Source organism: Myxine glutinosa, chromosome 9 (genome assembly GCF_964187855.1).
Source record: "Myxine glutinosa chromosome 9, kmMyxGlut1.1, whole genome shotgun sequence".
Lineage (NCBI taxonomy): Eukaryota > Metazoa > Chordata > Myxini > Myxiniformes > Myxinidae > Myxine > Myxine glutinosa.
In genome coordinates this window covers 122,990,852-123,062,940 of record NC_136269.1, presented here as the reverse complement: position 1 = coordinate 123,062,940, position 72,089 = coordinate 122,990,852, and positions in this window count along the sequence as shown.

Genomic DNA, 72,089 nt, shown 5'->3' with positions numbered 1-72,089 from the left:
TGCCACTACCGAGGGCCGGCCCGGGCGTTTCCCGACCTGCCGAATGAGCACGGCGGGCGACACTGCCGAGCCTCGTGGCCGAACTTGGTGTGAAACCGGCACCAGGCTTGCGGTTTTTTTCTGCGGCGGCGGAGGTGGGCGTGGCGTGGCGGCCGCCACGAGGCGCCCCTCGGAGTAGGGGTGGTCACCCGCAGGAGGTTCAGCGGCCATGCGGTGCGTCGCGTAGTAGGGGTGGTCACCCGCAGGAGGTTCAGCGGCCACGCGGTGCGTCGCGTAGTAGGGGTGGTCACCCGCAGCAGTTTCGGGCTCGGAGTAGGGGCGCGCAGCCGCAGCCGCCGCAGCCCCGGGAGCCGCGACGGCCGCACCGAAACTCACCCGCATGTCTAAAGCCGCGAAGAACTTGTCGGCCTCGGCAGCGAGAGCTCGGGGTTCCGTTATCATGGAACCGGCCAACGCGAGGCGTACTCGTGCCGGCAGCTGGCGTCGAAATAGCGATCGGAATAGAAAATCCGGGGTTTCGTCGCCCAGCAGCGGCAGCATATGGTCCATTCGGACCGACGGTCGCGTGTCGCCGAGCTCGGGGAGGTCCAGCAGGCGGTCGGCCTGTGCGTCCACCGTGAGGCCGAACGTGGCGAGGAGGAGACGCTTGATCGCCTCGTACCTGTGGTCGTCTGGCGGGTTCCTCAGGACAGACACGACCCGGGCGGCTGTGCCGGGCCCGAGGGCGGTGACGGCGTGGTAGTATCGCGTTGCGTCGCCCGTGATGCGCCGAAGCTGAAACTGGGCTTCGGCCTGCACGAACCAGAGCTCGGCTTGGGCCTCCCAGAACTCAGGGAGCTTGACCGCGTTGATTGCCATTGCTATGGCGTGTTCGGATGGTCTGCGACGGCTGAGCCAATGTCGGGGTCACCAAATGAAGCGCGGTGCTACGCGCGCTACTTGCTTACCAAGGAGGAAGCGGACAACGCGGTAAATCAAAAGAGTCTTTATTGAAAGAGCCCTACTGTAGCACTGGAGTGCTCGGGGCTGCGCACCCCGTATATATCCCGAGGCCACGCCTACCCCTCGGGCGTGGCCGACGCCCACTTGGTGCGTGGAATGATGCCATCACGCCAGTGAGCTTTCGTGTCCGCCACAATATAATATAACAAATATCATGAAACATTTACATTTTGTAGTCCATTGTATAATTTAAATAAACATAAATGCAAATTTCGCATGTGGAAAAAGTAAGTACACCCTTGGCTCTAATAGGTGGTATTGCCCCCTTTGGCAGAAACAACCTCAAGTAGGCGTTTCTTATAACTGTCTACCAGTCTCTGACATCGACTGGGAGAAATTTTTGCCCACTCCTCCATACAGAATTCTTTCAGTTGTGCGATATTTGAGGGGTTTCTTGCATGCACAGGCTCGTTTCAAATCCCCCCACAACATAGTCAGGTTCACTCTGTCAATAAATTATATTTCGTTCAAAATCATGGTAGATTAGCAAACCTATACATTTTTGGAAAGGTTATAGCATAAGGAAACTAAAAATCAATGTTTACATTTGGAGAGATACCTGTATGGCGGCCATTTTGGATTTTCAAAATGGCCACTGTAAAATACATATTTTGTTCTATTTCTGCCTCTAATTACCCTAAAAACTTTTTAAAATATACTAAACCTATATTTTCAGGGACAAGGAATCCAATGAAAGTATCAAATTAGTGCTATGGGGAATGGTAAGACACGAATCAAAGGTTTTGAATTGCAAAATACTGTCTTTATATTCGCGATAAGTTGCATAATCAAATACATGTTATCATTTTGTACAGGCAGTTAATAACATCAAAATGTGTCACAATAATTCATATCACCAAACATACACAGGCAGTCAGCAAAATCATAAATACACATGCAGTCAGTATAACTTCACATCTACACAGTAAGTCAATGACAAAATATACACAGGCAGTCAATGGCATCAAACATACACGATTACAGAATATGCCATTTAGAGTTCGTCATCACTGTCCTGTGTGTCGTATCCGACAATATAGTCCGCATCGTTTTCACAGTCCGTTCCACACAAGCAAAGGTCGGTCAAATTGATTGGCAAATCGAATTGGTCGAATGGTCGATCGAATCGAATTCGATGAATCGAATCGGATCGAATCGATCGAATTGGTCGAATGGTTGATCGAAGCGATTGGTCGAATTGGTCGAATGGAATTGGTCGATTGGTCGAATTGGTCGAATCGAATTGGTCGGAATTGGCAAATGTAAACATTGATTTTCAGATTTTCCATGTAATAACGTTTCCAAAAATGTATAGGTTTGCTAATCTACCATGATTTTGAACGAAAAAACATAGTGAACCTGACTAACATCTCGATGGGATTTAGATCCGGGCTTTGACTTGGCCATTCCAAAACCCTCCATTTCTTTCTTTTCAGCCATTCCTTGGTGGATTTACTGGTATGTTTAGGGTCATTGTCATGTTGCAAGGTCCACCTTCGGTTGAGCTTCAACTTTCCGACAGATGGCCTCACATTATCCTCAAGCACCCTCTGGTACAATCAAGATTTCATAGTGGATTCTATGATGGTGAGCTGCGCTGGCTCTGATGCAGCAAAGCTGCCCCAAACCATAATATTTCCACCACCATGCTTTACAGTTGGTATCAGGTTCTTGTGGTCAAATGCTGTCTTTGGTTTTCGCCAAACATGTCTTCTGGTACTGTGGCCAAATAGCTCTACCTTTGACTCATCTGTCCAGAGCACATTGTTCCAGAAGTGCTGGTCTTTGCCTAGGTGTTCATTGGCAAACTTAAGTCTTGCCCTGATGTTCTTTCTGGACAGCAAAGGTTTCCTCCTGGCACACCTCCCATGTAGATCAAATTTGTGCAGCCTCTTTCTAATGGTAGACTCGTGCACTTTGACATCAACAGTGGCAAGAGCTACCTGTAGGTCCCGTGATGACATTCTGGGGTTCTTCGAGACTTCTTTCAGCATCTTGCGGTCTGCTCTCGGGCTGAACTTGCAGGGGCAGCCTGGCCTGAACAAGTTGGCAGTTGTTTGGATTCTTCTCCACTTGTAGATGATCTTCCGGACAGTCGAATGATTGATTTCAAATTGTTTGGAGATCTTTTAAAATCCCTTCCCAGACTCGTAGGCATCTATAACCTTCTTTCTGAAGGCCTCAGAGAGCTCTTTTGATCTAGGCATGGTGACGCCGCACACTTCAACAACAAAGAGCAAACCAAACTAAATGTCTGAGGTTTAAATAAGACAGGTTCCTCCAAGATCCTCTCTAGCGATGTTCTAATCATTTGCACCTGAGCTGGTGCACCTGATTCTAATTTTAGGTATTTGAAGTAGTGATAAATGTCGGGGTGTACTTACTTTTCCCACATGCGAAATTTGCATTTATGTCTATTTAAATTATACAATGGACTACAAAATGTAAATGTTTCATGATATTTGTTATATTATATCACCTTTATCTATCAATATTGTTGAAATGAAGATCAAATAGCTGTATGTTGAAATATGTTGAAAAAGTCAAAACTTTACATGGCGTGTCCTTACTTTTTCACATGACTGTATACCAACAAATATACAAATTTACTTTTATATATGAGACTTATTTAAAACCGAGCTTAATCATTATGGACAGATACTATAACAGGGTTGTTTAAAATCTTTTTCCAGTGGGCTGTCACCGTGAAAGTGATTGAGGCCCTTGGTTTGAGTCCCGTGTTGAGTCAGAGTTTTTCACACTTAGCCCCACGCAGGAATTTAATTCCTGTTTGTAAAAAAATTGTGGATGAGTTAATCTCCAATGCACTTCTCCATATACTTGCATACACATACATACGCATGCATATACTTACGCTCACATCCGGGGTCTGCCTCGCAGGCACGTAAGACATCGGCCATTATAAAGCTCGCAGTGTTAAGTGTGGAAAATTTCTGAAGAGATTTCGGCTGGCTCTATAGCGCAGTGGGCTGTCACTGCGAAAGTGATGGAGGCCCTTGGTTCGAGTCCCGTGTTGAGTCAGAGTTTTTCACACTTAGCCCCACTCAGGAATTTAATTCCTGTTTATATAAATTATATATATACAGACTTGGCATTTAATATGGAATATATTTTTTTGTGGGGGTGAACTTACTTTTCAAGATGACTTAGAACCAAAAGTTCATTGGAATTTTGTTGAAATTATTCTAGATTTTGTTAATGTGACCTTTAAAAGAAACAAAAACCACATTTGACATTTCAAAGCAAATATATTGATCCTTGAAAGTGATGTAAACTGATATCAAACTCAATTCACGGACAGTACTGTGTTAAACGTCTGTGCGTTTTCCAGAAGTATCTCTTTATTTTGCACATGAGCCAAAATTTTTTTCACAAAAACAAAAGTTAAATTACGACTGGGATTACGGACAGTAAAATTACAGTTCAGTACTTCGTGTAACCCCCACGAGCATTCAGGAGAGCACGTACACGTCGAGGCATGCTGTTCACGAGATTTGCCAAGGATTGGACAGGAATCGCTTGCCATGCAGTTACAATAGCCTGCTGCAATTCACGCACAGAGGCAGGCTGCTGGTCCAAGTTGTCGATTTGACACGTTAATTCTGCCCACAAGTTCTCGAACGGATTCATATCCGGGGACATGGCAGGCCACTCCATATGCTCTACACCACGGTCAGCAAGAAAGTGTTGGATCATGCGAGCACGATGAGGCCATGCATTGTCATCTTGGAAGACAAAGTTTCCTCGAAAGGCTGCACGAGAAAATGGAAGCAATGTTTCTTCCAGAATGGCCCTGTGCTTGAACTGGTTCAGGTTTCCATTTAGAACAACCAGGTCAGTTTTCCCCCTGCATGAAAAGCAGCCCAAACGGTCACCCCACCACCTCCAGCTTGGACTCTTGGCACTATACAATCTTCGTTGTAGGCTTCATGCACTTGTCTGCGCACTCGGACGCGGCCATCTTGATGATAGACCAGAAATCTAGACTCGTCACTGAAGATCACGTGATTCCAGTGTCTTAGCTGCCATTGACGGTGCTCTCTGGCCCACTGCAAACGGCGCTGGCGGTGTTGTCTGGTCAGACGTGGCTTTCTCAGGGGACACCTGGCATGATAGCCTGCTTGAACCAGTCGTTGGTCGACTAGCCTTCTGGATACAGGCACATTTGTCAGTTGCTGCCACTCAGCCCTAAGCCGATAAGCTGACTTGGTACGGCCATTGCGGACTAACCGGTGCAGCTGGCGATCAACCCTCCTTGTGGTTCTGTGGGGACGTCCTGGCCTCGGTATTGGAGTAGGAACACCCCTCTGAGCATTTCGTTTCAGGATCTTTGACACCTGACCTTGAGTGATGCCATACTGCCAAGCAATAGCACGCTGTTTCATGCCGGAATTTCGTAAAGCCACCACTAAATGACAAACAGCATTGTCGAGTTGACGGACCATCTCCAGGCGAAGCGGCAATAACTTTTGTAGACGTGCAGCAGTTGTTTTCCACGAATACATAAAGCAACAACCCTTATATACCCGATTGTGAAGCCAATCGTCAAATGTACCTGTCCGTACATTTTGTCACGCCACCTGTGATATAATCCTGTTATTGACTTCTTGCTGCGACAGACAATCAGTGACATGGTTCTTTTCACAAAGAAATCACCGAAGCGTAAAAGAAACTCACCAGATTGATATACCGAGTTCAGAAATTAAACCTAAGGCAAGAAAAAAAAAATTCCATATTAAATGCCAAGTCTGTATATATATATATATATATATATATATATAATATATATATATATATATATATATAATATATATATAATATATATATATATATATATATATATATATATATTGTTACAGACGTGGCTTAGATGTTAGTTTACCGAGCGGTTTTGGTATGACCACGTCTGCACAAGTTACCGATTATACTCGACGTTGACGAAGCCGCGCCACGCTGGCTCAATAAGAAAAAGAAGACACCCGGCTGGGTTATAAAATGACGACACCAGGGATACGGTTCTCAAGACCTCCGGAGGAGATTATATTCGTTACGGAAAAGGTTAGATTACAGGGGCTAGAGGTACAACATAGAAAGACAAGCACTTAGACACAATCTTATATTATTCCCCAACAGACGACAGGCAAACGGGACAACGGCTGACTCACACGGGGGTTGATGGAAAGGACAGGCGGGTAGCGATGGCTCCAGGTGCACCTGTGCTCAAAGGTTAGAATCGACCCGGTCCGGTCCAGAGATGCGGGGAGGTCTCGTCGCAGCGCTCAGAGGTGACGTTCTTTCTCAGGAGGGTTCTCTTCCTCTCAGCGGTCGTAGGCAAGGCAACGTTCTTTCTCCAGCTGGGGCGCATCTGACGTCACGTCCGCTACGTGGCCGCGTATATCCGGCGGGGAGTGACACGCCCTCGGCTCGCTAGCGCCGCCCCAGATGGAATCGGTCCGCCCTTCTGATTGGGTGCGGGGGGTTACCAGGCTCCGCCCTTGAGGAGGAGCTGACAGCCAGCCCCTCCGTGGTAACCCCGTGGAGCGCGTGGTCAATGGCGCTAATCTAGCCGGTGTGAGGACGCATCCTCCCCCGCTCCGCCGCCATCTCCTCTGTTGTTGTTGTAATTGTTGGGGAAGAAGATGGAAGGAGGTATGGGAAAGGTCCTAAACTCACTACTGATGCCATATAATCACATTCTGGTGCAACGAAGAGTCATAATTAATGGAAACGAGGCCTTAACTGACATAGACTAAGAATAACTAGGAAGATGTCCGAAAGTTGTCTACGTGTGGTGCGGTGGACCTGGGCACGACATTTAATGGGGGAATAAGGGGAAGGTCGGCTCTACTGATTGTTATTTACATGCAATGGGACTAGGGAATGGGGGATTGGGGAAAGTTGGGGAGTATTGGAGAAAATAGGGGAATATTTACAAGCGGATATGGAGGCCAAATTCCATATTCGCAACATTGCACCCTTCTCTACCCTCGGGGCGTCCCGACCCGATAAATTTTTACCTACTTTAGTGTGGCACGCAATGTAGTTCCCTCTACTATTAACTCTACCCTGAGTGCGACAGTTTTACAGATATTCACGAATGAGTAAATATGTCCCCCTGCGACGTTGCACCCTTCTCCTCACAGAAACACACCCACAGGATAACCGAATCCGGAAAGAATTCGCAAACTACACATACAGCCGGTAGGGAGCATTATTTACAAGATTACGCTGATATCTACACTACGATCCAGGACCTGTTTTTGGAGGAACACATGCAGATGTTATGCATAGAGAGAGCGCGCTTGCCAGCATCGATACACCAACCCACGAGTGCTCTGTGGCCGACGGCCTTTAATAACGTGCAGAGCACCCTTCCCGAGCATCAAAAGCACCACCCCACCACCAATCGGTGCAGTCACCATTGTTCATTGGAATAAAAATTAATTCGACAACCCCTAACCCTGCAGGTGTCTCTTGCTCTTCGTGTGGCCTTCAGTGGTGTTAATTAACAGTGGTTCACCTTTATGGCATAGGTGCGACGTTGACCCATAGGTCCATCCCCGGGTGGTGCTTGGCCGCAAACGAACTGCGGTCCATTGTGGGTGGCCACAAACATTGCGGTCCATATGGTGTATCGATCCCGGCAGCAAACAGCGAAAGTGCAGGCCCACAACTGCGCAGCCAGCACCTCTCTCTCCTCTCTCTCTTCCCAAAGCCAGATCCTCGGAGGTGGGAGACAAAAGAAGCAGACAAGTGAGTAAGGTGGTAAGGGCGCAAAAGTGCACGCAATGTAAGGTGATGCACACTGGGGGCACATGGGAACCAGGTGAGACAGGTACGTTCCTATCGTACGCCCCCCCCCCCCACCAGGTAACCTACATGGCCCCTCCCTTACCCCTTACTGTATCCACAAAACACAACACTACCCATAAACATCTACTTTACAAATCAACAAACATCCCTACTGTCTTCCCCGTTCCTCCCATAAACCAAATTCGTCTTCTCTCCCTCCTAACCAATCAAATTTGCCATTTTCAACTCTCATCATAATTTGCCATCTCCAACTCAACATCAAAATTTGCCATTACCAATTCATCATCAGTCCCTCCTAGGGAGGGAGAGATGGAATCACCCCAATGTCTCATCCACGTCGTGATGCGTCTCACAAATCCACACAGCGATTCATCTCCTGCAACAAAACAAAGAAAACACAGGTGTGGAGTCATCATCATCACCACAGGTAAGTGGCTGCGTATGGTGCGACAGGTTCATCAATCCTAACTATTTCCTAAATGACTTTAACAACTTTACACTACCCGGGGTCTTTCTCCGGCCAAACCATTGGCCCTCTTACACTATGGGTTCTAAAAACCAATTCCCATTGGCCAAACTGTGGTGCTTTTCAATTTGGGGTCTCACTCCCCCGATTCATCTCCCGGTGCCCTCGCACAATTTCTGGGCTGTGGCGTGTACCTCTCCCAGTGGGTCTACCCACCTGCACACCTCCACCACTGCGGTTGCCTCCGAGCTTACCTGCTCCTTACCCTAACCTAACTACCTGGGGAAGGCCCTCTGGCACTCTCCCCACTCGGTGCCCTCTCTGGCACTGGGCTACCCGGGTCCGTCCTCCGGATCCTCGGGCCCCATCCACAACTCTACCGGCTCCCAGAGCCCACCTGCGGCCTCACCTGGCCGACATCCTCACAGTGGTGGAGTGCCCAACCAACTACACGCACTAACAGGCTACACGCACAGCCATTTCCACAACACTAATGCACCCATTCACAACACCATTCTGCAACCGCACCACAAATGCCAATATCCAACCACAATTTACCTATACCCTCTACCTAACACTTACACTACCCGCCCCGGGTACTCGTGAAAGGGGTCCACTCTTCCCCCATCCACTCCTTCGCACCATGCACACCACTCCGTACCACTTACTCCAACTCTCTCCACACACCTGTACTTGCACACCTGTGCTCTCACACCTGGTGCCACCTGCACCCTTCTCTCCCCAAGCGCATTCGCGCTGATCCACACACTCACTACTCATACACTGCTCCACACACCTGTCCAGTTGCACACCTGTGCAATCACACCTGTTCAATTCTCACAAACACGGCATCATCTCAGCTAACTACTCCCTTCTGAAACTTGCGCTTCCCAGTCGTCCCTTTAAACTATTGCGCTCCCTCGTCATTATCATCCACACTAATCTACCTGCGTCCCTACTACAGGTATCAGTCACTAACTAAACTTAACGTTACCTACTGTCATCTTCTAGGGCCCTATTGATATAACCTAACCCACCCGGGCTAGTTTTCACTGCCATACACCCCATAATCTAGTGCTCTTTTGCCCCACCACATGGGAAGGGTGGCAGGGATGCCATCCCACCACATCGGGGGTCTCTCACTACCAATTTTGCACATCAAATTTCAACAAATTAAAAATTTGCCAATCACTGCCCATCATCTGCCAATCACTACTGCCAATCCCTTGCCAATCATCAAATTTTGTTTTTCTCTAATTTTGGGTCCAAAACACTAACCTCATCACCCAGTCGACTCACTAATACCTCTCGGTGCGCCAATCCCTGTCCAAAGCCCGGCTTCGTAAAGCCAAGCAATGGATGCTGGTTGTTTTGTGCCAGCGGCTGAATGCGTCCGGCACTCGGTGCAGGGACGGGGGCTTACCCGGGCCGAGATCCCACGCATCACCTCGGCGCGGAGCCATCCAATGTCCCGATCTCGACCTGCCGGCACGTCTCAACAAAACGTGGTCGCCATAACGACCCTTCCTATCGGGCTGCCCGCTCCCCCTAGTGGAGCACGGACGCGGCCGTTCAAAGCGAGGCCCAGCACGCACCGAGGGCCCGATTCGGCTATAAGTCGTTCTCAACTCTACCCCATCTAACGTCAATGCTTCACCTGGACGCTTACACCCCGCAGCCCGTTCCTTGCTCACACATCCAGCCGTTTCCATGCCCCTCGTACCTTTCCTTACACACCTCGGTACACCCATTCCACTCACAGCCTTGGTCACACACCTGACCACCGAACACTTTGGCACACATTCGTTGGTCGCACACCTCACCAATACACCGCTTCGCGCCCCCTCCTCGGTCACCTCCCCTGTGACAATCACAGGTGTGCCCTCATTCGCACACCCAACCACGTGCCTCACCACCAACTCCAGCGTGCATTCCCACTCACGCTCTACCATTTCAGGTGTGCATCCTTCCATCCCAGGTGTCCATCCTCGTTCACCTGTCACAACTAACTCACGCTCCATGTCACTCTCACTACTCTCACCTCCACTCGTGACAACGCACTCACCCTTACTCTTGACAGCACACTCTTTCTCCATGCACCTGTCCGTCACACACCTTTCTCGCGCACACTCTCCCGTTACACCCTCTGTAACACTCACCACAGGTGGACACTCTTCCTTACTTCTGACAGCGCACTCTTTCCTCATGCACCTGTCGGTTACACACCTTTCTCGCGCACACTCTTGCGTTACACCCTCTGTAACACTCACCACAGGTGGACACTCTTCCTTACTTCTGACAGCGCACTCTTTCCTCATGCACCTGTCGGTTACACACCTTTCTCGCGCACACCTTTCTCGCGCACACTCTCCCGTCACACCCTCTGTAACACTTACCACACCGCGCTTCCATGTGCTCCCTCGCACACTCGCTACGACCGACTCACTCTCGCCAGCACACTCACTCCTTGGCACGCACTTTTTCCTCACACACCCCAGAGTCGGACTTTCTTGCACACCTCCATTTTCGCACACCAGACCTGTCGCACACTTCACCAACGGCCTCTCACGAACACCCGGGTCTATCTCGACCCCCAAGCCTCTTAAATCACCTGGCGCATCATACGCACGACCATATTGGTCACCACTTACACCGAGTCCTCTTCCTCTTCGCTTCTCCTCCATCACCTGTGAATCCCTCATCCGGTTAATGAGCACATCATCACGATCCGAACACAGACTTTGGACCAATTCTTTTACTTCCTCCTTTATCTCTTTCTTATCCTCTCTCCGTCGCTTCTTAATTTCGCTCACCCCTTCTTCCACTTCTTCTAATTTTTGCTTCATCTCCTTCATCTCTTCGTGCGCCCCTTTAAGTTCTTCCTCTAACTCCACTTTATTTTTTTCTATGTGCTCCCGCACCTCCCGCTCTTTAACCTCCATTACCTCTACCACCTTGTCCATTTTCCTCGTCAGGTCCTCATGTACCGTCTGGCACTCTTTTTTAATTACCCCTACGTCCTTTTTCATCTCCTTCTGTGTCGATTTTAAACCCTCTATTACCGCTGTGTTCTTCTTTACCTGGTCCCCCAACTCCTTTTGTCCCACTGTCAGTTGTTCTACTCCCAGCGTCAACTCCTCTATACCACCTTGCAATTTTACAGTCCCCTTTCTCACCTCTTTCTCCATGCGCTCCTTACAGTGCCTCACCTCCTCGCGCACTCCTCCGACCTCCTCACTCACTCCTCTTCTGATCTCCTCTCCCATCACTTGCATCTCCTGCCCAGATGCCACCCTCATCTGCTCCATTTCCTCCCTGTGAGCATCCAGTTTGGTTTCTACCCCCATTCTGACCCCCTCTATCTGCTGCTCCATTTGTTTAACTTCCCTTTCCGCTTGGTCCCTCATGTCCCTCAATTTGCCTTCCATACTGTTTTCTAACCCCTCTAACCCATTTTTCACTCCCTCTATCTGATTCTCCTGGGCAGCCATTCTATTTTCTACCCCCTCTAACCCCTTTTGCATCCCTTCCATTTGATTCTCTTGAGCGGCCATTCTGTTTTCTACCCCCGTTAACCCATGTTTCACCTCTTTTATCCCGTTGTCTAACCCCTCAAAATTATTGTCTAACTTCCCACTGGTACCCCTCGCTTCGTCCCTCATTACCCCCATTTGCTCACTCAATCGCTCAATTTGGCTCCCCATACTCATCTGTACAGCTGCCTGTAGCTGCGCAATGAGGGCCTGTATGTCAATCGGCTGCATGTTAAAGCCCGTTGATACAGCGGGCTCGGCTACCGCGCGCTCTTGCGAGGCGCCATTTTGCGTGCCTGCTACCCTCGCTGTTTCGCTCTCCTCATGTCCCTCAATTTGGTCCTGGACCGACCCTGCTTCACTCTCCCCTACCGGACCCCAGCCGTCTTGATCCGCCATAGCGCGACTTTCAAAATTCGAGTTTCGTAACACCAATCCAAATTTTGCTGTTATAATTTCGTCGAGCGCAGTAACCGCGGGACCGCGCTCCGGATCGATTTGGTCGAGCGCCGTACGCGCTCCGGCTCGATTTTCCCTCCCAAAATTTGGGCCTAACTAATTTAGTCCCGGGTCCGAATCTCACTCCTCGACACCAATTGTTACAGACGTGGCTTAGATGTTAGTTTACCGAGCGGTTTTGGTATGACCACGTCTGCACAAGTTACCGATTATACTCGACGTTGACGAAGCCGCGCCACGCTGGCTCAATAAGAAAAAGAAGCCACCCGGCTGGGTTATAAAATGACGACACCAGGGATACGGTTCTCAAGACCTCCGGAGGAGATTATATTCGTTACGGAAAAGGTTAGATTACAGGGGCTAGAGGTACAACATAGAAAGACAAGCACTTAGACACAATCTTATATTATTCCCCAACAGACGACAGGCAAATGGGACAACGGCTGACTCACACGGGGGTTGATGGAAAGGACAGGCGGGTAGCGATGGCTCCAGGTGCACCTGTGCTCAAAGGTTAGAATCGACCCGGTCCGGTCCAGAGATGCGGGGAGGTCTCGTCGCAGCGCTCAGAGGTGACGTTCTTTCTCAGGCGGGTTCTCTTCCTCTCAGCGGTCGTAGGCAAGGCAACGTTCTTTCTCCAGCTGGGGGCGCATCTGACGTCACGTCCGCTACGTGGCCGCGTATATCCGGCGGGGAGTGACACGCCCTCGGCTCGCTAGCGCCGCCCCAGATGGAATCGGTCCGCCCTTCTGATTGGGTGCGGGGGGTTACCAGGCTCCGCCCTTGAGGAGGAGCTGACAGCCAGCCCCTCCGTGGTAACCCCGTGGAGCGCGTGGTCAATGGCGCTAATCGAGCCGGTGTGAGGACGCATCCTCCCCCGCTCCGCCGCCATCTCCTCTGTTGTTGTTGTAATTGTTGGGGAAGAAGATGGAAGGAGGTATGGGAAAGGTCCTAAACTCACTACTGATGCCATATAATCACATTCTGGTGCAACGAAGAGTCATAATTAATGGAAACGAGGCCTTAACTGACATAGACTAAGAATAACTAGGAAGATGTCCGAAAGTTGTCTACGTGTGGTGCGGTGGACCTGGGCACGACATTTAATGGGGGAATAAGGGGAAGGTCGGCTCTACTGATTGTTATTTACATGCAATGGGACTAGGGAATGGGGGATTGGGGAAAGTTGGGGAGTATTGGAGAAAATAGGGGAATATTTACAAGCGGATATGGAGGCCAAATTCCATATTCGCAACAATATATATATATATATATATATATATATATATATATATATATATATACCAACAAATATACAAATTTACTTTTTATATATGAGACATTTAAAACCGAGCTTAATCATTATGGACTGATACTATAACATGGTTGTTTAAAATCTTTTTCCATCCTTGGCGTCTTTAAATATGCCAACAGCTTTCTTTGGAATCATCTGCATCTGATGACAATTCTGAAAATTGTCAGTGAACAATGGGACAAACAAAATCCGTGGCCAATGCGGAGCTGCAACAGGGCTTGTGATCATCATGGAATCATTGTCAGACTGACCTAAGCAGGAGGAGACCCAAATGTGTAGAATTGATGTGTCCTGACCCATTTCTCAAAGCTGTACATAAGGATCCGTAGGTGGTAAAAAAATAAAAGTGACTGAAGACCTGGGATTGTGTTTATAGCCAAGTCAAGATTGAGCCCCAGGGAGCCACCAGGCCTGCTGAAGAGCCAGCGTAAACGTGAGAGTGTTACATTCCAGTGTCCCCAGTCCTGGAGCACCGAGGAGCTCACCGAGGAGCTGTTACCGCACTCTGGGGGGTGGCCAGCTGCCATGCCGACCCCACTCAGTCAAACCAACCGAGGTCATAAACATCATTGACTGGCCACCACGGCTTTGGCAAACATAACTAGTCCCAGATTCATCAATATCTGGTCATGCTGCCAAAGCGGCACAAACATGCCATACAGAAAAAATAAAACACATTAATGATAAATACATTTCCTAATTATTGCAACTACCTGCACCAATCGCACCTTGTCCCAATTTATATTCAATTCAGAGATTAGGAGGTGATGGTGGTGGTGGTGGTGGAGGCCAATAGTCTCTTGACTGAAAATTGGGATGCTTCCGATAAGATGCGACCATTTCCGTTGCGAAGAGCCAATCCTGGACATGTTGCGGGAATTTCTACCATGCAACTGTTGGAATCGAACCCACACCAGTGGCGGCAATACACAAGACATGATCAACTCAACCACCAAGTCTTGCCATATCAGGTCCATCTCCATATTACGAACTCGTATGTCGGTAATTTAACCCCTTCCGGCCTCCTATGCAACATTCTTTCCCCTTAATGTTATCCTCTCCCAACCTCTGCCTCCGTTTTTCCCTTCTCCTCATACTTAATTCAATTTCTTCCCTATCCGATCCCCTTCCCTTCTCTTTCTTTGAGGCAAATTTATTTTTCGTAATTCAGTCCCACTCGCCTTTTGCATACGTAATATGTAGATTGCCACTTATAACCCACTATTGGTGGGCAGGCAGAACCCAAACTCACTCGCGAAGGCTTTGTATGAATAGCATTGTCCTACCGTTCTTACAGAGACTCATCACCAAAAAGGTGAAAGGTTACAGGACCACCTGCAGACTCTTGACCTCCTCAGCGGACAATGGCTGTCAGTGTGAATACAAGAGGGTAAGTAAGAAAAGAACTGTCATAATAATGCAGCTTGCACTTAATGGGATGAAAGCTGTGAATGGAATTGCAGAAATTCACGGACATCGGTAATTTGAGATATACATAATGAGAACATTATATGGATAATATGTGTCTGTAAACAACATATATATATATTATAAAAGAATATATATATATATATATAAATATATATATATTATCTGTAAACAATATATATGGTCTGGCAAGTGTTACAGGAGGCAAAGAGGCAAAGGACGGATGTGACGGTGGTATGGCTGGATTTGAAGAATGCATATGGGTCAGTGCCGCATACCTTGATCAGGTATGCCATGGATTTCTTTTGGGTGCCACGGAGATTTAGGGATTTTTTGATGGCATATTATGATCAGTTTTGGATGCGGTTTGCGACACAGTCCTATGTAACAGAGTGGCAGAAGTTGGAAGTGGGATCCCGATGAGATGTACCATCTCCCCTATTTTGTTTGTGCTGGTTATGGAGTTGTTGATACGTGCGGTGAGTGGACATGGGAAAGAAGTGGAGCTAGCCCCTGGTCAGAGGTTGCCAGCAATGTTTGCTTTCATGGATGACCTGACAGTTGTCCAACAGTCCGCTGATGCAGCAGTAGAGGTACTGGGACAACTGGAAAGGTTGATGCAGTGGGCAAGAATGGGATTCAAAGCAAGAAAGTCGAGGAGTGTGGTAGTGAGACGAGGAGTGGTGGATAACATGCACAGGTTTGAGCTGGGAGGGGAGGTGGTTCCATCATTGGTGGAGGCCCCTGTGAGAGTTTGGGAAGATGGTATACAGTGGAGTTGAATGATGTGGGAAGAGTGGAGGAGGTGAGGAACAAGCTTTTGAGAGGTTTGAAGATGATTGATGGATGTGGTTTGCCAGGTAAGTTGAAGGTATGGTGTTTGAAGTTTTGATTGATGCCACGAGTATTGTGGCCATTGATGGTTTATGATATTGCGATTGGGAATGTAGAGAGGATGGAGGTTGTGGTTAGCGGGTTTGTGAGGAGGTGGTTGGGAGTTCCACGCTGTTTGACGAACATTGCCTTTTATGGTCAGGGTGGAAAACTCCAGTTTCCCTTGACATCATTAACCGAGGAGTTTAAGGTGGTGAGGGTGTGGGAGTTCATGATGTTGCGGGATTCAAGTGGTGCAGTGGTAAAGAATGCTCTCCCAGAGAAGAAGGGAAGTCGGAAGTGGAATGCAAGAGCAGAGGTGGACGAGATGGGGGAGCGCTTGCAACAGGAGGAGGTCATGGGGATGGTACAGCACGGGAAGCATGGCTTGGGGTGGATGAAGCATGAGCGATGGGGAAAGGCATGTGTGAAAGAGAGGAGGAAGATGGTTGAGAGGGAGGTCAGAAGAAACGAAGAGGAGGGGAGATATGTGAAAGCAGTCGGTCAGGCACAGCAAGGTGCTTGGACTAAGTAGGAAGGTGTGCGGGTGAGGATATTGAAGTGGCAAGAGATTTGGAGGATGGAGCCAATATTGTTGAATTTCCTGTTGCGGGCAACGTATGATGTGCTTCCGTCACCAATAAACTTGAGATTGTGGGGGTTGTTGCAGGAGGAGAGATGTTATGTGTGTGGAGGTGTGGGAATGGTGTAGCATGCACGGAGTGCATGTTCAGTAGCATTGGCAGCAGGACAATACAGGTGGCGACATGATCAGGTGCTGGTGGTGGTGGTGCAGATGGTGCAACAAGAGGTGCTGAGGTCGAGAGAAAGAAGAGTGGAGAAGGAGACTGATGGGGGAGAGGTGTGGTTTGTCAAAGAGGGCCAAGTGGTAAGAGGTGGAAAGAGGAGGAGGTGGAAAGCAAGAGGGCTGTCAGATGCTTGTGATTGGCAGGTGGTGGCAGACCTAAAGCCACAATTGGTATTCCCAGAGGAGATCTGTGTGACAAGGTTGCGGCCTGACATTGTCATTTGGTCAGGTGCAACAAGACAGGTCATCTTAGGGGAATTGTCGGTACCCTGGGAAGAGAACATGGAGGAGGTGCACGAGAGGAAGAGAGGAAAGTACAGTGAGCTGGAGGCAGAGTGCCGGGAGAAGGGTTGGCGAGTTTCGTGTCAGCCATTTGAGGTGGGGTGTAGAGGGTATATTGGCAATTCCTTTCCTGCATTTCTTGCTCGGCTGGGAGTGTGTGGGACAGAAAGAAGGAGGATGTGTGACAAGGTGGCCCAGGTTGCCTTGAAAGGCTCATTTTGGATATGGAGGAAGTTTATGGAGGCACGAACGGTGTAGGTTGGTTGTGTGTGTTTTTTTTTGTTGTTGTTGTTTTGTTACTATTATTATTTCTTATTTTGTGTATATGAGTGAGTGGGTGAGGGTGTGTGTTTTTGCATGAATTAATTTTTGCATGAGTGTGTCTTTTTGTATGTTGAGTTGTGTATGTTGTAAGGGTAGGTGGTTGGTTGGTGGTGTGTGTGTGTGTGTGTGTGTGTGTATGGGTGTGTATGTGGTTGTATGTGTGTGTATGTGTGTGTATGTGTGTGTATGGGTGTGTATGTGTGTGTATGGGTGTGTATGTGTGTGTATATGAATGATCTGGTGTGTTTTGTTGGTGAGTGGTGAAGGGTATAAAGGTGGGTGCTTGAGTTGTCCACCATGTTTGTTTGGTGCTGTGGATTCTGTATGCGGAGGTGTTGTTATTGTAGTCTGCATTCGCACTGGCTGGGGGTGGGGGTATGTATGCATCCAGGTGTAGTTGCTGCATGTGGATGTGTATGTGCCCCTGCTGGCCCACCTTAGCTGACCGTATCGAGGTTGAAGGGCCGAAACGGGATGATGCTGAGGACCTCGACTGAGGACCCAGTCAGTGCGGCACACTTGTGACCAGGTGTGTTTTGAACTTATATATATATATATATGTATATATATATATATATATATATATATATATATATATATATATATATATATATATATATATATATATATACAGTGGAACCTTGACTTACGAGTTTAATTCGTTCTGTGACCGAGCTCGTAACTCAATTTGCTCGTTTCTCAAATCAAATTTCCCCATTAAAATGCATTGAAATGCTATTAATCCGTTCCAGCCCGCCAAAAACCACACCAATTTTTTTTTAAATATGCAGTATATATAAAAATATCTCGCACTTTATATTTCACCTGTATGCAGCATACAAGTTGGCAGGATGGCCTGGACTGGAGGTACGCACACTTGACTCTAAACTGTCCAGCCTGGGTTTGAATCCCGACCCAGCTATAACCTGTCATGTCGGTGTTTCACAGGCAGGGTGATTCATCAATGTGTGTACCGCTAAACTGGGCGCCCCGTTTGCGTCCCATTAGTTGTTGGATGTTAAGGATCTCACCGTGTCTTCCACAAAGAGAAGGCGAGCTATCGCCGGCACTCTGAACAAGTTGTGGCCTGGCATGCTCTTCTCCTCTGCCGTTATATACGTCCTCCTCGGCATCTTTTTCCAGAAGAGCCCTGTCTCGTCACAGTTGAAGATTTGCTGGGGGATGTATCGTTCGGCTTCTATCAGTTCGGCAAAAGTTATAATAAAATCTTCAGCTGCCTTCACATCTGCCTCACCAAGTCGACAACACGCACACCTCGCTCATGTTTTTCGACGATTGCGTGTTTTATATCCAAGCACATCATCCTCTTCTTCTTCTCAGTACTGCCCTTGGCACTCAATTACTTAGGACCCATGGTTAAAACTAAGAAATTTTCCAAAATAACCAACATGCGAAAACAAAACAGCAGCGATATACGGCAGATATGCTTGCACGGCAAGATAACCACGTGACCGGAACCACCTGGTGGCGGCTGGCGTAAGCTCCAAAATAACCAACATGCGAAAACAAAACAGCAGCGATATACGGCAGATATGCTTGCACGGCAAGATAACCACGTGACCGGAACCCACCTGGTGGCGGCTGGCGTAAGCTCCAAAATAACCAACATGCGAAAACAAAACAGCAGCGATATACGGCAGATATGCTTGCACGGCAAGATAACCACGTGACCGGAACCCACCTGGTGGCGGCTGGCGTAAGCTCCAAAATAACCAACATGCGAAAACAAAACAGCAGCGATATACGGCAGATATGCTTGCACGGCAAGATAACCACGTGACCGGAACCCACCTGGTGGCGGGTGGCGTAAGCTCGTAACTCAGATCTCGGCTCGCATCTCAAAGCAATAAACCGCCCGAGCGACGGCTCGTATCTCGGAAAACTCGTAAGTTGGTGCACTCGTAAGTCAAGGTTCCACTGTATATATATATATGTATATATATATATATATATATATATATATATATATATATATATATATAATATATATTGTGGCGGACACGATGGCTCGCTGGCGCGGTGACATCATTCCGCGCACCAATGGGGTGTCGGCCACGCCCGAGGGGTAGGCGTGGCCTCGGGATATACACGGGACTTGCAGCCCCGAGCAAGTCAGTGCTACAGTTTGAGCTTTACAATAAAGACTCTTTTGATCCTACGCGTTGTGGCTTACCTTCTTTGGCAAACAAGTTGCGTGCGTAGCACCACGCTACACTGGTGACCCCTTTTGGTTCAGCCGTCGCTGACCACAGAACGCGCCATGGCCAGCAACGCGGTAAAGCTCCCTGAGTTTTGGGAAGCACAGGCCGAGGTATGGTCCGTGCAGGCCGAAGCACAGTTCCAGCTTCGAGGAATAACGGCGGACGAGACGCATTACTATCACGTGATCGCCGCCCTCGGGCCCGGCACGGCCGCCCGAGTCGTGTCCATCCTGCGGCACCCACCGGCAGAGCACAAGTACAGGGCTGGTGGCGGGTGGCGTAAGCTCGTAACTCAGATCTCGGCTCGCATCTCAAAGCAATAAACCGCCCGAGCGACGGCTCGTATCTGTACACTGTACAAGACCTCGAGACGACACGAATTAACGCGATTTTCAATACAGGTATGAAAGATTTGCACCGAAAATCTTTGACGGGACAATATACGTACATACACCATAAAAGAAATACAGTTATAACGAAAGCTCAAACTCCGCCGCTCCCGTTTGAGGGCGCTCAAACGTCTCCTCATCGCCACGTTCGGCCTCACGGAGTTCGAACGGGCGGAACGCCTCCTGGACCTTCCCGAACTCGGTGACAAACGACCATCGGTACGGATGGACTACATGCTGTCGTTGCTGGGTGACAAAGCCCCGGATTTTTTATTCCGGGCGCTTTTTCTACGCCAGCTACCTGAACAGGAAGGGGAGATGAGAGAAATCCATTCAGGGCCACACGAGATTGTAAAGCTCAAACTCCGCCGCTCCCGTTTGAGGGCGCTCAAACGTCTCCTCATCGCCACGTTCGGCCTCACGGAGTTCGAACGGGCGGACCGCCTCCTGGACCTTCCCGAACTCGGCGACAAACGACCATCGGTATGGATGGACTACATGCTGTCGTTGCTGGGTGACAAAGCCCCGGATTTTTTATTCCGGGCGCTTTTTCTACGCCAGCTACCGGCACAGGTACGCCTCGCGTTGGCCGGTTCCAAAATAGAGGAACCCCGCGCTCTGGCCGTCGAGGCCGACAAGTTTTTCGTGGCTTGTGACACGCGGGCGAGCTTCGGTGCGGCCGTCGTGGCTCCCGAGGCTGATGCGGCTGCACACCTCGTGGATCCCGAGGCTGATGCGGCTGCACACCTCGTGGATCCCGAGGCTGATGCGCATGCACACCTCGTGGCCGCCGCCACGCCCCGCCCACCACCACTGCAGCGGCGAAAGCCGTGGCCTCCGCCGCTCCCGCCGCAAGCCTGGTGCCGTTTCCACGCCAGGTTCGGCCACAAGGCTAAGAAGTGTTGCCCGCCGTGCTCGTTTGGCAAGTCGGGAAACGACCGAGCCGACGCTCGGTGGCGGCCCTGAGCGTCGGCAATTCCGGCAGCCTTTTATTCATCACGGACACCTTGTCCGGGTGCCGCAGCCTCTGCGACACAGGAGCGCAGGTAAGCGTCATCCCAGGCCACGCGTCCGACAAGCGAACCGCGGGCCGGGGCCCTGCGTTGCTTGCAGCCAACGGTACACCCATACGCACATTCGGGAAGCGCTGCCTCTCCCTGCGGTTCGGAAGGCTCGTAAGTTCAATGGTCGTTCGTAACCGCCAGCGTGCCCATGGCATTGCTCGGTGCGGACTTCCTATGTGCAAATGGGTTGTTGGTGGACGTGAAGCACAGACGGCTCATCCAGGCCGAAACCTTTAGCTCACTCGCTTGTTCGCTGAGCTGTTCGCTGAGCAGCTCATTGAGCGGCTCACTGAGCGGCTCACCAAGCGGCTTGCTCAACGGTTCCATCCCGGCGAGTTTGGTTTGTACGCTTCCGGCAGCGGATGACTTTACCCGCCTCCTCGCCAGTTTCCCGGCCCTCACGAGGCCCACCTTCTCGGCGGTGGCCGTCAAGCACGGGGTGGAGCATCACATCCCCACCATCGGGCCACCGGTCTACGCCCGGGCACGCCGCCTTGAGCCGACGAAGCTCGCGGTGGCGAAAGCGGAGTTCGCTACGCTGGAGCGGCTGGGCATCGTACGGCGCTCCAACAGCGCATGGGCATCGCCGCTGCACATCGTGCCGAAGCCCGTCGGGGGATGGCGGCCGTGCGGAGACTACCGCCACCTCAACGATGCTACCACCCCCCGACCGCTACCCGGTCCCTCACATCCAAGACTTTTCTGCCCGGTTGGCGAAAATGTCCCTCTTCTCCAAGGTGGACCTCATCCGCGGATACCACCAGGTCCCCGTCAGGCCGGAGGAGATACCGAAGACGGCCGTCATCAGACCATTCGGCCTCTTCGAGTTCCTGCTGATGCCCTTCGGGTTGAAGAATGCGGATCAGGCGTTCCAACGGCTGATGGACAGCGTCTTGCGTGACTTGGACTTCGTTTACGTCTACCTGGACGACATCCTCGTCGCAAGCGCGTCCCGTGAGGAGCACCTCCGCCATCTCCGCACGCTCTTCGAACACCTGGGCCGGCATGGCCTGATCGTCAACCCCGCCAAGTGCCGGTTCGGCGTCGCCGAAATCGAATTTTTGGGGCACCGCGTCACCAGGCACGGGGCCATCCCCTTACCGGCCAAGGTGGAGGCGGTCAGGGGGCTTCCGCGCCCCCGCACGATCAAGGGGCTCCAGGAGTTCCTGGGCATGGTGAACTTTTACCACCGTTTCCTGCCCCGCGTCGCCCAGCTCCTGCGCCCCCTGCACGAGGCCCTCCGGGGGAAGCCGGGCAAAGGTGACGTTGCTTGGACCGAGCCGATGGACGCGGCGTTCACAGGCGCGAAGCTCGCCTTGGCTAACGCCACCATGCTCGCGCACCCGGCGCCCGATGCACCGATCGCCCTCACCACCGACGCGTCGGACTACGCGGTGGGCGTGGTGCACGAGCAATGGGTGAAGGGGCTTGGCAGCCGCTGGCGTTTTTTAGCCGGCAGCTCCGCCCGCACGAACGGCGGTACAGTACCTTCGACCGCGAGCTCCTCGGGCTTCACCTGGCGGTCCGGCATTTCCGCCATCTGCTCGAGGGCCGCTTGTTCACGGCCTTCGTCGACCACAAGCCCCTGGTTTTCGCGATGGCCAAGGTCGCCGAGCCATGGTCGGCCCGGCAGCAGCGTCACCTCTCGGCCGTGTCCGAGTACACGACGGACATCCGGCACGTCGCGGGGAAGGCCAACCCGGTGGCGGATTGCCTTTCCCGGTCCGTCGTCCACGCGGTCCACCTCGGGATCGACTATGCCCGGATGGCGGCGGACCAGACCGCCGACCCCGACGTCCAGGCCTTGCGGACCGCCGTCACGGGCCTCCGCGTCACCGAGGTGCTGTTCGACGGCGCGGGCATGGCCCTCTTGTGCAACGTCTCCCTCGGCCGGCCTCGCCCTATCGTGCCCGCGGGCTGGCAGCGCCGGGTTTTTGACGCCATCCACGGCCTGTCTCACCCGGGCACGAAGGCCTCCCAGAGGCTGGTCGCCGACAAGTTCGTCTGGCATGGCCTCCAGAAGGCCATCCGCGAATGGGCCAGGACGTGCCTCGCGTGCCAGCGCGCGAAGGTGCACCGCCACACCCAGGCCCCGTTGGCCCCGTTTACTGTGCCCGAACGTCGGTTCGACCACGTTCACGTGGACTTCGTGGGACCTCTGCCCCCCTCGCGGGGTTTCAGCCACGTCCTCACCATGGTGGACCGCACCACCCGGTGGCCGGAGGCCGTGCCTTTGGCAGCGACGACGGCGGCGGACGTCGCGCAGGCGTTCATCGCCACCTGGGTTGCCCGGTTCGGCGCCCCCTCAGACATCTCGTCCGACAGCGGCCCCCAGTTCACCTCAGAGCTCTGGGGGGCGGTAGCGTGGGGGCTCGGCATCCAGCTGCACCGCACCACGGCCTACCACCCCCAGGCCAACGGCCTGTGCGAGCGCTTCCATCGCTCATTGAAGGCCGCGCTCCGGGCCACCCTCCACGACGGCGGCTGGGTCGACAGGCTCCCCTGGGTCCTGCTGGGCCTCAGGACAGCCCCCAAGGATGACCTGCGCGCATCCGCGGCGGAGTTGTTCTTCGGACAAACGCTGCGGGTGCCGGGCGAGTTCTTCCCCGACTCCACGGCACCATGGTCCGCTTCGCACTGCAGGAGACCGCCCGGAGGTTCGCCCCGGTGCCGACGGCGCACCACGGGTGCCCGCCGACGCACGTCGCCCCGGAGCTTCGTACGGCGGAGTACGTTTTTGTCCGCCACGACGCCCACCGGACACCGCTGCGACCCCCGTGCGACGGGCCCTTCCGCGTGCTGGAGACCGGGGCGAAGCATTTCACCCTGGACATCGGCGGTACTCCTGACCGCGTTTCCGTGGACCGCCTCAAGCCGGCCCACCTCGACGTGGACCACCCCCCGGCAGGCAGACCCCCGGCACCGCCCAGCCCCGCCGGCACGCCACCCCCCTGTCCTGCACCCATTGCAGATGCCGCCAGAGGCATCCCAGATGGCATCCCGGCATCCTAAACGCCGGCATCCCATGCCCCGCAAACTGACCCTTCAGGTGCACGGGAATTCTGGGGGTGGGGGGGGGGGGGGGGGGGCGTGTGGCGGACACAATCGCTCGCTGGCGCGGTTGCATCATTCCGCAACCCGGATGCACATATTTTTATATATACGTATATATATATATATATATATATATATATATATATATATACATACATATTTATATACATGGTGGTGGTGGTGGAGGTATATATATATATAGACAGTCACGTGAAAAAGTAAGTACACCCCATGCAAAGTTTTGACTTTTTCAACATATTTCAACATACAGCTATTTGATCTTCATTTCAACAATATTGATAGATAAAGGTGATATAATATAACAAATATCATGAAACATTTACATTTTGTAGTCCATTGTATAATTTAAATAAACATAAATGCAAATTTCGCATGTGGAAAAATATATACATTTTATATATTTATATATGCATATACGTACATATTCATCTACTTTTTTTTGTATTATAGACCCTTTTTTATTTTATGTTATTTTATTACAGATTTTTATTATTTTATGACAGACATATTCACAAGATCTTCCAGCAACCCTCTTATGGTTAAACTGCCAAAATCAAGACTCTATTCACCTTCACTCTTTCATTCCCCTTTTCTCCTGCCTCTGGAACAAACTCCCTCACTCTCTTCAATCCCACTCCCCCCTCCAGGTCTTTAAAACAGCTGTTCACCACCATCTCTTATCTTACCCCATCCAAAACCTTGATCTTTTCTACCCCCGTTAATTCACCCCAGATCCACTTTTTTGAAATACCGACTTCTTTCCTGTAAGTCCGAGCAGTGTCCATGTGTTTTTACCTCTCCCACCCCCACCCACCCCCCCCCCTTCCCATGCCTCCTCCTCCCAAGCCCTCCCCCTCCCACAGATCTCCCAATCTCCCTGCTGTCAAATGTTGTACTTGTGTGCTTCCCTCTCTCTCCCCATCTTGTCTCCCACTCCCTTTATCATATGTTTTATGCGTCAGTTTGTCTTTTTGTAATTAATGTTAGCTTTTACACGAGCCTCGATCTTGTATACAAAAAAATAAAAATAAAATAAGCCATAGGCATCAAAAATTACATATACCGTATATCGAACGAACAGTTTCAAATGGAGCACTTCGCCGCCATTAGAGAATTTAAACTGCATCAGGTGTGGCAATAAATGTGAATTGTTGCTCCCAACTTGCCAGCTCGTTGACAGAAGTCGCCATATGCATTTTTACCCTCTCAATCCTTACCCCGTTTCGTGCTGTTTTATCTTCATTTCAACTGGCCGCCATAAAATAAAAATGGCCGCCATAAAATACATATTTTGCACTATCTTGGCTTCTAGTCAACCTAGAAACTTAATTAAATATGCTAATCCTATGTTTTCTGAGTTAAGGAATCCAATAAAGGCCTCAAAATAGTGCTCAGGATTATAGAAAAGCAACAAACAAAGGTAATTGAAAACCATTGTCTTTATATTTGTGATATAACTGTATTACATAATACATGATATTGCAAGTCCTTTGAAGTTATAGGTATGGGTTTATAAAGCAAGAAAGCAGCCTTGTTAGTATCAGATTGAACTATAAGTCCTATACACAGGATCTACGAGGTCTATACCGTTCAGGAATATGCTTTTACAGATCTTCATCACTGTCCTGAGGGTCATTTTCGCAAAGGTGTCTATGCAAATGCAAACATTAATTTTTGGATTCCTCATGCTCTGAGTATTCCAGAAATGTATAGTTTTGCTAATCTACCAAAATTTTGAACGAAAAAACATAGTGAACCTGACTATGAGCAGAATCATAGATCACAGCCCATAAGGACGGTGTGTCATGGTTATTACCCCACGCGCGTAGAGCAAAAAGCGGGGTTAAGCAATTGCTTCACTTTCTCAGTATGTCTACAACGTCGGCTTCTGATCGAGGAACAACTTACTTTGAATTGAATTTCATATTTTGAACACAGAAGATGAATCGGAAAACAAACTTGCAGTTTAACAGTACTTTGTCTCTGAATTTGTCCCGATCGTGCATGAGCAGAGAAGACTAAGAAGAAGAAGAACCACCTTTAGAGGCCATTTTGCCCCGCAGAGCATGGGTTGGCCTTCTTTGGGCACCGTGGTCCCCTTTTTGAAGCAATGTTTTATGGCCGGATGCCCTTCCTGCCGCTAACCCTGTTAGTTGCCTCTTGCGACACACAGGGAATTACCAGCAAGCTGGTACTGAATTTGCCGACCTCGGATGACAGGCTGAGTCAACCCCCCTGGTGTTAATTCAGCGATTGACCGGGATTCGAACCCACGATCCCAAGCTGGCACCCTAACCGCTAAGCCAACACCAGGCTATGTGCATGAGCAGGGAGAATTCAAATAATTGTTTTACTCTGCTTGCCTGGCAGTCAAACAAAATTGAAAATCATTCCCAACAGGAAATTTACTGTTTTTAAGAATGTCACAAAGGACACAAACAACAGGAACGAAGAACTAATGCAACGTGTTAGATATGGTGGTGTCAGAGACGCTGCATCAATGGCGCTAAACTTCCAAATTTTTCTTTCTACAACATGTAAAATAATTAGTTTATACTTGAACACTGTAGAACACAAATCGCCTTTTTGCCACTTTTAAAATCCGTCTATTTATCTGTACTCAGACAAAATATTACGTCATTTCATGTCATCACAACCAATCAAATTTGTCACTCGCAGACCCCGCCCATATCCTTTTTTTCCAAGACTGCGCGGGGTAATGTGTGACGTGTTCTCTGAACTCTCTAGTTTAGGTTAGTAAAGAGGTGACCTCATTACTGCAGCGATATCTTATGCATGGCATAACTATCTTAGTTATACTGGTATTTCGTGTTGACATTCAGACTGGCAAAAAGGAGATGAAGATTTTCATTTACCAAGGTTCTCATGGTACTTGAGAGCGGGAAAGGCTGGGGAGACTATAAAGATGTTTGCGCATTCAGTAAGGAAAAGAGTATTGGGAGGTGGGGTGATTGAAAGGGAGGTCAGCATCTCTGCCATCGCACCAGTCACCAAGGGACTGAGAGACCCCGAGATTCCCCCATGAGGATCGGATGGAATTAGTTACCACATGTGTTTGGAATCAGCTTCCTCCATCCCTCCTCCCCCAGGTGCCTCCGCCTGTTGCCATCTTCTCTGCCTTCACACCTCCAACGCCTCACTACCGCCTCCCATGGGGTGGGGATGGCTTTCCTTTCACCCCCAAGTCCTGGGAAAACAAACAAGGAGGATAGGTTCATTACTCCCTCCCTCATAACCTGCTTCCCTCCACAAAAATGCTCATGGAACTTCTATTTTCTTAACTTCCTTCTCGACAACATCTTTACATCAATTAATCTTACCCTCGCATCATGCGACAACTTGATACCTTGAAGGCCGACACATTGTGAAGACCGCACCAAATCTAAGCTTGTCCAGAAAAGAGAGATCGAGCTTCGTCAGCAAGTCTACAATGCCGAGATAAGAGTGTACAAATGTCAGTATTATTTAACAGTTGGAGGTCAGTAGATGCATTGTGAAAACATCCAGTGAAAGTTGGAAAGGAAAAAGTGACAGGAACCGCACATTGGGGTGTGGGATGTTCCATGTGGAAGGAGTCAGACCTTGCCAGGCCAAGTCTGCTGGGACTGGGAACTCATGTTTGAAACATTGTCTTCGTAAAACTCAGCGAGTGCGCTACATACGAGTGCATCCACCAAAGGCAACACACAAACGTCGATGAAAAACTCCAAAACAACTTTGAGAGGGACGTGTAATGAGGGAACGATCGCGTTAGTGACCCCATTGTAATATTTGACATTGCACATGATGCAATCGATAGGCCAACATTTAAGTATCATGGCCACACCCGTTGAGTCAAAATATTCCCTCTTTTTCCCAATTTAACACTCCTGCTTATTTAGTAGATCAAACTTGGTCATTATGAGAGTTTGCGACCAAGTTTTGAGACTGAACTAGAAAATGACCGGATGGAATGCAAGAATCAATATTATTTTCCAAAATATCACCTTGGGCTGGCAAGATGGCTTCAAGGTACGTACAGGCCTCTGAGTAGTCTCGTCCGGCTCTGAATATTGAGCCAACTTTAAACTGTCGTCCTGGTGTTTCGCAGGCCTAGGCATCAATGTTTGCCCCCGTCCAGGATTTTACCCGAGACACGGAACTGCTTCGGAAGAACCTGCGCTCCATATGGAGTATCGGCCATGGAGCATGATGATGATGAATATCATCTTCCTTAAAATCAACAAACTTGCACAGTTGCAATGTGAGTGTTTTTGACTAGAAAGTTGTCCTGAAAATAAAAATTCCTCAACTGAGCTTTCCAGGTTGTTTTCCTTGAAAGTTCTTTGTAATTTCTTCTGATTATTTAAGGAAAGAATGTCACAATTAATTCCACAATTAATTAAAAGGAATTCCACCCCCCCCCCCCCCACCACTTCCCATGCCTCCTCCCCCCCAAGCCCTCAGCCCTCCCACAGATCTCCCGATGTCCCTGCTCTCCATCTTGTTCTCCCGCTCCCTTTATCATATGTTTTATGTGTCAGTTTGTCTTTTTTGTGATCAATTTTAGCTCTTACACGAGCCTCGACCTTGTATTAAAAAAAATTCCTCTTCGTCGTTTTATTTATTCTCTTGTAGAATTCCTCCATTTCATTAACATAACTAGAACGGCACTCAGTAGAGAACAAACCTCCGCCTGGTTGGCGATATCACTCAATGGTGAAGATTCACTTAAACATTTTTATTAGCCGGATCCGGATCTGAATCTTCACTAAAATTGAATCGATTCTTCCTTGTCAGACACCAAACCGGTCCAACAAGTTTCGTCCAAATCCGTCTTTAACTTTTTGAGATATCCTGCCATGTATCGTATTTGGCCCTATCTCCAAATGGTGAAGAATCACTTAAGAAAATTCTATTAGCCAGATCCGGATCTGAATCTTCACCAAAATTGAATCGATTCTTCCTTGTCAGACACCAAATCGGTCCAACAAGTTTCGTCCAAATCCGTCTTTAACTTTTTGAGATATCCTACTATGTATAGTTTTTGGCCCTATCTCCAAATGGTGAAGAATCACTTTAAAAATTCTAATAGTCGGATCCGAATCCGGATCTTCACCAAAATCTAATCATTTCGTTCTTGTCACATTCGCTACATCTCTGCTAAATTTTGGCCGAATCCGTCCACAACCTTTTGAGATATTTTGTTCACTAACGGACAGATAAACAGACAGATAGACAGGGGTGAAAACATAACCTCCATCCACCTTTGGTGGCGCAGGTAAAAAAAAACACGATATATAGTACTAGAACTCAAAAAATTATGGACGGATTTGGACGGAACTTGGGGTTTAAGGTTGGGTGGGTGACGAGGAAGAATTGATTCGAATTTGATGAAGATCTGAATCAATATCCGGCCCATCAAATATAGGATACAAAACGTAAGCTGATCAGTCTGTTTGTCACGAGCAAAACTGTTTGTTTGTTTATTTGTTACTATCAAAATCGAAAAAATTTCAAGTGTATTTGTGGGTCGACTTTGTGATTCTGTCTGTCTGTCTGTCTGTCTGTCTATCTATCGCCTACAGGTCACAATTCTAAACCGATTGTCACGAAACGTTACCATGCTGTACAGGTCCTCACAACTGTGAAGCCTATTCATTTTGAGGTCAAAGGTCAATTTAAGGTCAAATTTCTAAAATCGCCATTTTTCATCCAATTGACTTGAAAGTTCAACAGAATTTGCATATTGAGTCACTGAATTTGGAAACCAACTATTTTTGAGATCAAAAGCTCAAAGGTCAACTCAAGGTTAAAGTTCTAAAATCATCAATTTATATCTGAAAAATCATCAATTTTCATCCAATTAACTTGACAATTAAACAGCAATTGCCTAGGGCATCATTGAATTGGGAAAGCAACCATGTTTGAGGTCACATAGGTAAAAGGTAAGGTCAAACGTCGAAAATCATCAAATTTCATCTGAAAATCGTCCATTTTCATCTGATAAACCTGAGCTTTGGTTAAGATCGTCAATTTTAATCTTAATGAAATGGACAATTTAATGTATCCATGGCAACTTTTTTTGGGGAGTGTGGGGATGGATTTTGCAAGTATCGTGCTCTGCACAACATCTTTGTTTGTTTGTCGGTCTGTTTGTTTGTGAACCGGATACCTCAAAAAGTTGTGGACGGATTCAGCCGAAATTTGGTGAAGAATGTGGGTATTTTTTACAAAATGATTCGGTTTTGATCTGGATCTGAGAATTTTAAAGTGATTCTTCACCATTGAGAGATAGGGTAAAAACTATATATAGCATGTTATCTCAAAACTTTCTGGATGGATTCGGATGAAACTTGGTGGACAGGTTGGGTTTGTGACAATAAAGAATTGATTCGATTTTGGTGAAGATCGCATCCGGATACGACAAAATTTACATATTTTAAGCGATTCTTCACCACTGAGTGATAGGGCTAAAAACTACATATAGCATAATATTTCAAAACTTTGTGGACGATTTATAACAAAACTTGGGAGATGAGTTGGTTAGGCGACAAGAACACGCCGATTCGATTTTCGTTCAGGTGCAGATCCAGATCCGAACTATCAGTGGGATACAAAATGTAAACTGTTCAACCTGGTGGAGGTATGTTCTCTACTGAGTAACGTTCTCGTTCATCTTGTGTCTAGAGCTAATTTACATCTCACTTTTTGCACTAAGGTAATAAGGAAAACTTAACAGAATTCCTGTAGTTAGGTCCTGACATCGCAGTCTCAAAGAGGTACTCGTACAATTCCAACCTGGCCGTCCCAGGTGAACACCTACAAATTTAGATGGACTGAGGTTACAGTATACAGTCCAACAAAGCTTTGCCAGGTCTGTGGGAGGCATTTTGAGCAAACTTTATTTTTAACCACTTTTGCTTTACAATAGAGCATATTATATTGTAAAGGATCAGAAGGGAGATAATATAAAACTAGAACAGCATCCTCTACGTCGACCGATATACGTCTACCCCACATTATTACATCATTATACATACTTGTACCACGTTTGATTTAAATCCTTTCAGCTGTTCCCAAGTATCACATTTTACCTGGCATGATCTCTGACCTTTGACCTATTGAATGCCGAAATCTAATCGGTCCATCTTTGCATCATAATATATACTTATACCAAGTTAGGCCAAAATCCCATCACTGTTTCACAAGTTAGCGCAGTAACAGAATTTTTACCCAACGGGACCTCTGCAATTTGACCTCTTGAGCTTTGACCCCATAATCTATTCAGTTTATCTTTACATCATAAGCCTGGTGGTGGCTTAGCGGTTAAGGTGGCTCGCTTAATATCCTAGGGTCTCGAGTTTGAGCCCCTGTCATGCCGTTGAATTAACACCAGGTGGGACGACTCAGCCAGTCATCCTTCCGACGTCGGCAAAACGAGTACCAGCCAGATGGTGAGGGGGCACTGCATCAGTGGCACATCCGCGCCACCAGTAAACGATGTAGCCAAGCAGCCAGTCTGCATACAAATACATAATAAAACCTTCACACATCTTTATACATACATGTACCAAAGTTTGATGAAGATCCCTTCAGCCGGTCTTAGGTTATCGCGGTAACAAAAACCTATTACGGACTCTGACCTTTGACCTCTTGATGCCGAAATGTAATCAGTTAATCTTTTCATCATAATATATACTTATTCCGAGTTTGGTCAAAATTTGGTTGAACAGTTTGGTCAAAATTCCATCACTGGTCCACAAGTTAGTACGGTAAAGTATTTTTTGCCCAACGGCGACCTCTGACCTTTGACCCCATAATCTAATCAGTTAATATTTGCATCATTAGAATACGTGTACCAAGTTTGACTTCGATCCCTTCAGCCGTTCTTAAGTTATTGTGGAAATGGAAACCTAACACTGACGGACGCACGCATGGACGGACTCCCGGACGGACAAACCAAACACATAATCGTCAGCGGAGGCGGAGAATAGACATAATTCGGATTATCATTATGTTTTCCCCAAGGAAAATGCAGGAAAAATGGCCTTAAAATGCCGGTTGTTGTTGTTGTTGTTGTTGTTTCCTCCATATTTTCTTTTTACAATTCACTTCGACTCGTGTAGGAACTTATACCTATATTTCAACGATCACATGCAGGACAAGGACATTAGGATATCTTTCTCAGCCCTTCAGGTCAGTATAACGACCATTTTCATTTGAAATTGCCCACTTTGCCATCGGCCAGGAAGCCCTCTGTTGCACATCTTCTGGATACTGAACAGTGAACAAATAACGAGGACCAACTGATTAAAATCACATTAGTAGACACTGGACAAATCAACACAGTAAATGGGATTTCAATGTGAGATCATGTGCTCAATTCTCAGATGGGAATGCAGAACGGGCCGGCCAGATTCTTCCTCAAAACAAAACCGAGGCCATGACAATCACCAAAGTCAGAGATTAATAAGAAGAGTTTGCTTGCGAAAAGCCAGAGAGGCTGGGGTGGGTTTCTAAATGTTTTTGTTTCTTCATCGGTGAAAATAAAGCCTGCTGATGCTCCAGCAATGGCCTATTCCTCAACTCTTGGCTCTAGCAAAAAGCCCTCTGTGACTGCAATGCTATTTCTCAGCAAGGAGAAGGTTTGTTTGCTTAAACATTTGCAGGAAATTTTTTATCATAAATCTGTAATGCGTGTGTCATTCTTCTTGGCATCCAGCTGAGTCTGTCACGATGCACACCCGGCTTGAACCTCCTGAGAGGTCATACGTGCTCCCACGGACATCGGAGCCAAACTTTGAAACGCATGATAAAATTTCGATAAGAAGAGAACTGGAAAAGACGAAGGAGAATTCGTGCAGAGAAGTATTTTAAAAAAATGAGGATTGGTGGGGGAGAGGGTATAGTTACCGTGTGTGGAAGGAGATGCAAGTCAACTCGATGGCTGTTCGGGCCTAACTTGGGGCCGTCACAGTGGAATCTGAGATGTGGTTCGTATAGACTTCTGGATCAGAGATCAGCCTGAGCAAACACCATGTGTGTGGTGCGGTCAGCTGGTCAGTGTGGCCTGTAATTAAACCTACCCAGATGTCACCTTGATTTCTCCTTTTGGAAAGATGCTGGGAGCGTGTTGAATAAAACCAGCAGTAGAGACGACTTTCTTCCTACAAATTGTCATATTCACTGTCCTATTATTTTACCTCTGGTGACTCCAAAATAAAACCAAAGTTATGCCTGCAAAGAGACTTCAAATCAATCATTGTCTATGGTCAAAGCTCTGAGGTCATAAAAATGATGTTCTAATTCGCGAGCATCCCAACTCTCATCCACAATACGCTAATAATTTTGTTGTTGCAGGAGGGCGTGTTGAAAAGTAATGCCTCCTGTTCTTTTTCTCCAAAACAGGTAAAGATATTCAAATGAAACAAAGACAAATACTAACATCAATCATTATTAGTCCCCTACCGGTGTACAGCGGAGGGGACTATAGGTTTGCACGCCGTCCCTCCGTCCGTCAGTCCGTCAGTCCGTCACGCAAAGAACAGTTTTCCGGACTTTTTTTCTAAACGCTTAACGCTAATGATTTCAAACTTGGCACATGGTTTCTTCATGACAAGTTACAGGTCAAGTTCGAACTTCACGACGTTTCGAACATTTTAAACAAAGTTATGGCACTTTGAACTTTGGGAATTCTGATAATTATGATGATCCTTAACTCAGTGCCATTTTAAGTTTTAATTTCCTTTAAAAAAAGATTTTCTCTGCAATAATAGGACCGATTCAGATCAAATTTTCACCATAGGATGGACTCGGTCTGTAGAATATTTTAATGGTAATTATGACGTCACAGGTCACGTGGTTCGGCCGCCATATTGTTTTTCGTGAAAACACGAAAACCCCTTTTTCTCTGCAACGGCTGAACAGATCGAGGCAAAACTTTGCAGGCAGAATCACATACCCATGACGAACAAAAAGGTCAGCGAGCATGACGTCATGCGTCACATGGTTTCAGAGTTATGACGTTTTAAAGCATGAACCTTTAAAACCGAGCTCCTCCCTCATTTTTGATCCAATCGAGGGGAAACTTCACAGATCTGTTCTGCATGTCATTCTACTAAAATGTCCTTTTGGAATTTGCGATAGGGCACGTGGTTTGGCAGATATCGTTAATTAAACGAAAATATTAAAAAAACAAAATGGTTATCTCTTGTTTATTCCAGGGTTCTCCTCAAGCCGCACCTCGCGCCCTCAGCCTCGTCTCGCGAACATCAACAGCGCGACACAGCGCGTGCTTTCCGAAGGGGCGGAGCCAAGCCGAGCAACATATATATATACATCAATCATTGATCGTGAACCGGAAAATATAATAAATTACTGATATTTAGCGACTCGAAAGGTTCTTTATCAACAACTTATTTTCTTGTGCTTCTGCTGACCTGTCTGCAAGGTGTATAAATCGAAGTCCCGAGTGCGAATCACAGGTGAGCCCGTCCTGAGGTAATTAGCGATTGGGAACGATTCAGAACCTGTGGGTGAATAACCCTTGGTAATTTCCCCAACAGTTTTCAGGACGACAGACTGCCGGTAGGGGACTTGTATTGCAGCGCAATACTCAGAATGCTTGTTCCACTATGTTTTGTTTTTATTTCTCAGCATAATCACCACTATGGTCCACACATTTCTGCCAATGTTCAAGTAGTTTCATGATACCGTCACGCTAGTGTCCTGCTGACTTAACAAGCAATTCGCGACGGCTGTCACATCATCGTCAGAAAAGAAATGTTCTCCACGAAGGTTTTCATTAAAGTTTGGGAAGAGATGAAAATCTGACGGAGAAAGTCAGGGCTGGCGATCTTTTGTGATGCACCTCCATTGATCGTCTCTTCCTCTCAGGATTGTAATCGTACACCCAACTCTCATCCCATCTCCATTCAGATATCCCATATCTCATCTCCATTCAGACATCCCAAATCTCATCTGCATTCAGACATCCCAACTCTCATCCCATCTCCATTCAGACATCCCATATCTCATCTCCATTCAGACATCCCAAATCTCATCTCCATTCAGACATCCCAACTCTCATCTCCATTCAGACATCTCAAATCTCATCTCCATTCAGACATCCCAACTCTCATCCCATCTCCATTCAGACATCCCAAATCTCATCTCCATTCAGACATCCCAACTCTCATCCCATCTCCATTCAGACATCCCAACTCTCATCTCCATTCAGACATCCCAACTCTCATCCCATCTCCATTCAGACATCCCAACTCTCATCCCATCTCCAATCAGACATCCCAACTCTCATCTCATCTCCATTCAGACATCCCAACTCTCATCTCCAGTCATCCCATCTCCACTCAGACATCCCAAATCTCATCTCCATTCAGACATCCCAACTCTCATCTACAGTCATCTCATCTCCATTCAGACATCCCAACTCTCATCTACAGTCATCTCATCTCCATTCAGACATCCCAACTCTCATCTACAGTCATCTCATCTCCATTCAGACATCCCAAATCTCATCTCCAGTCATCTCATCTCCATTCAGACATCCCAACTCTCATCTACAGTCATCTCATCTCCATTCAGACATCCCCACTCTCATCTACAGTCATCTCATTTCCATTCAGACATCCCAAATCTCATCTCCAGTCATCTCATCTCCATTCAGACATCCCAAATCTCATCTCCAGTCATCTCATCTCCATTCAGACATCCCAACTCTCATCTACAGTCATCTCATCTCCATTCAGACATCCCAACTCTCATCTACAGTCATCTCATCTCCATTCAGACATCCCAACTCTCATCTACAGTCATCTCATCTCCATTCAGCCATCCCAACTCTCATCTACAGTCATCTCATCTCCATTCAGACATCCCAACTCTCATCTTCAGTTATCTCATCTCCATTCAGACATCCCAACTCTCACATACAGTCATCTCATCTCCATTCAGACATCCCAACTCTCATCTTCAGTTATCTCATCTCCATTCAGACATCCCACCTCTCATCTACAGTCATCTCATCTCCATTCAGACATCCCAACTCTCATCTACAGTCATCTCATCTCCATTCAGACATCCCCACTCTCATCTACAGTCATCTCATTTCCATTCAGACATCCCAAATCTCATCTCCAGTCATCTCATCTCCATTCAGACATCCCAAATCTCATCTCCAGTCATCTCATCTCCATTCAGACATCCCAACTCTCATCTACAGTCATCTCATCTACAGTCAGACATCCCAACTCTCATCTACAGTCATCTCATCTCCATTCAGACATCCCAACTCTCATCTACAGTCATCTCATCTCCATTCAGCCATCCCAACTCTCATCTACAGTCATCTCATCTCCATTCAGACATCCCAACTCTCATCTTCAGTTATCTCATCTCCATTCAGACATCCCAACTCTCACATACAGTCATCTCATCTCCATTCAGACATCCCAACTCTCATCTTCAGTTATCTCATCTCCATTCAGACATCCCACCTCTCATCTACAGTCATCTCATCTCCATTCAGACATCCCAACTCTCATCTACAGTCATCTCATCTCCATTCAGACATCCCAACTCTCATCTACAGTCATCTCATCTCCATTCAGACATCCCAACTCTCATCTACAGTCATCCCATCTCCATTCAGACATCCCAACTCTCATCTTCAATTATCTCATCTCCATTCAGACATCCCAACTCTCATCTACAGTCATCTCATCTCCATTCAGACATCCCAACTCTCATCTTCAGTCATCTCATCTCCATTCAGACATCCCAACTCTCATCTACAGTCATCTCATCTCCATTCAGACATCCCAACTCTCATCTACAGTCATCTCATCTCCATTCAGACATCCCAACTCTCATCTTCAGTCATCTCATCTCCATTCAGACATCCCAACTCTCATCTTCAGTTATCTCATCTCCATTCAGCCATCCCAACTCTCATCTTCAGTCATCTCATATCCATTCAGACATCCCAACTCTCATCTACAGTCATCTCATCTCCATTCAGACATCCCAACTCTCATCCACAGTCATCTCATCTCCATTCAGACATCCCAACTCTCATCTACAGTCATCTCATATCCATTCAGACATCCCAACTCTCATCTTCAGTCATCTCATCTCCATTCAGACATCCCAACTCTCATCTACAGTCATCTCATCTCCATTCAGACATCCCAACTCTCATCTACAGTCATCTCATCTCCATTCAGACATCCCAACTCTCATCTTCAGTCATCTCATCTCCATTCAGACATCCCAACTCTCATCTTCAGTTATCTCATCTCCATTCAGCCATCCCAACTCTCATCTTCAGTCATCTCATATCCATTCAGACATCCCAACTCTCATCTACAGTCATCTCATCTCCATTCAGACATCCCAACTCTCATCCACAGTCATCTCATCTCCATTCAGACATCCCAGAGCATCTACAGTCATCTCATCTCCATTCAGACATCCCAACTCTCATCTTCAGTCATCTCATATCCATTCAGACATCCCAACTCTCATCTACAGTCATCTCATCTCCATTCAGACATCCCAACTCTCATCCACAGTCATCTCATCTCCATTCAGACATCCCAACTCTCATCTACAGTCATCTCATCTCCATTCAGACATCCCAACTCTCATCCACAGTCATCTCATCTCCATTCAGACATCCCAACTCTCATCTACAGTCATCTCATCTCCATTCAGCCATTCCAACTCTCATCTACAATCATCTCATCTCCATTCAGCAATCCCAACTCTCATCTACAGTCATCTCATCTCCATTCAGCCATTCCAACTCTCATCTACAGTCATCTCATCTCCATTCAGACATCCCAAATCTCATCTCCAGTCATCTCATCTCCATTCAGCCATCCCAACTCTCATCGACAATCATCTCATCTCCATTCAGACATCCCAACTCTCATCTACAGTCAGCTCATCTAGAGTCAGCAATTCCAACTCTCATCTGCAGTCATCTCATCTCCATTCAGCCATTCCAACTCTCATCGACAATCATCTCATCTCCATTCAGCAATCCCAACTCTCATCGACAATCATCTCATCTCCATTCAGACATCCCAACTCTCATCGACAATCATCTCATCTCCATTCAGACATCCCAACTCTCATCTACAGTCAGCTCATCTAGAGTCAGCAATTCCAACTCTCATCTGCAGTCACCTCATCTCCATTCAGCCATTCCAACTCATCTGCAGTCATCTCATCTCCCTTCAGCAATCCCAACTCTCATCTGCAGTCACCTCATCTCCATTCAGCCATTCCAACTCTCATCGACAATCATCTCATCTCCATTCAGCCATCCCAACTCTCATCTACAGTCATCTCATCTCCATTCAGCAATCCCAACTCTCATCGACAATCATCTCATCTCCATTCAGCCATCCCAACTCTCATCTACAGTCATCTCATATCCATTCGGACATCCCAACTCTCATCTACAGTCATCTCATCTCTATTCAGACATCCCAACTCTCATCTCCAGTCATCTCATCTCGATTCAGACATCCCAACTCTCATCTCCATTCAGACATCCCAACTCTCATCTCCAGTCATCTCATCTCCATTCAGCCATCCCAACTCTCATCTCCAGTCACCTCATCTACAGTCAGCCATCCCAACTCTCATCTACAATCATCTCATCTCCATTCAGCCATCCCAACTCTCATCTGCAGTCATCTCATCTCCATTCAGACATCCCAACTCTCATCTACAGTCATCTCATCTCCATTCAGCCATTCCAACTCTCATCCACAGTCACCTCATCTACAGTCAGCCATCCCAACTCTCAATGACAATCATCTCATCTCCATTCAGACATCCCAACTCTCATCTCCAGTCACCTCCTCTACAGTCAGCCATTCCAACTCTCATCGACAATCATCTCATCTCCATTCAGCAATCCCAACTCTCATCTACAGTCACCTCCTCTACAGTCAGCCATTCCAACTCTCATTGACAATCATCTCATCTCCATTCAGCCATTCCAAATCTCATCTGCAGTCACCTCATCTCCATTCAGCCATTCCAACTCTCATCTACAGTCATCTCATCTCCATTGAGCCATCCCAACTCTCATCTGCAGTCACCTCATCTCCATTCAGCCATCCCAAATCTCATCTACAGTCATCTTATCTCCATTCAGACATCCCAACTCTCATCTGCAGTCATCTCATCTCCATTCAGCAATCCCAACTCTCATCGACAATCATCTCATCTCCATACAGCAATCCCAACTCTCATCGACAATCATCTCATCTCCATACAGCAATCCCAACTCTCATCTGCAGTCATCTCATCTCCATTCAGCAATCCCAACTCTCATCTTCAGTCACCTCATCTCCATTCAGCCATTCCAACTCTCATCGACAATCATCTCATCTCCATTCAGCAATCCCAACTCTCATCTACAGTCATCTCATCTCCATACAGCAATCCCAACTCTCATCTACAGTCATCTCATCTCCATACAGCAATCGCAACTCTCATCTACAGTCATCTCATCTCCATTCAGCAATCCCAACTCTCATCGACAATCATCTCATCTCCATAGAGCAATCCCAACTCTCATCTACAGTCACCTCATCTCCATTCAGCCATTCCAACTCTCATCTACAGTCATCTCATCTCCATTCAGCAATCCCAACTCTCATCGACAATCATCTCATCTCCATTCAGCAATCCCAACTCTCATCTGCAGTCACCTCATCTCCATTCAGCCATTCCAACTCTCATCGACAATCATCTCATCTCCATTCAGCCATTCCAACTCTCATCGACAATCATCTCATCTCCATTCAGCAATCCCAACTCTCATCTACAGTCACCTCATCTACAGTCATCTCATCTTCATTCAGCAATCCCAACTCTCATCTGCAGTCACCTCATCTACAGTCAGCCATCCCAACTCTCATCTGCAGTCACCTCATCTACAGTCAGCCATCCCAACTCTCATCTACAGTCATCTCATCTTCATTCAGCCATCCCAACTCCCATCTGCAGTCACCTCATCTACAGTCAGCCATCCCAACTCTCATCTGCAGTCACCTCATCTACAGTCAGCCATCCCAACTCTCATCTACAGTCATCTCATCTCCATTCAGACATCCCAACTCTCATCTACAGTCATCTCATCTCCATTCAGCCATCTCACCTCTCATCGACAGTCATCTCATCGACAGTCATCACATCTCCATTCAGACATCCCAACTCTCATCTACAGTCATCTCATCTCCATTCAGCCATCCCAACTCTCATCTACAGTCATCTCATCGACAGTCATCTCATCTCCATTCCGCCATCTCAACTCTCATCGACAGTCATCTCATCGACAGTCATCACATCTCCATTCCGCCATCCCAACTCTCATCTGCAGTCACCTCATCTACAGTCAGCCATCCCAACTCTCATCTACAGTCATCTCATCTCCATTCCACCATCCGAACTCTCATCTACAGTCATCTCATCTCCATTCAGACATCCCAACTCTCATCTGCAGTCACCTCATCTACAGTCAGCCATCCCAACTCTCATCTACAGTCATCTCATCTCCATTCAGACATCCCAACTCTCATCTACAGTCATCTCATCTCCATTCAGCCATCCCAACACTCATCTACAGTCATCTCATCTCCATTCAGCCATCCCAACTCTCATCTACAGTCATCTCCTCTCCATTCAGACATCCCAACTCTCATCTACAGTCATCTCATCTCCATTCACACATCCCAACTCTCATCTACAGTCATCTCGTCTCCATTCAGCCATCCCAACTCTCATCTACAGTCATCTCATCTCCATTCAGCCATCCCAACTCTCATCTACAGTCATCTCATCTCCATTCCGCCATCCCAACTCTCATCTACAGTCATCTCATCTCCATTCAGACAGCCCAACTCTCATCTACAGTCAGCCATTCCAACTCTCATCTACAGTCATCTCACCTCCATTCAGACATCCCAACTCTCATCTCCAGTCAGCCATTCCAACTCACATCTACAGTCATCTCACCTCCATTCAGCCATTCCAACTCTCATCAACAGTCATCTCATCTCCATTCAGCAATCCCAACTCTCATCTACAGTCATCTCATCTCCATTCAGCAATCCCAACTCTCATCTACAGTCATCTCATCTCCATTCAGCCATTCCAACTCTCATCAACAGTCATCTCATCTCCATTCAGCAATCCCAACTCTCATCTACAGTCATCTCATCTCCATTCAGCAATCCCAACTCTCATCAACAGTCATCTCATCTTCATTCAGCCATTCCAACTCTCATCAACAGTCATCTCATCTCCATTCAGCAATCCCAACTCTCATCTACAGTCATCTCATCTCCATTCAGCAATCCCAACTCTCATCTACAGTCATTTCATCTCCATTCAGCCATTCCAACTCTCATCTACAGTCATCTCACCTCCATTCAGACATCCCAACTCTCATCTCCAGTCAGCCATTCCAACTCACATCTACAGTCATCTCACCTCCATTCAGCCATTCCAACTCTCATCAACAGTCATCTCATCTCCATTCAGCAATCCCAACTCTCATCTACAGTCATCTCATCTCCATTCAGCAATCCCAACTCTCATCTACAGTCATCTCATCTCCATTCAGCCATTCCAACTCTCATCAACAGTCATCTCATCTCCATTCAGCAATCCCAACTCTCATCTACAGTCATCTCATCTCCATTCAGCAATCCCAACTCTCATCTACAGTCATCTCATCTTCATTCAGCCATTCCAACTCTCATCAACAGTCATCTCATCTCCATTCAGCAATCCCAACTCTCATCTACAGTCATCTCATCTCCATTCAGCAATCCCAACTCTCATCTACAGTCATTTCATCTCCATTCAGCCATTCCAACTCTCAACCAACAGTTATTTCATCTCCATTCAGCAATCCCAACTCTCATCTACAGTCACCTCATCTCCATTCAGCCATTCCAACTCTCATCTACAGTCATCTCATCTCCATTCAGACATTCCAACTCTCATCTACAGTCATTTCATCTCTATTCAGCAATCCCAACTCTCATCTACAGTCATCTCATCTCCATTCAGCCATCCCAACTCTCATCTACAGTCATTTCATCTCCATTCAGACAGCCCAACTCTTATCTACAGTCATCTCATCTCCATTCAGCCATCCCAACTCTCATCTACAGTCATTTCATCTCCATTCAGACATCCCAACCCTCATCTACAGTCATCTCATCTCCATTCAGACATCCCAACTCTCATCTACAGTCATTTCATCTCCATTCAGACAGCCCAACTCTCATCTCTAGTCATCTCATCACCATTCAGCCATCCCAACTCTCATCTTCAGTTATCTCATCTCCATTCAGACATCCCAACTCTCATCTACAGTCATTTCATCTCCATTCAGACAGCCCAACTCTCATCTCTAGTCATCTCATCACCATTCAGCCATCCCAACTCTCATCTTCAGTTATCTCATCTCCATTCAGACATCCCAACTCTCACATACAGTCATCTCATCTCCATTCAGACATCCCAACTCTCATCTTCAGTTATCTCATCTCCATTCAGACATCCCACCTCTCATCTACAGTCATCTCATCTCCATTCAGACATCCCAACTCTCATCTACAGTCATCTCATCTCCATTCAGACATCCCAACTCTCATCTACAGTCATCTCATCTCCATTCAGACATCCCAACTCTCATCTACAGTCATCCCATCTCCATTCAGACATCCCAACTCTCATCTTCAATTATCTCATCTCCATTCAGACATCCCAACTCTCATCTACAGTCATCTCATCTCCATTCAGACATCCCAACTCTCATCTTCAGTCATCTCATCTCCATTCAGACATCCCAACTCTCATCTACAGTCATCTCATCTCCATTCAGACATCCCAACTCTCATCTACAGTCATCTCATCTCCATTCAGACATCCCAACTCTCATCTTCAGTCATCTCATCTCCATTCAGACATCCCAACTCTCATCTTCAGTTATCTCATCTCCATTCAGCCATCCCAACTCTCATCTTCAGTCATCTCATATCCATTCAGACATCCCAACTCTCATCTACAGTCATCTCATCTCCATTCAGACATCCCAACTCTCATCCACAGTCATCTCATCTCCATTCAGACATCCCAACTCTCATCTACAGTCATCTCATATCCATTCAGACATCCCAACTCTCATCTTCAGTCATCTCATCTCCATTCAGACATCCCAACTCTCATCTACAGTCATCTCATCTCCATTCAGACATCCCAACTCTCATCTACAGTCATCTCATCTCCATTCAGACATCCCAACTCTCATCTTCAGTCATCTCATCTCCATTCAGACATCCCAACTCTCATCTTCAGTTATCTCATCTCCATTCAGCCATCCCAACTCTCATCTTCAGTCATCTCATATCCATTCAGACATCCCAACTCTCATCTACAGTCATCTCATCTCCATTCAGACATCCCAACTCTCATCCACAGTCATCTCATCTCCATTCAGACATCCCAGAGCATCTACAGTCATCTCATCTCCATTCAGACATCCCAACTCTCATCTTCAGTCATCTCATATCCATTCAGACATCCCAACTCTCATCTACAGTCATCTCATCTCCATTCAGACATCCCAACTCTCATCCACAGTCATCTCATCTCCATTCAGACATCCCAACTCTCATCTACAGTCATCTCATCTCCATTCAGCCATCCCAACTCTCATCTACAGTCATCTCATCGACAGTCATCTCATCTCCATTCCGCCATCTCAACTCTCATCGACAGTCATCTCATCGACAGTCATCACATCTCCATTCCGCCATCCCAACTCTCATCTGCAGTCACCTCATCTACAGTCAGCCATCCCAACTCTCATCTACAGTCATCTCATCTCCATTCCACCATCCGAACTCTCATCTACAGTCATCTCATCTCCATTCAGACATCCCAACTCTCATCTGCAGTCACCTCATCTACAGTCAGCCATCCCAACTCTCATCTACAGTCATCTCATCTCCATTCAGACATCCCAACTCTCATCTACAGTCATCTCATCTCCATTCAGCCATCCCAACACTCATCTACAGTCATCTCATCTCCATTCAGCCATCCCAACTCTCATCTACAGTCATCTCCTCTCCATTCAGACATCCCAACTCTCATCTACAGTCATCTCATCTCCATTCACACATCCCAACTCTCATCTACAGTCATCTCGTCTCCATTCAGCCATCCCAACTCTCATCTACAGTCATCTCATCTCCATTCAGCCATCCCAACTCTCATCTACAGTCATCTCATCTCCATTCCGCCATCCCAACTCTCATCTACAGTCATCTCATCTCCATTCAGACAGCCCAACTCTCATCTACAGTCAGCCATTCCAACTCTCATCTACAGTCATCTCACCTCCATTCAGACATCCCAACTCTCATCTCCAGTCAGCCATTCCAACTCACATCTACAGTCATCTCACCTCCATTCAGCCATTCCAACTCTCATCAACAGTCATCTCATCTCCATTCAGCAATCCCAACTCTCATCTACAGTCATCTCATCTCCATTCAGCAATCCCAACTCTCATCTACAGTCATCTCATCTCCATTCAGCCATTCCAACTCTCATCAACAGTCATCTCATCTCCATTCAGCAATCCCAACTCTCATCTACAGTCATCTCATCTCCATTCAGCAATCCCAACTCTCATCAACAGTCATCTCATCTTCATTCAGCCATTCCAACTCTCATCAACAGTCATCTCATCTCCATTCAGCAATCCCAACTCTCATCTACAGTCATCTCATCTCCATTCAGCAATCCCAACTCTCATCTACAGTCATTTCATCTCCATTCAGCCATTCCAACTCTCATCTACAGTCATCTCACCTCCATTCAGACATCCCAACTCTCATCTCCAGTCAGCCATTCCAACTCACATCTACAGTCATCTCACCTCCATTCAGCCATTCCAACTCTCATCAACAGTCATCTCATCTCCATTCAGCAATCCCAACTCTCATCTACAGTCATCTCATCTCCATTCAGCAATCCCAACTCTCATCTACAGTCATCTCATCTCCATTCAGCCATTCCAACTCTCATCAACAGTCATCTCATCTCCATTCAGCAATCCCAACTCTCATCTACAGTCATCTCATCTCCATTCAGCAATCCCAACTCTCATCTACAGTCATCTCATCTTCATTCAGCCATTCCAACTCTCATCAACAGTCATCTCATCTCCATTCAGCAATCCCAACTCTCATCTACAGTCATCTCATCTCCATTCAGCAATCCCAACTCTCATCTACAGTCATTTCATCTCCATTCAGCCATTCCAACTCTCAACCAACAGTTATTTCATCTCCATTCAGCAATCCCAACTCTCATCTACAGTCACCTCATCTCCATTCAGCCATTCCAACTCTCATCTACAGTCATCTCATCTCCATTCAGACATTCCAACTCTCATCTACAGTCATTTCATCTCTATTCAGCAATCCCAACTCTCATCTACAGTCATCTCATCTCCATTCAGCCATCCCAACTCTCATCTACAGTCATTTCATCTCCATTCAGACAGCCCAACTCTTATCTACAGTCATCTCATCTCCATTCAGCCATCCCAACTCTCATCTACAGTCATTTCATCTCCATTCAGACATCCCAACCCTCATCTACAGTCATCTCATCTCCATTCAGACATCCCAACTCTCATCTACAGTCATTTCATCTCCATTCAGACAGCCCAACTCTCATCTCTAGTCATCTCATCACCATTCAGCCATCCCAACTCTCATCTTCAGTTATCTCATCTCCATTCAGACATCCCAACTCTCATCTACAGTCATTTCATCTCCATTCAGACAGCCCAACTCTCATCTCTAGTCATCTCATCACCATTCAGCCATCCCAACTCTCATCTTCAGTTATCTCATCTCCATTCAGACATCCCAACTCTCACATACAGTCATCTCATCTCCATTCAGACATCCCAACTCTCATCTTCAGTTATCTCATCTCCATTCAGACATCCCACCTCTCATCTACAGTCATCTCATCTCCATTCAGACATCCCAACTCTCATCTACAGTCATCTCATCTCCATTCAGACATCCCAACTCTCATCTACAGTCATCTCATCTCCATTCAGACATCCCAACTCTCATCTACAGTCATCCCATCTCCATTCAGACATCCCAACTCTCATCTTCAATTATCTCATCTCCATTCAGACATCCCAACTCTCATCTACAGTCATCTCATCTCCATTCAGACATCCCAACTCTCATCTTCAGTCATCTCATCTCCATTCAGACATCCCAACTCTCATCTACAGTCATCTCATCTCCATTCAGACATCCCAACTCTCATCTACAGTCATCTCATCTCCATTCAGACATCCCAACTCTCATCTTCAGTCATCTCATCTCCATTCAGACATCCCAACTCTCATCTTCAGTTATCTCATCTCCATTCAGCCATCCCAACTCTCATCTTCAGTCATCTCATATCCATTCAGACATCCCAACTCTCATCTACAGTCATCTCATCTCCATTCAGACATCCCAACTCTCATCCACAGTCATCTCATCTCCATTCAGACATCCCAACTCTCATCTACAGTCATCTCATATCCATTCAGACATCCCAACTCTCATCTTCAGTCATCTCATCTCCATTCAGACATCCCAACTCTCATCTACAGTCATCTCATCTCCATTCAGACATCCCAACTCTCATCTACAGTCATCTCATCTCCATTCAGACATCCCAACTCTCATCTTCAGTCATCTCATCTCCATTCAGACATCCCAACTCTCATCTTCAGTTATCTCATCTCCATTCAGCCATCCCAACTCTCATCTTCAGTCATCTCATATCCATTCAGACATCCCAACTCTCATCTACAGTCATCTCATCTCCATTCAGACATCCCAACTCTCATCCACAGTCATCTCATCTCCATTCAGACATCCCAGAGCATCTACAGTCATCTCATCTCCATTCAGACATCCCAACTCTCATCTTCAGTCATCTCATATCCATTCAGACATCCCAACTCTCATCTACAGTCATCTCATCTCCATTCAGACATCCCAACTCTCATCCACAGTCATCTCATCTCCATTCAGACATCCCAACTCTCATCTACAGTCATCTCATCTCCATTCAGACATCCCAACTCTCATCCACAGTCATCTCATCTCCATTCAGACATCCCAACTCTCATCTACAGTCATCTCATCTCCATTCAGCCATTCCAACTCTCATCTACAATCATCTCATCTCCATTCAGCAATCCCAACTCTCATCTACAGTCATCTCATCTCCATTCAGCCATTCCAACTCTCATCTACAGTCATCTCATCTCCATTCAGACATCCCAAATCTCATCTCCAGTCATCTCATCTCCATTCAGCCATCCCAACTCTCATCGACAATCATCTCATCTCCATTCAGACATCCCAACTCTCATCTACAGTCAGCTCATCTAGAGTCAGCAATTCCAACTCTCATCTGCAGTCATCTCATCTCCATTCAGCCATTCCAACTCTCATCGACAATCATCTCATCTCCATTCAGCAATCCCAACTCTCATCGACAATCATCTCATCTCCATTCAGACATCCCAACTCTCATCGACAATCATCTCATCTCCATTCAGACATCCCAACTCTCATCTACAGTCAGCTCATCTAGAGTCAGCAATTCCAACTCTCATCTGCAGTCACCTCATCTCCATTCAGCCATTCCAACTCATCTGCAGTCATCTCATCTCCCTTCAGCAATCCCAACTCTCATCTGCAGTCACCTCATCTCCATTCAGCCATTCCAACTCTCATCGACAATCATCTCATCTCCATTCAGCCATCCCAACTCTCATCTACAGTCATCTCATCTCCATTCAGCAATCCCAACTCTCATCGACAATCATCTCATCTCCATTCAGCCATCCCAACTCTCATCTACAGTCATCTCATATCCATTCGGACATCCCAACTCTCATCTACAGTCATCTCATCTCTATTCAGACATCCCAACTCTCATCTCCAGTCATCTCATCTCGATTCAGACATCCCAACTCTCATCTCCATTCAGACATCCCAATTCTCATCTCCAGTCATCTCATCTCCATTCAGCCATCCCAACTCTCATCTCCAGTCACCTCATCTACAGTCAGCCATCCCAACTCTCATCTACAATCATCTCATCTCCATTCAGCCATCCCAACTCTCATCTGCAGTCATCTCATCTCCATTCAGACATCCCAACTCTCATCTACAGTCATCTCATCTCCATTCAGCCATTCCAACTCTCATCCACAGTCACCTCATCTACAGTCAGCCATCCCAACTCTCAATGACAATCATCTCATCTCCATTCAGACATCCCAACTCTCATCTCCAGTCACCTCCTCTACAGTCAGCCATTCCAACTCTCATCGACAATCATCTCATCTCCATTCAGCAATCCCAACTCTCATCTACAGTCACCTCCTCTACAGTCAGCCATTCCAACTCTCATTGACAATCATCTCATCTCCATTCAGCCATTCCAACTCTCATCTGCAGTCACCTCATCTCCATTCAGCCATTCCAACTCTCATCTACAGTCATCTCATCTCCATTGAGCCATCCCAACTCTCATCTGCAGTCACCTCATCTCCATTCAGCCATCCCAAATCTCATCTACAGTCATCTTATCTCCATTCAGACATCCCAACTCTCATCTGCAGTCATCTCATCTCCATTCAGCAATCCCAACTCTCATCGACAATCATCTCATCTCCATACAGCAATCCCAACTCTCATCGACAATCATCTCATCTCCATACAGCAATCCCAACTCTCATCTGCAGTCATCTCATCTCCATTCAGCAATCCCAACTCTCATCTTCAGTCACCTCATCTCCATTCAGCCATTCCAACTCTCATCGACAATCATCTCATCTCCATTCAGCAATCCCAACTCTCATCTACAGTCATCTCATCTCCATACAGCAATCCCAACTCTCATCTACAGTCATCTCATCTCCATACAGCAATCGCAACTCTCATCTACAGTCATCTCATCTCCATTCAGCAATCCCAACTCTCATCGACAATCATCTCATCTCCATAGAGCAATCCCAACTCTCATCTACAGTCACCTCATCTCCATTCAGCCATTCCAACTCTCATCTACAGTCATCTCATCTCCATTCAGCAATCCCAACTCTCATCGACAATCATCTCATCTCCATTCAGCAATCCCAACTCTCATCTGCAGTCACCTCATCTCCATTCAGCCATTCCAACTCTCATCGACAATCATCTCATCTCCATTCAGCCATTCCAACTCTCATCGACAATCATCTCATCTCCATTCAGCAATCCCAACTCTCATCTACAGTCACCTCATCTACAGTCATCTCATCTTCATTCAGCAATCCCAACTCTCATCTGCAGTCACCTCATCTACAGTCAGCCATCCCAACTCTCATCTGCAGTCACCTCATCTACAGTCAGCCATCCCAACTCTCATCTACAGTCATCTCATCTTCATTCAGCCATCCCAACTCCCATCTGCAGTCACCTCATCTACAGTCAGCCATCCCAACTCTCATCTGCAGTCACCTCATCTACAGTCAGCCATCCCAACTCTCATCTACAGTCATCTCATCTCCATTCAGACATCCCAACTCTCATCTACAGTCATCTCATCTCCATTCAGCCATCTCACCTCTCATCGACAGTCATCTCATCGACAGTCATCACATCTCCATTCAGACATCCCAACTCTCATCTACAGTCATCTCATCTCCATTCAGCCATCCAAACTCTCATCTACAGTCATCTCATCGACAGTCATCTCATCTCCATTCCGCCATCTCAACTCTCATCGACAGTCATCTCATCGACAGTCATCACATCTCCATTCCGCCATCCCAACTCTCATCTGCAGTCACCTCATCTACAGTCAGCCATCCCAACTCTCATCTACAGTCATCTCATCTCCATTCCACCATCCGAACTCTCATCTACAGTCATCTCATCTCCATTCAGACATCCCAACTCTCATCTGCAGTCACCTCATCTACAGTCAGCCATCCCAACTCTCATCTACAGTCATCTCATCTCCATTCAGACATCCCAACTCTCATCTACAGTCATCTCATCTCCATTCAGCCATCCCAACACTCATCTACAGTCATCTCATCTCCATTCAGCCATCCCAACTCTCATCTACAGTCATCTCCTCTCCATTCAGACATCCCAACTCTCATCTACAGTCATCTCATCTCCATTCACACATCCCAACTCTCATCTACAGTCATCTCGTCTCCATTCAGCCATCCCAACTCTCATCTATAGTCATCTCATCTCCATTCAGCCATCCCAACTCTCATCTACAGTCATCTCATCTCCATTCCGCCATCCCAACTCTCATCTACAGTCATCTCATCTCCATTCAGACAGCCCAACTCTCATCTACAGTCAGCCATTCCAACTCTCATCTACAGTCATCTCACCTCCATTCAGACATCCCAACTCTCATCTCCAGTCAGCCATTCCAACTCACATCTACAGTCATCTCACCTCCATTCAGCCATTCCAACTCTCATCAACAGTCATCTCATCTCCATTCAGCAATCCCAACTCTCATCTACAGTCATCTCATCTCCATTCAGCAATCCCAACTCTCATCTACAGTCATCTCATCTCCATTCAGCCATTCCAACTCTCATCAACAGTCATCTCATCTCCATTCAGCAATCCCAACTCTCATCTACAGTCATCTCATCTCCATTCAGCAATCCCAACTCTCATCAACAGTCATCTCATCTTCATTCAGCCATTCCAACTCTCATCAACAGTCATCTCATCTCCATTCAGCAATCCCAACTCTCATCTACAGTCATCTCATCTCCATTCAGACATCCCAACTCTCACATACAGTCATCTCATCTCCATTCAGACATCCCAACTCTCATCTTCAGTTATCTCATCTCCATTCAGACATCCCACCTCTCATCTACAGTCATCTCATCTCCATTCAGACATCCCAACTCTCATCTACAGTCATCTCATCTCCATTCAGACATCCCAACTCTCATCTACAGTCATCTCATCTCCATTCAGACATCCCAACTCTCATCTACAGTCATCCCATCTCCATTCAGACATCCCAACTCTCATCTTCAATTATCTCATCTCCATTCAGACATCCCAACTCTCATCTACAGTCATCTCATCTCCATTCAGACATCCCAACTCTCATCTTCAGTCATCTCATCTCCATTCAGACATCCCAACTCTCATCTACAGTCATCTCATCTCCATTCAGACATCCCAACTCTCATCTACAGTCATCTCATCTCCATTCAGACATCCCAACTCTCATCTTCAGTCATCTCATCTCCATTCAGACATCCCAACTCTCATCTTCAGTTATCTCATCTCCATTCAGCCATCCCAACTCTCATCTTCAGTCATCTCATATCCATTCAGACATCCCAACTCTCATCTACAGTCATCTCATCTCCATTCAGACATCCCAACTCTCATCCACAGTCATCTCATCTCCATTCAGACATCCCAACTCTCATCAACAGTCATCTCATCTTCATTCAGCCATTCCAACTCTCATCAACAGTCATCTCATCTCCATTCAGCAATCCCAACTCTCATCTACAGTCATCTCATCTCCATTCAGCAATCCCAACTCTCATCTACAGTCATTTCATCTCCATTCAGCCATTCCAACTCTCATCTACAGTCATCTCACCTCCATTCAGACATCCCAACTCTCATCTCCAGTCAGCCATTCCAACTCACATCTACAGTCATCTCACCTCCATTCAGCCATTCCAACTCTCATCAACAGTCATCTCATCTCCATTCAGCAATCCCAACTCTCATCTACAGTCATCTCATCTCCATTCAGCAATCCCAACTCTCATCTACAGTCATCTCATCTCCATTCAGCCATTCCAACTCTCATCAACAGTCATCTCATCTCCATTCAGCAATCCCAACTCTCATCTACAGTCATCTCATCTCCATTCAGCAATCCCAACTCTCATCTACAGTCATCTCATCTTCATTCAGCCATTCCAACTCTCATCAACAGTCATCTCATCTCCATTCAGCAATCCCAACTCTCATCTACAGTCATCTCATCTCCATTCAGCAATCCCAACTCTCATCTACAGTCATTTCATCTCCATTCAGCCATTCCAACTCTCAACCAACAGTTATTTCATCTCCATTCAGCAATCCCAACTCTCATCTACAGTCACCTCATCTCCATTCAGCCATTCCAACTCTCATCTACAGTCATCTCATCTCCATTCAGACATTCCAACTCTCATCTACAGTCATTTCATCTCTATTCAGCAATCCCAACTCTCATCTACAGTCATCTCATCTCCATTCAGCCATCCCAACTCTCATCTACAGTCATTTCATCTCCATTCAGACAGCCCAACTCTTATCTACAGTCATCTCATCTCCATTCAGCCATCCCAACTCTCATCTACAGTCATTTCATCTCCATTCAGACATCCCAACCCTCATCTACAGTCATCTCATCTCCATTCAGACATCCCAACTCTCATCTACAGTCATTTCATCTCCATTCAGACAGCCCAACTCTCATCTCTAGTCATCTCATCACCATTCAGCCATCCCAACTCTCATCTTCAGTTATCTCATCTCCATTCAGACATCCCAACTCTCATCTACAGTCATTTCATCTCCATTCAGACAGCCCAACTCTCATCTCTAGTCATCTCATCACCATTCAGCCATCCCAACTCTCATCTTCAGTTATCTCATCTCCATTCAGACATCCCAACTCTCACATACAGTCATCTCATCTCCATTCAGACATCCCAACTCTCATCTTCAGTTATCTCATCTCCATTCAGACATCCCACCTCTCATCTACAGTCATCTCATCTCCATTCAGACATCCCAACTCTCATCTACAGTCATCTCATCTCCATTCAGACATCCCAACTCTCATCTACAGTCATCTCATCTCCATTCAGACATCCCAACTCTCATCTACAGTCATCCCATCTCCATTCAGACATCCCAACTCTCATCTTCAATTATCTCATCTCCATTCAGACATCCCAACTCTCATCTACAGTCATCTCATCTCCATTCAGACATCCCAACTCTCATCTTCAGTCATCTCATCTCCATTCAGACATCCCAACTCTCATCTACAGTCATCTCATCTCCATTCAGACATCCCAACTCTCATCTACAGTCATCTCATCTCCATTCAGACATCCCAACTCTCATCTTCAGTCATCTCATCTCCATTCAGACATCCCAACTCTCATCTTCAGTTATCTCATCTCCATTCAGCCATCCCAACTCTCATCTTCAGTCATCTCATATCCATTCAGACATCCCAACTCTCATCTACAGTCATCTCATCTCCATTCAGACATCCCAACTCTCATCCACAGTCATCTCATCTCCATTCAGACATCCCAACTCTCATCTACAGTCATCTCATATCCATTCAGACATCCCAACTCTCATCTTCAGTCATCTCATCTCCATTCAGACATCCCAACTCTCATCTACAGTCATCTCATCTCCATTCAGACATCCCAACTCTCATCTACAGTCATCTCATCTCCATTCAGACATCCCAACTCTCATCTTCAGTCATCTCATCTCCATTCAGACATCCCAACTCTCATCTTCAGTTATCTCATCTCCATTCAGCCATCCCAACTCTCATCTTCAGTCATCTCATATCCATTCAGACATCCCAACTCTCATCTACAGTCATCTCATCTCCATTCAGACATCCCAACTCTCATCCACAGTCATCTCATCTCCATTCAGACATCCCAGAGCATCTACAGTCATCTCATCTCCATTCAGACATCCCAACTCTCATCTTCAGTCATCTCATATCCATTCAGACATCCCAACTCTCATCTACAGTCATCTCATCTCCATTCAGACATCCCAACTCTCATCCACAGTCATCTCATCTCCATTCAGACATCCCAACTCTCATCTACAGTCATCTCATCTCCATTCAGACATCCCAACTCTCATCCACAGTCATCTCATCTCCATTCAGACATCCCAACTCTCATCTACAGTCATCTCATCTCCATTCAGCCATTCCAACTCTCATCTACAATCATCTCATCTCCATTCAGCAATCCCAACTCTCATCTACAGTCATCTCATCTCCATTCAGCCATTCCAACTCTCATCTACAGTCATCTCATCTCCATTCAGACATCCCAAATCTCATCTCCAGTCATCTCATCTCCATTCAGCCATCCCAACTCTCATCGACAATCATCTCATCTCCATTCAGACATCCCAACTCTCATCTACAGTCAGCTCATCTAGAGTCAGCAATTCCAACTCTCATCTGCAGTCATCTCATCTCCATTCAGCCATTCCAACTCTCATCGACAATCATCTCATCTCCATTCAGCAATCCCAACTCTCATCGACAATCATCTCATCTCCATTCAGACATCCCAACTCTCATCGACAATCATCTCATCTCCATTCAGACATCCCAACTCTCATCTACAGTCAGCTCATCTAGAGTCAGCAATTCCAACTCTCATCTGCAGTCACCTCATCTCCATTCAGCCATTCCAACTCATCTGCAGTCATCTCATCTCCCTTCAGCAATCCCAACTCTCATCTGCAGTCACCTCATCTCCATTCAGCCATTCCAACTCTCATCGACAATCATCTCATCTCCATTCAGCCATCCCAACTCTCATCTACAGTCATCTCATCTCCATTCAGCAATCCCAACTCTCATCGACAATCATCTCATCTCCATTCAGCCATCCCAACTCTCATCTACAGTCATCTCATATCCATTCGGACATCCCAACTCTCATCTACAGTCATCTCATCTCTATTCAGACATCCCAACTCTCATCTCCAGTCATCTCATCTCGATTCAGACATCCCAACTCTCATCTCCATTCAGACATCCCAATTCTCATCTCCAGTCATCTCATCTCCATTCAGCCATCCCAACTCTCATCTCCAGTCACCTCATCTACAGTCAGCCATCCCAACTCTCATCTACAATCATCTCATCTCCATTCAGCCATCCCAACTCTCATCTGCAGTCATCTCATCTCCATTCAGACATCCCAACTCTCATCTACAGTCATCTCATCTCCATTCAGCCATTCCAACTCTCATCCACAGTCACCTCATCTACAGTCAGCCATCCCAACTCTCAATGACAATCATCTCATCTCCATTCAGACATCCCAACTCTCATCTCCAGTCACCTCCTCTACAGTCAGCCATTCCAACTCTCATCGACAATCATCTCATCTCCATTCAGCAATCCCAACTCTCATCTACAGTCACCTCCTCTACAGTCAGCCATTCCAACTCTCATTGACAATCATCTCATCTCCATTCAGCCATTCCAACTCTCATCTGCAGTCACCTCATCTCCATTCAGCCATTCCAACTCTCATCTACAGTCATCTCATCTCCATTGAGCCATCCCAACTCTCATCTGCAGTCACCTCATCTCCATTCAGCCATCCCAAATCTCATCTACAGTCATCTTATCTCCATTCAGACATCCCAACTCTCATCTGCAGTCATCTCATCTCCATTCAGCAATCCCAACTCTCATCGACAATCATCTCATCTCCATACAGCAATCCCAACTCTCATCGACAATCATCTCATCTCCATACAGCAATCCCAACTCTCATCTGCAGTCATCTCATCTCCATTCAGCAATCCCAACTCTCATCTTCAGTCACCTCATCTCCATTCAGCCATTCCAACTCTCATCGACAATCATCTCATCTCCATTCAGCAATCCCAACTCTCATCTACAGTCATCTCATCTCCATACAGCAATCCCAACTCTCATCTACAGTCATCTCATCTCCATACAGCAATCGCAACTCTCATCTACAGTCATCTCATCTCCATTCAGCAATCCCAACTCTCATCGACAATCATCTCATCTCCATAGAGCAATCCCAACTCTCATCTACAGTCACCTCATCTCCATTCAGCCATTCCAACTCTCATCTACAGTCATCTCATCTCCATTCAGCAATCCCAACTCTCATCGACAATCATCTCATCTCCATTCAGCAATCCCAACTCTCATCTGCAGTCACCTCATCTCCATTCAGCCATTCCAACTCTCATCGACAATCATCTCATCTCCATTCAGCCATTCCAACTCTCATCGACAATCATCTCATCTCCATTCAGCAATCCCAACTCTCATCTACAGTCACCTCATCTACAGTCATCTCATCTTCATTCAGCAATCCCAACTCTCATCTGCAGTCACCTCATCTACAGTCAGCCATCCCAACTCTCATCTGCAGTCACCTCATCTACAGTCAGCCATCCCAACTCTCATCTACAGTCATCTCATCTTCATTCAGCCATCCCAACTCCCATCTGCAGTCACCTCATCTACAGTCAGCCATCCCAACTCTCATCTGCAGTCACCTCATCTACAGTCAGCCATCCCAACTCTCATCTACAGTCATCTCATCTCCATTCAGACATCCCAACTCTCATCTACAGTCATCTCATCTCCATTCAGCCATCTCACCTCTCATCGACAGTCATCTCATCGACAGTCATCACATCTCCATTCAGACATCCCAACTCTCATCTACAGTCATCTCATCTCCATTCAGCCATCCAAACTCTCATCTACAGTCATCTCATCGACAGTCATCTCATCTCCATTCCGCCATCTCAACTCTCATCGACAGTCATCTCATCGACAGTCATCACATCTCCATTCCGCCATCCCAACTCTCATCTGCAGTCACCTCATCTACAGTCAGCCATCCCAACTCTCATCTACAGTCATCTCATCTCCATTCCACCATCCGAACTCTCATCTACAGTCATCTCATCTCCATTCAGACATCCCAACTCTCATCTGCAGTCACCTCATCTACAGTCAGCCATCCCAACTCTCATCTACAGTCATCTCATCTCCATTCAGACATCCCAACTCTCATCTACAGTCATCTCATCTCCATTCAGCCATCCCAACACTCATCTACAGTCATCTCATCTCCATTCAGCCATCCCAACTCTCATCTACAGTCATCTCCTCTCCATTCAGACATCCCAACTCTCATCTACAGTCATCTCATCTCCATTCACACATCCCAACTCTCATCTACAGTCATCTCGTCTCCATTCAGCCATCCCAACTCTCATCTATAGTCATCTCATCTCCATTCAGCCATCCCAACTCTCATCTACAGTCATCTCATCTCCATTCCGCCATCCCAACTCTCATCTACAGTCATCTCATCTCCATTCAGACAGCCCAACTCTCATCTACAGTCAGCCATTCCAACTCTCATCTACAGTCATCTCACCTCCATTCAGACATCCCAACTCTCATCTCCAGTCAGCCATTCCAACTCACATCTACAGTCATCTCACCTCCATTCAGCCATTCCAACTCTCATCAACAGTCATCTCATCTCCATTCAGCAATCCCAACTCTCATCTACAGTCATCTCATCTCCATTCAGCAATCCCAACTCTCATCTACAGTCATCTCATCTCCATTCAGCCATTCCAACTCTCATCAACAGTCATCTCATCTCCATTCAGCAATCCCAACTCTCATCTACAGTCATCTCATCTCCATTCAGCAATCCCAACTCTCATCAACAGTCATCTCATCTTCATTCAGCCATTCCAACTCTCATCAACAGTCATCTCATCTCCATTCAGCAATCCCAACTCTCATCTACAGTCATCTCATCTCCATTCAGACATCCCAACTCTCACATACAGTCATCTCATCTCCATTCAGACATCCCAACTCTCATCTTCAGTTATCTCATCTCCATTCAGACATCCCACCTCTCATCTACAGTCATCTCATCTCCATTCAGACATCCCAACTCTCATCTACAGTCATCTCATCTCCATTCAGACATCCCAACTCTCATCTACAGTCATCTCATCTCCATTCAGACATCCCAACTCTCATCTACAGTCATCCCATCTCCATTCAGACATCCCAACTCTCATCTTCAATTATCTCATCTCCATTCAGACATCCCAACTCTCATCTACAGTCATCTCATCTCCATTCAGACATCCCAACTCTCATCTTCAGTCATCTCATCTCCATTCAGACATCCCAACTCTCATCTACAGTCATCTCATCTCCATTCAGACATCCCAACTCTCATCTACAGTCATCTCATCTCCATTCAGACATCCCAACTCTCATCTTCAGTCATCTCATCTCCATTCAGACATCCCAACTCTCATCTTCAGTTATCTCATCTCCATTCAGCCATCCCAACTCTCATCTTCAGTCATCTCATATCCATTCAGACATCCCAACTCTCATCTACAGTCATCTCATCTCCATTCAGACATCCCAACTCTCATCCACAGTCATCTCATCTCCATTCAGACATCCCAACTCTCATCTACAGTCATCTCATATCCATTCAGACATCCCAACTCTCATCTTCAGTCATCTCATCTCCATTCAGACATCCCAACTCTCATCTACAGTCATCTCATCTCCATTCAGACATCCCAACTCTCATCTACAGTCATCTCATCTCCATTCAGACATCCCAACTCTCATCTTCAGTCATCTCATCTCCATTCAGACATCCCAACTCTCATCTTCAGTTATCTCATCTCCATTCAGCCATCCCAACTCTCATCTTCAGTCATCTCATATCCATTCAGACATCCCAACTCTCATCTACAGTCATCTCATCTCCATTCAGACATCCCAACTCTCATCCACAGTCATCTCATCTCCATTCAGACATCCCAGAGCATCTACAGTCATCTCATCTCCATTCAGACATCCCAACTCTCATCTTCAGTCATCTCATATCCATTCAGACATCCCAACTCTCATCTACAGTCATCTCATCTCCATTCAGACATCCCAACTCTCATCCACAGTCATCTCATCTCCATTCAGACATCCCAACTCTCATCTACAGTCATCTCATCTCCATTCAGACATCCCAACTCTCATCCACAGTCATCTCATCTCCATTCAGACATCCCAACTCTCATCTACAGTCATCTCATCTCCATTCAGCCATTCCAACTCTCATCTACAATCATCTCATCTCCATTCAGCAATCCCAACTCTCATCTACAGTCATCTCATCTCCATTCAGCCATTCCAACTCTCATCTACAGTCATCTCATCTCCATTCAGACATCCCAAATCTCATCTCCAGTCATCTCATCTCCATTCAGCCATCCCAACTCTCATCGACAATCATCTCATCTCCATTCAGACATCCCAACTCTCATCTACAGTCAGCTCATCTAGAGTCAGCAATTCCAACTCTCATCTGCAGTCATCTCATCTCCATTCAGCCATTCCAACTCTCATCGACAATCATCTCATCTCCATTCAGCAATCCCAACTCTCATCGACAATCATCTCATCTCCATTCAGACATCCCAACTCTCATCGACAATCATCTCATCTCCATTCAGACATCCCAACTCTCATCTACAGTCAGCTCATCTAGAGTCAGCAATTCCAACTCTCATCTGCAGTCACCTCATCTCCATTCAGCCATTCCAACTCATCTGCAGTCATCTCATCTCCCTTCAGCAATCCCAACTCTCATCTGCAGTCACCTCATCTCCATTCAGCCATTCCAACTCTCATCGACAATCATCTCATCTCCATTCAGCCATCCCAACTCTCATCTACAGTCATCTCATCTCCATTCAGCAATCCCAACTCTCATCGACAATCATCTCATCTCCATTCAGCCATCCCAACTCTCATCTACAGTCATCTCATATCCATTCGGACATCCCAACTCTCATCTACAGTCATCTCATCTCTATTCAGACATCCCAACTCTCATCTCCAGTCATCTCATCTCGATTCAGACATCCCAACTCTCATCTCCATTCAGACATCCCAATTCTCATCTCCAGTCATCTCATCTCCATTCAGCCATCCCAACTCTCATCTCCAGTCACCTCATCTACAGTCAGCCATCCCAACTCTCATCTACAATCATCTCATCTCCATTCAGCCATCCCAACTCTCATCTGCAGTCATCTCATCTCCATTCAGACATCCCAACTCTCATCTACAGTCATCTCATCTCCATTCAGCCATTCCAACTCTCATCCACAGTCACCTCATCTACAGTCAGCCATCCCAACTCTCAATGACAATCATCTCATCTCCATTCAGACATCCCAACTCTCATCTCCAGTCACCTCCTCTACAGTCAGCCATTCCAACTCTCATCGACAATCATCTCATCTCCATTCAGCAATCCCAACTCTCATCTACAGTCACCTCCTCTACAGTCAGCCATTCCAACTCTCATTGACAATCATCTCATCTCCATTCAGCCATTCCAACTCTCATCTGCAGTCACCTCATCTCCATTCAGCCATTCCAACTCTCATCTACAGTCATCTCATCTCCATTGAGCCATCCCAACTCTCATCTGCAGTCACCTCATCTCCATTCAGCCATCCCAAATCTCATCTACAGTCATCTTATCTCCATTCAGACATCCCAACTCTCATCTGCAGTCATCTCATCTCCATTCAGCAATCCCAACTCTCATCGACAATCATCTCATCTCCATACAGCAATCCCAACTCTCATCGACAATCATCTCATCTCCATACAGCAATCCCAACTCTCATCTGCAGTCATCTCATCTCCATTCAGCAATCCCAACTCTCATCTTCAGTCACCTCATCTCCATTCAGCCATTCCAACTCTCATCGACAATCATCTCATCTCCATTCAGCAATCCCAACTCTCATCTACAGTCATCTCATCTCCATACAGCAATCCCAACTCTCATCTACAGTCATCTCATCTCCATACAGCAATCGCAACTCTCATCTACAGTCATCTCATCTCCATTCAGCAATCCCAACTCTCATCGACAATCATCTCATCTCCATAGAGCAATCCCAACTCTCATCTACAGTCACCTCATCTCCATTCAGCCATTCCAACTCTCATCTACAGTCATCTCATCTCCATTCAGCAATCCCAACTCTCATCGACAATCATCTCATCTCCATTCAGCAATCCCAACTCTCATCTGCAGTCACCTCATCTCCATTCAGCCATTCCAACTCTCATCGACAATCATCTCATCTCCATTCAGCCATTCCAACTCTCATCGACAATCATCTCATCTCCATTCAGCAATCCCAACTCTCATCTACAGTCACCTCATCTACAGTCATCTCATCTTCATTCAGCAATCCCAACTCTCATCTGCAGTCACCTCATCTACAGTCAGCCATCCCAACTCTCATCTGCAGTCACCTCATCTACAGTCAGCCATCCCAACTCTCATCTACAGTCATCTCATCTTCATTCAGCCATCCCAACTCCCATCTGCAGTCACCTCATCTACAGTCAGCCATCCCAACTCTCATCTGCAGTCACCTCATCTACAGTCAGCCATCCCAACTCTCATCTACAGTCATCTCATCTCCATTCAGACATCCCAACTCTCATCTACAGTCATCTCATCTCCATTCAGCCATCTCACCTCTCATCGACAGTCATCTCATCGACAGTCATCACATCTCCATTCAGACATCCCAACTCTCATCTACAGTCATCTCATCTCCATTCAGCCATCCAAACTCTCATCTACAGTCATCTCATCGACAGTCATCTCATCTCCATTCCGCCATCTCAACTCTCATCGACAGTCATCTCATCGACAGTCATCACATCTCCATTCCGCCATCCCAACTCTCATCTGCAGTCACCTCATCTACAGTCAGCCATCCCAACTCTCATCTACAGTCATCTCATCTCCATTCCACCATCCGAACTCTCATCTACAGTCATCTCATCTCCATTCAGACATCCCAACTCTCATCTGCAGTCACCTCATCTACAGTCAGCCATCCCAACTCTCATCTACAGTCATCTCATCTCCATTCAGACATCCCAACTCTCATCTACAGTCATCTCATCTCCATTCAGCCATCCCAACACTCATCTACAGTCATCTCATCTCCATTCAGCCATCCCAACTCTCATCTACAGTCATCTCCTCTCCATTCAGACATCCCAACTCTCATCTACAGTCATCTCATCTCCATTCACACATCCCAACTCTCATCTACAGTCATCTCGTCTCCATTCAGCCATCCCAACTCTCATCTATAGTCATCTCATCTCCATTCAGCCATCCCAACTCTCATCTACAGTCATCTCATCTCCATTCCGCCATCCCAACTCTCATCTACAGTCATCTCATCTCCATTCAGACAGCCCAACTCTCATCTACAGTCAGCCATTCCAACTCTCATCTACAGTCATCTCACCTCCATTCAGACATCCCAACTCTCATCTCCAGTCAGCCATTCCAACTCACATCTACAGTCATCTCACCTCCATTCAGCCATTCCAACTCTCATCAACAGTCATCTCATCTCCATTCAGCAATCCCAACTCTCATCTACAGTCATCTCATCTCCATTCAGCAATCCCAACTCTCATCTACAGTCATCTCATCTCCATTCAGCCATTCCAACTCTCATCAACAGTCATCTCATCTCCATTCAGCAATCCCAACTCTCATCTACAGTCATCTCATCTCCATTCAGCAATCCCAACTCTCATCAACAGTCATCTCATCTTCATTCAGCCATTCCAACTCTCATCAACAGTCATCTCATCTCCATTCAGCAATCCCAACTCTCATCTACAGTCATCTCATCTCCATTCAGCAATCCCAACTCTCATCTACAGTCATTTCATCTCCATTCAGCCATTCCAACTCTCATCTACAGTCATCTCACCTCCATTCAGACATCCCAACTCTCATCTCCAGTCAGCCATTCCAACTCACATCTACAGTCATCTCACCTCCATTCAGCCATTCCAACTCTCATCAACAGTCATCTCATCTCCATTCAGCAATCCCAACTCTCATCTACAGTCATCTCATCTCCATTCAGCAATCCCAACTCTCATCTACAGTCATCTCATCTCCATTCAGCCATTCCAACTCTCATCAACAGTCATCTCATCTCCATTCAGCAATCCCAACTCTCATCTACAGTCATCTCATCTCCATTCAGCAATCCCAACTCTCATCTACAGTCATCTCATCTTCATTCAGCCATTCCAACTCTCATCAACAGTCATCTCATCTCCATTCAGCAATCCCAACTCTCATCTACAGTCATCTCATCTCCATTCAGCAATCCCAACTCTCATCTACAGTCATTTCATCTCCATTCAGCCATTCCAACTCTCAACCAACAGTTATTTCATCTCCATTCAGCAATCCCAACTCTCATCTACAGTCACCTCATCTCCATTCAGCCATTCCAACTCTCATCTACAGTCATCTCATCTCCATTCAGACATTCCAACTCTCATCTACAGTCATTTCATCTCTATTCAGCAATCCCAACTCTCATCTACAGTCATCTCATCTCCATTCAGCCATCCCAACTCTCATCTACAGTCATTTCATCTCCATTCAGACAGCCCAACTCTTATCTACAGTCATCTCATCTCCATTCAGCCATCCCAACTCTCATCTACAGTCATTTCATCTCCATTCAGACATCCCAACCCTCATCTACAGTCATCTCATCTCCATTCAGACATCCCAACTCTCATCTACAGTCATTTCATCTCCATTCAGACAGCCCAACTCTCATCTCTAGTCATCTCATCACCATTCAGCCATCCCAACTCTCATCTTCAGTTATCTCATCTCCATTCAGACAGCCCAACTCTCATCTACACTCATCTCATCTCCATTCAGACAGCCCAACTCTCATCTACAGTCATCTCATCTCCATTCAGACATCCCAACTCTCATCTACAGTCATCTCATCTCTATTCAGACATCCCAACTCTCATCTCCAGTCATCTCATCTCGATTCAGACATCCCAACTCTCATCTCCATTCAGACATCCCAACTCTCATCTCCAGTCATCTCATCTCCATTCAGCCATCCCAACTCTCATCTCCAGTCACCTCATCTACAGTCAGCCATCCCAACTCTCATCTACAATCATCTCATCTCCATTCAGCCATCCCAACTCTCATCTACAGTCATCTCATCTCCATTCAGACATCCCAACTCTCATCTACAGTCATCTCATCTCCATTCAGCCATTCCAACTCTCATCCACAGTCACCTCATCTACAGTCAGCCATTCCAACTCTCATCTGCAGTCACCTCATCTCCATTCAGCCATTCCAACTCTCATCTACAGTCATCTCATCTCCATTCAGCCATCCCAACTCTCATCTGCAGTCACCTCATCTCCATTCAGCCATCCCAAATCTCATCTACAGTTATCTTATCTCCATTCAGACATCCCAACTCTCATCTGCAGTCATCTCATCTCCATTCAGCAATCCCAACTCTCATCGACAATCATCTCATCTCCATACAGCAATCCCAACTCTCATCGACAATCATCTCATCTCCATACAGCAATCCCAACTCTCATCTGCAGTCATCTCATCTCCATTCAGCAATCCCAACTCTCATCTACAGTCACCTCATCTCCATTCAGCCATTCCAACTCTCATCGACAATCATCTCATCTCCATTCAGCAATCCCAACTCTCATCTACAGTCATCTCATCTCCATACAGCAATCCCAACTCTCATCTACAGTCATCTCATCTCCATACAGCAATCCTAACTCTCATCTGCAGTCACCTCATCTCCATTCAGCCATTCCAACTCCCATTGACAATCATCTCATCTCCATTCAGCAATCCCAACTCTCATCTACAGTCATCTCATCTCCATACAGCAATCCCAACTCTCATCTACAGTCACCTCATCTCCATTCAGCCATTCCAACTCTCATCGACAATCATCTCATCTCCATTCAGCAATCCCAACTCTCATCTACAGTCATCTCATCTCCATACAGCAATCCCAACTCTCATCTACAGTCATCTCATCTCCATACAGCAATCGCAACTCTCATCTACAGTCATCTCATCTCCATTCAGCAATCCCAACTCTCATCGACAATCATCTCATCTCCATAGAGCAATCCCAACTCTCATCTACAGTCACCTCATCTCCATTCAGCCATTCCAACTCTCATCTACAGTCATCTCATCTCCATTCAGCAATCCCAACTCTCATCGACAATCATCTCATCTCCATTCAGCAATCCCAACTCTCATCTGCAGTCACCTCATCTCCATTCAGCCATTCCAACTCTCATCGACAATCATCTCATCTCCATTCAGCCATTCCAACTCTCATCTACAGTCACCTCATCTACAGTCATCTCATCTTCATTCAGCAATCCCAACTCTCATCTGCAGTCACCTCATCTACGGTCAGCCATTCCAACTCTCATCGACAATCATCTCATCTCCATTCAGCAATCCCAACTCTCATCTACAGTCACCTCATCTACAGTCATCTCATCTTCATTCAGCAATCCCAACTCTCATCTGCAGTCACCTCATCTACGGTCAGCCATCCCAACTCTCATCTGCAGTCACCTCATCTACAGTCAGCCATCCCAACTCTCATCTACAGTCATCTCATCTTCATTCAGCCATCCCAACTCCCATCTGCAGTCATCTCATCTCCATTCAGCAATCCCAACTCTCATCTACAGTCATTTCATCTCCATTCAGCCATTCCAACTCTCAACCAACAGTTATTTCATCTCCATTCAGCAATCCCAACTCTCATCTACAGTCACCTCATCTCCATTCAGCCATCCCAACTCTCATCTACAGTCATCTCATCTTCATTCAGCCATCCCAACTCCCATCTGCAGTCACCTCATCTACAGTCAGCCATCCCAACTCTCATCTGCAGTCACCTCATCTACAGTCAGCCATCCCAACTCTCATCTACAGTCATCTCATCTCCATTCAGACATCCCAACTCTCATCTACAGTCATCTCATCTCCATTCAGCCATCTCAACTCTCATCGACAGTCATCTCATCGACAGTCATCACTGCACATCGGATTTTTATGTGAAAAATAAATAAATATTTTTTCACATAAAACGGCTTTTTTGCACGCAAAAAAATTATTTTGCTATTTTCGGAGAAAAAAAGAATTTCGCCCTTTTTCGGGAAAAATAAAATAAAATGCCCTTTTTGGTCGAAAATGTCTGGCAACGCTAAAAAAAATTGGGAATTTTTCGAAATTTTAAACTGCGATCGAAATTTGTAACTGCGATCGAAATTTTTAACTGCGATCGATCTCAAAAACAAAACGTTGCGTCCACTTGTGTGCGTTGCGTCCCCAGCGTGTACAGCAGTGAGGCGGTGTACTACAGTGAGAGAGTGTACACAAAGTGTGAACAAGTCTCCTATCAAGATGAGTGCTGCTCTTCGTGACAAGTGGCTGAAGGAATTCAACGCTGGCGGCGATGGGGCCACCTTCAAGTACGTGTCGAGTGACACGGCTTTCTGTCGAGCTTGTGAAAAGACTTTCCGGGCGAAGCAGAAGTCTGAGCTGGCCCAACATGTCCGAGGAGACCGCCACAAGAGCAACTTGGCCTTGAAGAAGAAGAGGACGGTCACCCAAGCCACCATGGAGGACTTTGGTGGCGGAAAGAGGCACAAGTGCGACGTCGTGGCTCAGGAGCTGTGCCAGGCCTTGCTGGCCGCTGGCATCCCATGGTCGAAATTGGAAAACCCTGCCCTCCGGTCGTTCCTGGAGAAGCACATCACTCTCCAGCTCCCCGATGAAAGCTGGATTCGAAAGCACTACCTCGACAAGTGCTACGACCAGGCCTTGGCGGGGATCCGTGCCGACCTCGGACAGCAGCCCATCTGGCTGTCCGTCGACGAGACGACCGATTCGGCAGGTCGATATGTGGCCAACATCATCGCGGGACGCTTGTCCAAGGAGGGGTACTTTCGTCCCCACCTCGTCCAGTGCATGTTTCTGGAGAAGACCAACTCCGGGGAGATCGTGCGTGCAGTCAATGACACGCCAATGACACGCCGATGGATCTTTGGCCTGATTTCAAGCCGGAGTGCCTCAAGGTCCTCGTCAGCGACGCCGCGGCCTATATGACCAAGGCCGGCCATGCCCTGAAGGAACTCTTCCCGGACTTGCTGCATGTGACTTGCATTGCCCACGCGCTCCACCGTGTCTGCGAGACAGTCCGAGAAATGTTCAAGGACGTCAACGACCTGATTGCCACGACGAAGAAGGTGTTCGTCAAAGCCCCGTCGCGTGTTGTCTTTTGGAAGGAGCAGCAGCCCAATCTTTCTCTCCCCCCGGAGCCCATTCTGACTCGGTGGGGGACGTGGATCGACGCCGCGGTGTTTTACGCCGAGCACTTCGAGGCCGTCAAGGACATTGTGGACCAGCTGAACGATGACGACGCGATGGCAATCCGGAGTGCCAAGGACCTGTTCGGAAAGGCGGACATCAAGCTCAGTTTGGTCTTCTTAAATGCCCACGTGTCGTTCATCCCGAAGATCCTTAAGCAGCTGGAGGAGGCCGGCATGGAGCTGGCCAAGGCCTTCCAGCTCCTTGATCAGGCCAAGGAGGAGCTCGAAAAGATCCGAGGCTGCCGTAAGGAGATCCTGCTCACCAAGTTCAAGGCGGTGCTGCAGCGCAATCCCGACATTGGTGTGCTGAGGACAGTGGCTTTGATCCTGGATGGAGATCAGCACGGATCTGAGGTTGGTGTGCCGGCTGGAGTCAAGCTTGCTGACATCTCCCTCTTGAGGTACTGCCCCATCGTCAGCGTCGACGTGGAAAGGTCCTTCTCCGTCTACAGAAACGTCCTCACCGACCGCCGACACCGCCTCACCAAGGAGAACATTACCAAGATAATGATTTCAAACACCTACTTTAACCGTTCCTAAAAGGGTCTTGTCAATTTCTTCTAGTCCTCTACTTATCAAACAATGCGGTTGCAATAAAGGTACCTGAACGTCATTTTTTACCTGTTTACTAGCCCAGAGTGTTTAATGTTGTGCAGGAAAAAGCTTACCATTTTTTGTTCTTTTTTTTACTGATTTCTGAAAAACTTGGTAATAATAAAAAATGAATAAAACGGGGGAAAAAAATATTTCGGTTTTTTTTCACATAAAAAAAAAAAAATTCCGCTTTTCAAAACATAAAAGGCCTATTTTCTTAACATAAAAATCCGTAGTCTAGCTCATCACATCTCCATTCAGACATCCCAACTCTCATCTACAGTCATCTCATCTACATTCAGCCATCCCAACTCTCATCTACAGTCATCTCATCGACAGTCATCTCATCTCCATTCCGCCATCTCAACTCTCATCGACAGTCATCTCATCGACAGTCATCACATCTCCATTCCGCCATCCCAACTCTCATCTGCAGTCACCTCATCTACAGTCAGCCATCCCAACTCTCATCTACAGTCATCTCATCTCCATTCCACCATCCGAACTCTCATCTACAGTCATCTCATCTCCATTCAGACATCCCAACTCTCATCTGCAGTCACCTCATCTACAGTCAGCCATCCCAACTCTCATCTACAGTCATCTCATCTCCATTCAGACATCCCAACTCTCATCTACAGTCATCTCATCTCCATTCAGCCATCCCAACACTCATCTACAGTCATCTCATCTCCATTCAGCCATCCCAACTCTCATCGACAATCATCTCATCTCCATAGAGCAATCCCAACTCTCATCTACAGTCACCTCATCTCCATTCAGCCATTCCAACTCTCATCTACAGTCATCTCATCTCCATTCAGCAATCCCAACTCTCATCGACAATCATCTCATCTCCATTCAGCAATCCCAACTCTCATCTGCAGTCACCTCATCTCCATTCAGCCATTCCAACTCTCATCGACAATCATCTCATCTCCATTCAGCCATTCCAACTCTCATCGACAATCATCTCATCTCCATTCAGCAATCCCAACTCTCATCTACAGTCACCTCATCTACAGTCATCTCATCTTCATTCAGCAATCCCAACTCTCATCTGCAGTCACCTCATCTACAGTCAGCCATCCCAACTCTCATCTGCAGTCAGCCATCCCAACTCTCATCTACAGTCATCTCATCTTCATTCAGCCATCCCAACTCCCATCTGCAGTCACCTCATCTACAGTCAGCCATCCCAACTCTCATCTGCAGTCACCTCATCTACAGTCAGCCATCCCAACTCTCATCTACAGTCATCTCATCTCCATTCAGACATCCCAACTCTCATCTACAGTCATCTCATCTCCATTCAGCCATCTCACCTCTCATCGACAGTCATCTCATCGACAGTCATCACATCTCCATTCAGACATCCCAACTCTCATCTACAGTCATCTCATCTCCATTCAGCCATCCCAACTCTCATCTACAGTCATCTCATCGACAGTCATCTCATCTCCATTCCGCCATCTCAACTCTCATCGACAGTCATCTCATCGACAGTCATCACATCTCCATTCCGCCATCCCAACTCTCATCGGCAGTCACCTCATCTACAGTCAGCCATCCCAACTCTCATCTACAGTCATCTCATCTCCATTCCACCATCCGAACTCTCATCTACAGTCATCTCATCTCCATTCAGACATCCCAACTCTCATCTGCAGTCACCTCATCTACAGTCAGCCATCCCAACTCTCATCTACAGTCATCTCATCTCCATTCAGACATCCCAACTCTCATCTACAGTCATCTCATCTCCATTCAGCCATCCCAACACTCATCTACAGTCATCTCATCTCCATTCAGCCATCCCAACTCTCATCTACAGTCATCTCCTCTCCATTCAGACATCCCAACTCTCATCTACAGTCATCTCATCTCCATTCACACATCCCAACTCTCATCTACAGTCATCTCGTCTCCATTCAGCCATCCCAACTCTCATCTACAGTCATCTCATCTCCATTCAGCCATCCCAACTCTCATCTACAGTCATCTCATCTCCATTCCGCCATCCCAACTCTCATCTACAGTCATCTCATCTCCATTCAGACAGCCCAACTCTCATCTACAGTCAGCCATTCCAACTCTCATCTACAGTCATCTCACCTCCATTCAGACATCCCAACTCTCATCTCCAGTCAGCCATTCCAACTCACATCTACAGTCATCTCACCTCCATTCAGCCATTCCAACTCTCATCTACAGTCATCTCATCTTCATTCAGCCATTCCAACTCTCATCAACAGTCATCTCATCTCCATTCAGCAATCCCAACTCTCATCTACAGTCATCTCATCTCCATTCAGCAATCCCAACTCTCATCTACAGTCATTTCATCTCCATTCAGCCATTCCAACTCTCAACCAACAGTTATTTCATCTCCATTCAGCAATCCCAACTCTCATCTACAGTCACCTCATCTCCATTCAGCCATTCCAACTCTCATCTACAGTCATCTCATCTCCATTCAGACATTCCAACTCTCATCTACAGTCATTTCATCTCTATTCAGCAATCCCAACTCTCATCTACAGTCATCTCATCTCCATTCAGCCATCCCAACTCTCATCTACAGTCATTTCATCTCCATTCAGACAGCCCAACTCTTATCTACAGTCATCTCATCTCCATTCAGCCATCCCAACTCTCATCTACAGTCATTTCATCTCCATTCAGACATCCCAACCCTCATCTACAGTCATCTCATCTCCATTCAGCCATCCCAACTCTCATCTCCAGTCATTTCATCTCCATTCAGACATCCCAACTCTCATCTACAGTCATTTCATCTCCATTCAGACAGCCCAACTCTCATCTCTAGTCATCTCATCACCATTCAGCCATCCCAACTCTCATCTTCAGTTATCTCATCTCCATTCAGACAGCCCAACTCTCATCTACACTCATCTCATCTCCATTCAGACAGCCCAACTCTCATCTACAGTTATCTCATCTCCATTCAGACATCCCAACTCTCATCTACAGTCATCTCATCTCTATTCAGACATCCCAACTCTCATCTCCAGTCATCTCATCTCGATTCAGACATCCCAACTCTCATCTCCATTCAGACATCCCAACTCTCATCTCCAGTCATCTCATCTCCATTCAGCCATCCCAACTCTCATCTCCAGTCACCTCATCTACAGTCAGCCATCCCAACTCTCATCTACAATCATCTCATCTCCATTCAGCCATCCCAACTCTCATCTACAGTCATCTCATCTCCATTCAGACATCCCAACTCTCATCTACAGTCATCTCATCTCCATTCAGCCATTCCAACTCTCATCCACAGTCACCTCATCTACAGTCAGCCATTCCAACTCTCATCTGCAGTCACCTCATCTCCATTCAGCCATTCCAACTCTCATCTACAGTCATCTCATCTCCATTCAGCCATCCCAACTCTCATCTGCAGTCACCTCATCTCCATTCAGCCATCCCAAATCTCATCTACAGTTATCTTATCTCCATTCAGACATCCCAACTCTCATCTGCAGTCATCTCATCTCCATTCAGCAATCCCAACTCTCATCGACAATCATCTCATCTCCATACAGCAATCCCAACTCTCATCGACAATCATCTCATCTCCATACAGCAATCCCAACTCTCATCTGCAGTCATCTCATCTCCATTCAGCAATCCCAACTCTCATCTACAGTCACCTCATCTCCATTCAGCCATTCCAACTCTCATCGACAATCATCTCATCTCCATTCAGCAATCCCAACTCCCATCTACAGTCATCTCATCTCCATACAGCAATCCCAACTCTCATCTACAGTCATCTCATCTCCATACAGCAATCCTAACTCTCATCTGCAGTCACCTCATCTCCATTCAGCCATTCCAACTCCCATCGACAATCATCTCATCTCCATTCAGCAATCCCAACTCTCATCTACAGTCATCTCATCTCCATACAGCAATCCCAACTCTCATCTACAGTCACCTCATCTCCATTCAGCCATTCCAACTCTCATCGACAATCATCTC